This window comes from Mobula hypostoma, chromosome 9, assembly GCF_963921235.1.
Source record: "Mobula hypostoma chromosome 9, sMobHyp1.1, whole genome shotgun sequence".
In the NCBI taxonomy this organism is placed as follows: domain Eukaryota; kingdom Metazoa; phylum Chordata; class Chondrichthyes; order Myliobatiformes; family Myliobatidae; genus Mobula; species Mobula hypostoma.
Window position 1 is genome coordinate 48,360,362 of NC_086105.1, and position 72,089 is coordinate 48,432,450.

General features: G+C 43.9%; 1 protein-coding gene across 3 annotated transcripts; it reads right to left on the reverse strand.

Annotated features, from left to right (window-relative positions):
• Positions 1–24,103: 24,103 nt before the first annotated feature.
• On the reverse strand, positions 24,104–42,830 carry LOC134351708 (uncharacterized). 3 transcript variants are annotated; one of them, XM_063058258.1, is made up of 4 exons: positions 42,389–42,830; positions 37,564–37,664; positions 27,346–33,027; positions 24,104–24,558 (listed from the first exon to the last, which is right to left on the reverse strand). In XM_063058258.1, exon 3 carries the CDS (start codon positions 32,957–32,959, stop codon positions 27,371–27,373), a length of 5,589 nt encoding a protein of 1,862 aa, XP_062914328.1. In that variant the 5' UTR covers positions 32,960–33,027; positions 37,564–37,664; positions 42,389–42,830; the 3' UTR covers positions 24,104–24,558; positions 27,346–27,370. The 3 variants fall into 3 exon arrangements, with proteins under 3 accessions (XP_062914328.1, XP_062914329.1, XP_062914327.1); XM_063058259.1 differs by having other exon boundaries at positions 37,569–37,664; positions 42,382–42,830; XM_063058257.1 differs by having other exon boundaries at positions 42,382–42,830.
• Positions 42,831–72,089: the final 29,259 nt, after the last annotated feature.

Sequence of the window (72,089 nt, forward strand, 5' to 3'; positions counted from 1 at the left end):
TAGTTTCAAGCAATCGTTTCTTCTTTATTGCAATTTCAGCCGGCGAGAGATCTGAGATCTTCAGTGGGCAAGAATCCCCTCTTGCCGACGGGACCTCTCTCCTAGGATCTCTACCTTACATACAGATACCATCCTCTTGATACAGATATTTTGTAGAACTTCTAACAATTACAACCGTCCTTGAGTTACTTCCCCTTAAGCAATCAGCACAGCAGAGGGTCCATATTTGTCCATCCTCGAATGCGGATCAAGGTGCAAAGCTTACTCTGATGGTCTCGACCACAGGTTAATTATAAACCAAGTTAGTTATAAAGCAGGAACAATCTTAAACAAAAAGGGAACAATACAGTCTGCCATACTTCGTGTACGTGACTAACTAAAAATTGCTATTTTAGCAGAACAGCTAACAACCTCTTAGCCTTAAAAAAGGACAATCATTCATCAAAAATCCTTTAACAGTAAAAGGGAATAAGATAGAAAAAAAGACAGTACCTTCATTACATTGTCATTCCCTTCTTTTTATCATTACATGACATGAATCTTTCTGATGACTCTGCCATAGTTGGATGCATCAGCAAGGGAGATGAGGCTGAGTACAGGGCTATGGTAGGAAACTTTGTCACATGGTGTGAGCAGAATTATCTGCAGCTTAATGTGAAAAAGACTAAGGAGCTAGTGGTAGACCTGAGGAGAGCTAAGGTACCGGTGACCCCTGTTTCCATCCAGGGGTTCAGTGTGGACACGGTGGAGGATTACAAATACCTGGGGATACGAATTGACAATAAACTGGACTGGTCAAAGAACACTGAGGCTGTTTACAAGAAGGGTCAGAGCTGTCTCTATTTCCTGAGGAGACTGAGGTCCTTTAACATCTGCCGGACGATGCTGAGGATGTTCTACGAGTCTGTGGTGGCCAGTGCTATCATGTTTGCTTTTGTGTGCTGGGGCAGCAGGCTGAGGGTAGCAGACACCAACAGAATCAACAAACTCATTCGTAAGGCCAGTGATGTTGTGGGGATGGAACTGGACTCTCTGACGGTGGTGTCTGAAAAGAGGATGCTGTCCAAGTTGCATGCCATCTTGGACAATGTCTCCCATCCACTACATAATGTACTGGGTGGGCACAGGAGTACATTCAGCCAGAGACTCATTCCACCGAGATGCAACACAGAGTATCATAGGAGGTCATTCCTGCCTGTGGCTATCAAACTTTACAACTCTTCCCTTGGAGGGTCAGACACCCTGAGCCAATAGGCTGGTCCTGGACTTATTTCCTGGCATAATTTACATATTACTATTTAACTATTTATGGGTTTATTACTATTTAATTATTTATGGTGCAACTATAACGAAAACCAATTTCCCCCGGGATCAATAAAGTATGACTATGACTATGACTAACAGATTGTCGCTTCTACAACATGATACCAAACATGACCACAAGCACCGTAGGATACAGATAATCAGAATTAATACAATCGGACTTCCAAAATGCAAAAATAACCCCCAGAAGTTCCCGAATATATTGAAGGGCCAGGGCCATTCCCCTGCCTTACTGGCCCCAAAATTGTGTAGCTTATTGCCAACATCTCGAATTTTCTGGATCTCTTGGGTTATGTGCTTAGATAGATCAGTAATATTTGAGGATTCATCAGGGATATAGGTGCAGCATTCTTCTCCTATAATAGCACAGGTCCCTCCTTTTTCTGCCAGAATAAAATCAAGGGCCATCCGGTTCTGTAAGACTGTCTGCCGGATTGCGATCATTTCGGTGGATATTCCAGTCACCTGTGCTTGAGTATCAATTAGTGCCCCAGCCATATTATTGGCTAACTCTTTTAGGGCTGCTGCTAAGTTAATTATCTCCCTGGAATTTCTGGCTACCCCATAGGAGGGGAAGGAAATCATCCAAAGCCGCTCAGACTTAGTTATTCCGCTTTGTTTCCTATTCAAGTAGGGGTGTTCCTGAGGATGTTCCATAACCCTCAAATGGGGCACCAGATATGCTAGATAACAATACCCACTCCATCCTTTATCCTTCTGCTTGCTGGAACGAGTAAGGATAACCACTCCAGCAGTTACATTATACTTTTCCCCAGACAGCCAGGGATAAACCCTATTCCCACAAACCCAGTAAGTGCCATTGAGGGGATGGGGGAGAGAGATCTCAGTGGCAGTCGTTTTTTTTTTGTGCAGGAGGAATTCCCTATGTCAGCGGTCTCCACCCACCGGGCCGCAAAGCATGTGCTACCGGGTCATGAGGAAACGATATGAGTCAGCTGCACCTTTCCTCATTCCCTGTCACACACTGTTGAACTTGAACATAGGGTTGCCAACTCTCCTGTATTTGCTGGGACATCCCGTATATTGGGTTAAATTGGTTTGTCCCATACGGGACCACCCTTGTCCCATATTTCCCCCGCTAAGGTACAGCGTTCCTATGAAACCTTTCGTGCTGAAATGGCGTGAAGCGAAGAAGCAATTACCATTCATTTATATGGGAAAAATTTTTGAGCATTCCCAGACCCAAAAAATAACCTACCAAATCATACCAAATAACACACAAAACCGAAAATAAATAACACTGACCTATTGTAAAAGCAGGAATGATATGATAAATATACAGCCTATATAAAGCAGAAATAATGTAGGTACAGTATAGTTGGGAAGATGAAGGCAAAACCGATTTGTGGGGAAAAAATCGGCACGTACACGCATGCGCACACAGGTGCCTGCGCAAGGCTTCATGGTCATTGTAGATTTTCCTGGAGTAAAGTGTCCCAAGATTTGACTGCTACTTTTGTCCCTTATTTGGGTGTGAGAAAGTCGGCAACCTTAACGTAAAAGACATGTTGAGGTGAGTTTAACCCTACTTGAACACCCCCCCCCCCAACCAGTCGGCCGGTCTGCAAGAATATTGTCAATATTAAACCGGTCCGCAGTGCAAAGAAGGTTGGGGACCTCTGCCCTACCTGGTATGGGGTGCTTGAATTGTTATTACAGTAGCAGATGGTATTTACTGGTCCAGGCAGTAGAATTACACTAATTCCTGGCCATAGTTTGGATGGGTCCCGGAAAGGAGGTCGGTAGTACCATCCTTCAAAGCCACAAGGCTACCCGGCCCGTTTTTAGCACAATCGACACTACTACCATTCCTGACCCCACTAAACAATACCACTGATGTCACCTCGCTTGACTTGAGGAGGACCACCGACATAGGGATCATACTCTTACCATGTTGGGAATTCCGGCACATACCCAGCATGCTCCCCGCTCTGCTTGCTTAGTGTAGTATGACAGAGGGACAGGAAAGTGTTAACCTGGGGGCCTCCCGAGACAGGGGCAGGTCCCCTTAGAGTCATTAAAATTAGCATGAACCAGTACATTTTACAGTCCTTATCAGTTCCGCCAGTAATGTGCTTACAGTCTGTTCGATGTATCCACTGGTGCTGGCCTTCCACCTTCACTGCAGTAGGTGTTGTCAGTAGCACTTGGTACGGCCCTTTCCACCTCGGTCCCAACTTCTTACGATCCCAGTTCTTGATCAGGACAAAATCTCCAGACTCGATGGTGGGGTAGTCACCCTCAGACTGGGTTTCATCCTCTCGATAGGCCTGTCGTACCTGTGAATGCAGACTTTGGAAAATTTTGGTTAGCCTACACAAATATTTTCCCCTCCCCTCCCCTAGGGTATGCATATCTAGTTTATCAGGGAGGGGACAAGCTAACCCCGGTGTCCATGGGGGTACGCATAGGCTTTCCATAAATGATTTCTGCCGGGGATAGTTCAGTTTTGGTCGAGGGGGTAACTCTCATGTGAAACAATGCCAAAGGTAAAACCCTAAGACAGTTTAGTCTGGTTTCTTGCATGAGTTTAGTTAGCTTACTTTTTAAGGTTCCATTTGCTCATTCCACTATACCAGCTGCCTAGGGATGGTGAGCACAGTGAAATTGCTGCTTTATTGCCAGTTCTTTACAAAGTTTCTCATTTATTTTAGCAATAAAATGAGGTCCATTATTGGAGCTTATGGACTCCGGTAGCCCATGACGGGGAATCACCTCTCTCAATAACATTTTTACAACCATCATGGCAGTATTGTCAGTGGTGGGTATAGCTTCTATCCACCTGCTAAATACGTCTACTATTGCCAGGCAATATCTATAGCAATGCACCCTGGGCAATTCAATAAAATCAAGTTGTAGACAAGAAAAAGGTCCGCCTGGCAAGGGGGTCTGGGGGGGGGCACAAGATATCCCTTTTCCAGCAATAGGCTATTTTTACACAATAGGTATGCCTTTATCTGCTTTTCAGCTTCTGGTTCTGAAATTAGGGTGCCACCAGGATTGTAATAATGTAGTTATCATTCCCTCCTTGCCCAGGTGGGTACAATTGTGTACATAATCAATCAAGACAGGTAGAAAAACATTTGGAACGCAAACCTGTCCCGCAGGGGTCAGCCACAGTTTGGTGTCATTGTCATAGTGGCATCCCATCTGGGACCACAATTGGCGCTCCTCAGCAGGGGCGTCCCCCTGAAACGCGCGAATTGCCCCCATGTCTGGCACACCCTTTTGCCGTGACTCTTGAACTGTGGCCCGTTTACTTCCCAGGGAAGTGGCTGGTGGAGAGCCACTTGTTTGGCCGCTTAATTGGCTCGAGCTTTTCCCCTGGACAACTCGTGGGCAGCCCGTGTGTGGGCAGCACATTTGATAATAGCCACTTGGGAGGGGAGTTGAAGAGCCTCTGGCTAGCACACAGGCACAGGTGAGGGCATAAAGTTCTGCCTTTTGGGCCGATATAGGGGTTTCGAAAGATCCTTGCTCAATGACTGTGGAGTCGGTGGCAATGGCATATCCTGAGCAGCGTTGGCCAGTGGGGCTGATAGAGGAACTGCCATCAACGTAGAACTGGAGGTCTGCATTGGAAAGGGGTTGATCAGTCAAATCTTCTCGTGTGGAGGTGAAAATTCGCTTACATAAAAGGCAATCGTGTGTTGGAGCGTCTAAGGGCTGAGGTGGGTCATCTAAGAAGGTGGCGGGATTCAAAGTCGTGCAGTGGGAAAGGTCAATAAGGAATTATTCAGGAGAGCCATCTCGTATCGGCTTTGTCGGGCTTGTGTCAGATACTGTACTGAGTCTGGCGAGTACTGAGGAGTTTCATCATGGAGTGCGGCGTGACTGGATGGTGCAACGTAATATTTGTTGCAGCTGATACATGTGTGTATACGGCTGGAAGAATCCGTGTGCACGGTGGTAACCCTGCTGGCACGGGATCTAGTTTGGTAGAATAATAAACTAGTGGGCGCTGTCGATCACCATGTTTCTGAGTGAGTACTGCAGCATCCTTGATGGTGACATGCCGCTGGAAAGGGCGATCGTAGAGAGGTCTTCCCAAAGCGGGGGCTCGTAATAAGCTGACTTTTAATTTAGTTATAGCCGTCTTTTGTTCTGCAGTCAGTGTGAAGGTAGGTGGGGCATTCGGAGATGCTAAAGGAGATAACTGACGGGTATAGAGAGCAGCATTTGGTATCCATTGCCTGCAGAAATTTAAAAGTCCCAGAAATGCCCTCATTTGCTTAGGCGGAGTTGGAATGGAGGCGTCTGCAATCGGCCGTATTCAGTCCTCTGATGGCAGACCTTAACTTGGCGTGCTTGAACGTGCGCAGTTTGAAGAGTACTGGGCGATGCGTCAGCCCGCTCCAGTACCGGGACACTGTAAAGACCGACGTGACCTTCCTCCGGGAGTGCGGATTACCACACCTCCGGAACTACCGGAGGTGGTCACAGTGGTGGAAAAAAGGTTTGTCTGTGTGGTCGGGGGGCAACGATTGTCGCGCTTCCGGCCTGGGGATTCTGCTACGGGGAGGCAACTTCTCAATCACCCAAGTTAAAGAGGTGGTTGCGGGCCGCCTCCTGGTAGCAGACGTCAAATACCGGGGCAGTCCGCTCCGGCTGATCAACGTGTCCGCCTCCCCCGTGCGGAGCGAGCGGCTGGCCGTCTTCGAGCAGCTCCCACAGCTGCTGCTGACGTCCCAGCCGGTCATTCTGGCCGGAGACTTCAACTGCACCATTGATGCGGCTGGAGGACCCGGCAGGCTGGACAGTACATCTAGACTCCTGGGGGAAATGGTGAAGACAGCCAAGCTGCGCGACATCTTTGGCACCCCCACAGGTGGAGCACAGCCGCTCTTCCTGTCTGAGTCCCTCACGGTCAGGTCTACCGACATCACGCCGGTGTTCTTCTCTGACCACTGCCTTCTGAGAGCCACCTGTCTCTTACGGGAGGACCAGAAGGCAGGTAGGGGGACTTGGAAGCTGAATGTAAAGCTGCTGACCCCCAGAGAACATCTGAGCTAGAGAGGGAGTACACAGGTTGGAGAACCTTGAAAACCTTCTTTGATTCCCCGGTTCACTGGTGGGAAGCCACCAAGGAGAACATTAAGAGGTTCTTCATCCGCAAAGGTATCCAGAAGGCAAGGCAGGAGCAGCGGGAACTGCGTAAACTCCAGACAGAGTTGCAGCAACTTCTCCTTCTGCAGTCGAAGCGGGTGGATGTCAGGGAGGAATTGCGAGAGGTGAAGGGCCGGCAAGCCCAGCACCTTGCCGCCCAATCCTCCAAGATCATCTTCCGATCAAGGGTCCAAACCGTGGAGCAGGACAAGACGTGCTCACTCTTCTTCTTCCAAAAGGTGCACAGGGGGAGCTCTGTGATCCACAACCTTAAGGAACAGGACGGCTCAGTCGCGTCCTCGCAGACCGACATACTGAGGATCTGCAAGTCCTTCTATGCCAGTCTGTACCACGAAAAGGCCACAGAATCCACACCCTCCCGCAACTTCCTGTCGTCTATCACGCAGGTCTTAGACGACAGCAAGCGGGAGAGCCTCGATCAGCCACTGACCCTGGACGAGCTGACAGGCTCCATCCGTTCCTTTGAGTCCGGTAAGACTCCCGGAAGCGACGGCTTACCGGCTGAGTTGTACTGGGCTCTGTGGAACTGGATGGGCCCAGACCTGATGGAAGTGTACAACGCTATGCTTCTGGCCGGCAGTATGTCTGAGTCCATGAGAAAGGGCATCATCACCCTCACCTACAAGCAGAAGGGGGAAAGGGAGGACATTAGAAATTGGAGACCCATCTCTCTCCTGAATGTGGACTACAAGATCCTGTCCAAGGCTATCGCCAACAGGGTCAAGTCTGCTCTGGGACAGGTGATCCACCTGGACCAAACCTGTGCTGTACCGGGCAGGAAGATCTCAGACAGCCTCGCGCTGCTGAGGGACACCATCGCCTACGTGCAGGACAGGGGGGTGATCGCCTGCCTAGTCAGCTTGGACCAGGAGAAAGCCTTCGACAGGATATTGCACACGTACATGGCGGACGTGCTCTCCAAAATGGGATTTGGGGAGGGAATCCGGAATTGGATCAGACTGCTCTACACAGACATCCCCAGTGCAGTCCAGGTCAACGGGTGGGAAACAGACAGCTTCCCCATCAGGTCTGGAGTCAGGCAGGGCTGTCCCCTCTCCCCTGTCTTGTTTGTCTGCTGCATAGAACCCTTTGCGGAAGCCATCAGGAGGGATGAGGGCATAAGAGGGGTGACGCTGCCAGGCAGTGGAGGGACCCAAGTGAAAACCTCCCTGTACATGGATGACATCACCGTCTTCTGCTCTGATCCGTGGTCAGTTGCAGGTTGATTGGCATCTGCGAACAGTTCGAGCTAGCGTCGGGGGCCAGGGTCAACCGCACGAAGAGCGAAGCCATGCTCTTTGGCAACTGGCCCGACCGATCCAGCGTCCCCTTCACCATCAGGTCTGACCACGTGAAGGTGTTGGGGATCTGGTTCGGAGGGGCTGAGGTGTGCATCAAGAACTGGCAGGAGCGGACTGCCAAGGTGAAACAGAAACTGGGACTGTGGGGAGGGCGCTCCCTGTCGATAACGGGCAAGAACCTGGTCATCAGGTGTGAGGTGCTCTCAGGGCTGCTGTACTTGGCGCAGGTCTGGCCCGTCCCCCGCTCCTACAGCTCGGAAATCACCCGATCTGTCTTCAGATTCGTCTGGGGATCCAAGATGGAGCGGGTGAGACGGACCGTCATGCACAAGTCCTTGGACAACGGGGGCAAGAACGTCCCCAATGTCGCCCTCACCCTGATTGGCCAGCTTCGTATGTGGCTGCATCAGGTTGTGTGTAGAACCCAGGTATGTGGGCACCAAGTACCACTATGTGCCCAGGTTCTACCTGTCGCCCTGGCTACGAAGGATGGGTCTGGCCCCACTGCCACGCAACGCCCCAGTCAGCTGGTCGTTGCCGGCATACCTGTCCTACATAGCAAAGTTCTACCAGGAGAACGCCTTTGACCACGGGGCCATCAGGCAGTGGTCGGCACAGTCCTGCAGGCACTACAGGAGAAGGGCGTGATGGACACAGTGGGGTGGTTCCCTGAGCAGACCGTCCAGTTCATCTGGCAAAATGCCTCATCGCCAGATCTCACCAACAGGCACCAAGACCTCGCCTGGCTGGCGGTGAGAGGGGCCCTCCCAGTCAGAGCCCTCCTGTACGCCCGGAATGTCGTCTCCTCACCCCACTGCCCACGGGAGGACTGCAGTGAGGAGGAGTCTGTGACCCACCTCTTTGCACACTGTCGGTTTGCAAAGAGCGTGTGGAGGAGGATGGACGGGCTAGTGTCACGTTTCATCCCCAGCAGCTGCATAACAGAGGACTCTCTGATCTACGGGCTGTTCCCGGGGACGCACACGGAGACCAACATCCGGTGCTGCTGGCAGATCATCAACTCGGTGAAAGACGCTCTTTGGTCGGCCCGAAACTTGATGATCTACCAGCACATGGAGATGTCCGTGGGAGAATGCTGCCGACTGGCACATTCTCGGCTGCAGGAGTACGTGCTGAGGGACGCACTGAAACTCGGTGCAGCCACCGCAAGGGCCCGGTGGGGAAGGACCACGGTATAGGTTTCTCCACCCGTGGGAGTGGGAGGGATCAGGTGGCGGGGAGTATACCCCTCAATAATGATGTGGTAAGGTGAACAACTGGAGTGCCACGTGGGTGGCCATAAGTACGGATATGTACAGACTATAATGGGAACGTATATAAAGGATGGAAAATTATTGAATGGTTTATTGTATATATTTATTTTTGAATAAAGTATATTTTGAAATTTAAAAAAATCAGTCCTCTGTTAACTTTCGTTCATTTGCTGACAGCAGGACCCCTAAGAATTTCACCTCAAACTGAGAACGCTTCACCTTATGAGGCGGAATCACGTAGCCCAATGAGTGGAGAAAATTCAGTAGCATCGCAGTGTCACCCTCGCAGGCTGACACGCTATCGCTAGCAATCAATAGATCCCCTACGTACTGTACCACAGCTGAGTTGCAGGATAATTCCAATTCGCCAAGTTGCTTTTGAAGGGTCTGCGAAAACAGCGTGGGAGAGTGGATGAACCTTTGAGGCAAGCAAGTGCAGGTGCACTGTCGTCCTTGATACGTAAAAGCAAACAAGTACTGTATTGTGACCATCCCAATAATTAATGTACAACAGCCCGTCTCGTCTGAGTTCGAGTATTGTCGGACCAGTCCATATTGTTAGTCCGAATCACATCTGCAACACTAGGAGGAACACACTGCAATAACACAGCATTAAACAGGGGCGAATCTCGTCCTTGATTGAAGGCTGAGTCACCAGCAAAGGTCCCGTGACAGGCGACAAAACGTTCCCAATACTCACTTCCCATCTCTCCAGGTTTGGGCTTGCATTCCAGCACTCCGTTAATATTTACTGGTTGTGCAAGGGCTCGCTCCAGTGCTTGAATCAAGTGATTACTTCGATTATTAGGATCAGGGACCTTTTGTTCCAAATCCTCATGAGTTCGAACCGGTCCTGTGTCACCACTCATTTGTTCCAACCATTTAGCTTTCTCTTCTGGGGATAGGATCATACAACATAACCCAAATAAGTCTTTAGAAGTGGCCTCATACATTTGTACAGTACTCCGGACATACTGGGCAAACTGGGCTGGCCTTCCTTTACGGTCCGGGGCTTGATTTATGATCATAATCATCTCCTGAGGTTTCCAAGGGACATAAACCTCAATAGTCGCTTCATTTCCTTGTTTTCCTGCTCGTGGATTAGGCAGCCGTCTAATCGGGTATTGCCTTGTGGGGCGAGTCCGGACCTCCTCTATTTGCTGAGAAGCTCTGCCACTTCTTCCTCCTGACTTCGATTCTGAACTTCTCTACGCCCCATATTTCTTGGATGCAAGTTTACTCGCTCTCCGACAGTTTCAGCGTACTCCGTATTATAAGGTGGAGGAAGTAGAGAGGGGGCAGATGGGCTCGGAGGTGTCCGGGTTCTAGGAAGGGCTCCCCGCTTCTCATCTGTCTCATTCCCCGAGTCTCCAAGCAGGGTCGTTATGCCAGACATTGGGTCAGGATCCCGGGACCCTTTCGGTCTTTCCTTGCAGCGCTGCTGCCCCAACCATTCCTTCCTATCCACTTCACCCTTCTCTTGCCTCTGCTGCACTTCCTTTTCCCTCTTCCTTCTCCGATCTACCCATTCACATTCAGCGTTGAGGGTCTCCCAACCTTTGGGGGTTCCATCAGACGTACACATCTCTATCCCTCTATCACAGGCATTATTCCTCCAACTGGCCAATAAGGTTCCATTTTACCTTATCTTTCCATTCCTTGATCAAGGACTTCCATTTTTTTCCACAGCCCTTTTTCCAAATTAAATTAACCGCTTGTTTCCAATGACTCTATATCCCAAGTTACCCCGCCTCCCCGCCAAATATCAGATCCCAAATGTTTAGAAAGTGCAAAACTTAATCTTCGTAAATTGTCCTTTGATTTATGTAATTTTTCACGCATACTCTGGAGGGGAGTTCCCTTTCCAGCTGTATCAAGGGTCTGTCCCATTATTGCCCTTATTATGTTCCCAATTATTCTTATTTACCAAGTCAGGTCAAGTCAAGGTCAAGTCAAGTTTATTTATATAGCACATGTAAAGACAACCCACGTTGACCAAAGTGCTGTTCAAAGCAAGTAGTTAAGATCACAAATACACGAAACACAGACAAAACAACGGGGCAAACAGCTTATAGGCACAAAATACGCAACACAAGGGCCCAGGCATAAACCAAAAAAAAAAATCCCAGTTCTATGCCACCGGGTGAGAAATTTAGCCAGCCTGCCTCCCCCTTTAATCAATTTCAACCGGTCAGGCAACTTTCCTGACCAGGGTCCCCAATCCCAAGCTTTTTCCTTTGGAACAATACAGAATACCCAATGCCCACCTGTAGCTTTTAAATCTGACTAAAACTGCTAGCCTATTTTCCATTAATACTCGCAAAAACAACTCTCACATACTCTGGAGGCCTTTCCTCCTTTATCCTGAACTTGTCTCATTAAATTTCAAACGTCCATATTTCTGCTGCCAAGGTGAGAATTTTACCGGGTTGCCAGTCTCGTGTCATTTTCAAAATTCAACCGGCCATATCTTGAGACATGCGCAACCCTTTTCCTAATCATCAAATTTCAACCGGCCATATCCTGTCACCTGCAGCACTGTAAAAGAGACAACTGGTTACCTTAAATCCTGTATCCAAACGGGTCGTCTGATCCCGTCAAGGCACTGGTCTCAATGGGCAAGGGGCAAAAATGCTTGGTCGGACACAAGGAGTAGACAGAGGTAAAGTACTTTGGGGCGCCCTGCCACTCAATTGTGTTCGATTCAAGCCCACTGTCACTTACTCAGCCCAGAGAGACGTTCCCTATGTTGGGATCCGAGTCACGGCACCAAATGTGGAATTAAGTCAAGTCAGACACTGTATAACTTGAAGCAACCGTTTCTCCTTTATTGCAACTTCAGCCGGCGAGAGATGCGAGATCTTCAGTGGGCAAGAATCCCCTCTTGCCGATGGGACCTCTCTCCTAGGATCTCTACCTTACATACAGATATCATCCTCTTTGTACAGATATTTTGTAGAACTTCTAACAATTACAACCGTCTTGGAGTTACTTCCCCTTAAGCAATCAGCACAGCAGAGGGTCCATATTTGTCCATCCTCGAATGCGGATCTAGGTGCAAAGCTTACTCTGATGGTCTCGACCACAGGTTAATTATAAACCAAGTTAGTTATAAAGCAGGAACAATCTTAAACAAAAAGGGAACAATACAGTCTGCCATACTTCGTGTACGTGACTAAGAATTGCTATTTTAGCAGAACAGCTAACAACCTTTTAGCCTTAAAAAGGGACAGTCATACATCAAAAATCCTTTAACTGTAAAAGGGAATAAGATAGAAAAAAAGACAGTACCTTCATTATATTATCAAAACTGTGGCACCAAGGTTCAGGGAGCCATTCAAGATGAGGGTGGTAAGAGAAAAGAAATGTAGTTCAAATCGGGGTAGGTATCGTCAGGGGAGTGGATAAAATTCTCTGTTGCAAGGATCAAGACTCCTGAAGGCTGTGTTGTTTGCCTTGGGTCGTGATTTTGGGACATTTCATCTGACCTGAGGAGGAATTTGGAATGGGAGGGGAAAGATCTGGTTGTGGTGGTTCATGTGGGTACCAACAGCATAAGAAGAACAAGGAAAGAGGTTCTGCTGAGGAAATTTGAGCAGATAGGTACTAAAATTAAATGGAGATCCAAAAAGATACTAATGTCTGGATTGCTACTTGAGACATGTTCAAATTGCAACAGGGTTAATAAGATCATATGTTAAATGTGTGGCACAGAGATTTATGTGGGAGGAGGGGGTTTGAATTTTGAGACGGGTTAGATCCAACGGGATCCCACCACCAAGCACACCTTTCCTTCCCCCTCACTTTCTGCTTTCCGCAAGGATCGCTCCCTGTGTGACTCCCTTGTCCATTCATCCCTCCCCACTGATCTCCCTCTTGGCACTTATCCTTGTAAGTGGAGTAAGTGCTACACCTGCCCCTACACCTCCTTCCTCACTACCATTCAGGGCCCCAAACAATCCTTCCAGGAGAGGCAACACTTCGCCTGTGAGTCTGTTGGGATCATCTATTGTATCCAGTGCTCCCAGAGTGGCCTCCTGCATGTCGGTGAGACCTGATGTACAAACCGTAGATTGGGAGACTGCTTCGCCGAGCACCTATGCTCCATCCGCCAGAAAAAGCAGGATCTCCCAGTGGCCACCCATTTTAATTCCACTTCCCTTTCCCATTCAGATACGTCTATCCATGACCTCCTCCATTGTCATGATGTGGCCACACTTAGGTTGGAGAAACAACACTTTATATTCCTGACGAAGGGTCTCGGCCTGAAACGTCGACTGCACCTCTTCCTACAGATGCTGCCTGGCCTGCTGCATTCACCAGCAACTTTGAAGTGTGTTGCTTGAATTTCCAGCATCTGCAGAATTCCTGTTGTTTGACTTTATATTCCGTTTGGGTTGCCTCCAACCGGATGGTATGAAAGTCGATTTCCTCGAACTTCGGTAATGCCCCCCACCGCACCTTCACCATTTCCCATCCCCTTTTCCCTCTCTCACTTTATCTCCTTGCCCACCCATCGCCTCCCTCTAGTGCTCTTCCATGGCTTTCTGTCTCTTTCACCAATCAACTTCCCAGCTCTTTACTTCATCCCTCGCCCTTCAGGTTTCGCCTCTCACCTTGTGTTTCTCTCTCCCCTCCCCCACCTTTTAAATCTACTCCTCAGTTTTTTGTCTCCAGTCCTGCTGAATGGTTTCAGCACAAAATGGTGACTGTACTTTTTTCCATAGATGCTGCCTGGTCTGCTGAGTTCCTCCAGCATTTTGTGTGTGTTGCTTGGTTTTCCAGTACAGTATCTGCAAATTTTCTCTTGATTGTGATTCACCTATCACCTTGTATTTCTCCCTTCCCTCCCCCCCATCTTTTAAATCTACTCCTCACTTTTTTTTTCTCCAGTCCTGCTGAAGAGTCTCGGCCGGAAACATCGACTGTGCTCTTTCCCATAGATGCTGCTTGTCCTGCTGAGTTCCTCCAGCATTTTGTGTGTGTTGCTTGAATTCTGGGACATTGGCACCAATTGTGAAGAAGGAGAGAGCTGTTCCGATGGGACTGGCTCCTGAACAATGCTGGGACTAGGATCCTGGAAAATCACAATATTAGGGCTTTAAAATAAATAGAGTTGAGTTCAATAGTTTGGACAAGTAGGGATAAAGTAAAAGGGAAGAAGAGTGCAGGAGAGGTTAGTGATGTCTCCAGATTCAGGCAAAAAGTTTAGAAAGGAATAAGAGGAACATGGACCATCACTGACCTCATCATCTCTGGAGAACTCCCATACTCTGCCAAACTCATAGTTCCCTTACACTGCTCATTTCTACCTCCTACCCAAGATCCACAAACCTAACTGTCTGGGTAGGCCCATTGTCTCTGCTTGATCCTGCCCCACTGAAGTCATGTCCTCATACCTAGACTCCATTCTATTCCCCTTGGCTCAGTCCCTTCCCACCTACATCCACTAACTTTCAATTCTGTCTGTTGTAGCTCCGGACCCCACCCAGAAGTTGCTTTCTTCTGAGTTGCTTCATGTAAGGGTCTTAACAGGATGGTTAGGTGTGATATGTACAGCCTCCAGTAACCCAATATCCCCAGAAAGCCTCTGGGTCTATTGCTTACTGGTGGGGTAGTCATTCCAGTTATCTTATTCTGTACTTTGTTCAGGATTGCTTGATATCCTGAGATCCACTGGATTCCCAGAAACTGGACTGTCTGGCTCGGCCCCTGTACTTTCTGTGTAGTCATCTCTCCTGTGGCTTACCAGAACGTCCAGGACTTCAGCTACCCTCTCCTCATACCATGATTTAATTGATATAGTGGGCTAATGGTATATCAGATGGGAGTACATGCATCGAGGTCTCATGCTAGCTGTTTCTGTCACAGGGTAGGGCTGTATGCATACCATTGAGGTAATCTGTTAAAAGTGTACTGTCTTCCTCCCCATCTGAAGGCAAATCGGTCTTGTTACTCTGACGACAGGAGAACGGATAAGAATGCGTTGGCCAGATCTATTACAGCATACCATTTCTTGTCTCCCTGTGATATTCTTTCCACTCAGGTCACTACATGTGGGACCACAGCAATTAACAGAGGGGCATACTTATTTAACTGGGAATAATCAGTTGTCATCCTCCAGCTTCTGTCCGATTTCTGCACTGGCCAGATGGGACTCTTATAGCCTGAGGTTGCATGCCAGACCACAACTTGTTTTAACAACCCTGCTGCGGTGTCTGAGACCTCCGAAAGTCCTCCTGGTACCCAATACTGTTTCACTCAAACCATGGCACTCGGCGACATTGTAAAAGGCTTCCACTTCGCTAGCTCCACTACAACAGATGCTTTCAAGATGCAAAATGTGATCTTCCCAGCTGTCAGGCATTGTCTGTCCCTGCGTCACATTCATTCCAATTATGTTTTCCGGTAACACAGCTATCAGTACTCAAGACTCCCATCAGTGGTACCTCCCCAAGAGCCAATTGAACCATTGTATCCAATGCTTTCATTATGTCTTCTCCACTTGCACCAGAGGCCACCGGTGCCGGTCAGTGTTTCTGCTTATAAACGAATATTCGGCACCCGTGTCCAACAAAGCATTAACTTTTTGCTTGCTCCCACTTCCCCACCATGAAGTGATAGTTATGTAGGTTCTTGGGTGTATAACACAGGCTGGAGAGGCTTCAACAATCTGACTGCTCTGGGACCCTGAATTGTCCTTTGAGCTACAGGTATCTTTACATCAGAACACCGCTGTATGGAGTTTTTTTGGCAAAGACAGAAAGGGGTGAACATTCCCTTAGGATTCTGGTCCCACATCCTGCCTGATCTAGCCTAAGACAAAACTCTCTACCCCCTGAACAAAGAAAATGCCCCATTTTTTTATATCCTTGAAGATCCACAAATATCACAAATGACCTGACTTGTTCCAACCAAGCAGAGTCCACTGCCAAGAAGGCCCACCAGTGCCTTTACTTCCTGAGAAAGCTAAAGAAATTTGGCCTGTCCCCTAAAACCCTCACTAGTTTTTATAGATGCACCGTAGAAAGCATTCTTCTAGGGTGCATCACAACCTGGTATGGAAATTGTCCTGTCCAAGACCGGAAGAAGCTGCAGAAGATTGTGAACACAGGCCAGCACATCACACAAACCAATCTTCCGTCCATGGACTCACTTTACACCGCACGCTGTCGGAGCAGTGCTGCCAGGATAATCAAGGACACGACCCACCCAGCCAACACACTTTTCGTCCCTCTTCCTTCCAGGAGAAGGCTCAGAAGTTTGAAGACTCGTACGGCCAGATTTGGGAACAGCTTCTTTCCAACTGTGATATGACTGCTGATTGGATCCTGACCCGGATCTGGGCCGTACCCTCCAAATATCCGGACCTGCCTCTTGGTTTTTTTTGCACTACCTTACTTTCCCTTTTCTATTTGCTATTTATGATTTATAATTTAAATTTTTACTGTAGTTACTATCAATTTGTACTTCAGGGAGCGCAAAGCGCAGAATCAAATATCGCTGTGGTGATTGTACATTCTAGTATCAATTGTTTGGCAACAATAAAATAAAATAAAAATTAATAAAAATAAAATTCCTTCAAAACATAACATAATTATCATTCAGTACTTTCCCATCCCTTGGTGGTGACAGCTGCTCCTCCTTATCACTTACGACCTTCAGGCCAGGCACATAATTTAGGAAAACAGGGACAACAGGTCTGTAAGGAGGAAAACATAATTCATTATCTCATCTCGGGGAGGTGTACCGGTGCACATCTCCAGACTATCAAAACATTCCAAGCTAACATCAAGTTCCTCTTCAAACTTCCATTTTATTCTGGCATGCATGTACCAAGGAGGAATCACAATTAACTCTTTCCTTACAATCAGATTATTATTTAAATGGTGAAAGCTTGCAGGATATTGTTGTGCAGAGGAACGTAGCAGAGCTTATGGTGCGTTAAATCATAAAATGTTGGTTTGCAGGTGCAACATGTTATCAAGAAGGCAAATCAAATGTTTGCCGTCATTGCTAGAGGGAATGAAATTCAGGGCAAAGAGGTTATACTGTAACTGTACTGGGTACTGGTGGGGCTGCACCTGGAGTACTGTGGGCAGTTCTGGCCTCCTTACCTGAGGCTTTAGAGATGGTACAGGGGAGGTTCACCAGGCTGATTCTGGAGGTGAAGGAGTTTGCCGTATGAGGAGAGATTGAGTCACTTGGGATAATACTCTCTGGAATTCAAAAGAATGAGAGGGGATCTTATAGAAACCTTTAAAATGAAGAAGTGGATAAATAACATAAAGACAGGAAAGTTGTTTCTATTGGCAGGTGAGACGAACTAGGGGACAAAGCATCAAAATTTGGGGAGTGGATATAGAACGGAGATGAGGAGAAACTGCTTTTCCCAGAGAGCAGTGATTTGCGTATTTCTCTGCCCAATGAAACATACAGCAATGATTCCCAATGGGTGAAGAACTGCCCCCATGGGGGCAGTTACATTTCCTAAGGAGCCATTAGGGGAGACAGAAGTCACCAGGGGACTTTCAAGATTCTTGGGGGAGGGCAGTAAGCAGCACCCTAACTTGAGGCACGAGACCTGACTGACTGTTAGTAACACACATCAAAGTTGCTGGTGAACGCAGCAGGCCAGGCAGCATCTGTAGGAAGAAGTGCAGTCGACGTTTCAGGCCGAGATCCTTCATCCGTGACGAAGGGTCTCGGCCTGAAACGTCGACTGCACTTCTTCCTACAGATGCTGCCTGGCCTGCTGCGTTCACCAGCGGGTCTCGGCCTGAAACGTCGACTGCACTTCTTCCTACAGATGCTGCCTGGCCTGCTGTGTTCACCAGCAACTTTGATGTGTGTTGCTTGAATTTCCAGCATCTGCAGAATTCCTGTTGTTTGTGACTGTTAGTAGAGCAGGCATTTCCAAAAAAAAGTATAAGGCACTGGAACACAAGAAGAACAATAGCTCTGCTCTGTAGGCAATGAGCACTCATTGTCACAATGCATCTGAACCTTGGCAATCTCATCCGACTTTACTGACTAAACAGACATTATTGTGGATGCATAAATTAGTAGCCAGGGTGCCCAGCAGTTCCCCTTGACATCTGGCACGGAACAAGTTCATGCAATTTAACAGTTGGTAAGTCAAGTACACCCTCTCAGCTTTCTCTCCAGATCTATGGAAAACAGGTCACGCAATGATACAGCGCTGGCCAGAACCAAATGGTGAAATAGAGCTAATCAGTGAACCTGCCAACCCTGAGGATTCCTCTTCAGGTGTTCAAAGCAACCTCAGCTTCATATCTGCAGTCAAAAAACATCTTTGGGGATTATGAATCCTTATGTGTTTGGTCAGTTGCGCTAATTGGAATAGTATAAGAGTAGCATGCTGAACACCAGCTTTAACCTGATTAACATGCAGATTCCAATCTGAATCCTCGTCAATGTAATTTTCGCTGTTGTGATCATCTTCATCTCCGCCTCGCCATTCCTTTGCATGCCGCTACCATCATTCCATCTATGGCAACTCGCTATTGTCATCAACATCCGATAGGCATTCCCAGTTTGTGTCAAGTTTTTATTTTAATTTAGCCCCATTAATGATGGATAAATATGCACAGCGCAATCTTTATGAGTCTGAAGGTGGTAAAGCTTTGACTTCTAAATCTGCTAAGAAACAGAAACTACAGGAAGTGTGTCAATATTATGTTACGTACCTGGAGTGTGGTTTTATTCCATTCCCATCAGATCAACAACACCACATCAAGATTGCAGGAACACCTCCGTAAAAGACACCCTGGAAAGGCTACTTATGGTATGAACTATGCAGAGCTACAAAACACAGAATTTGGGATACAACTGGATGAGCCAACTGTTAATGGATTATGTTCGGTTTATCAAAAATGGAAAAGTTTATGCAGAGATTCTCTTTTATAAAAAAGTTAAAAACAAATAGCAATGGAGAATCAGTCTACAATGAGCTCAAAATGTATATTGAGGATAAAAGTATTCCAATTAGGAACACGATTTCTTGTGCAACAGATGGAGCATCATATATCAAGCAACACACACAAAATGCTGGTGGATCGCAGCAGGCCAGGCAGCATCTATAGGAAGAAGTACAGTCACTGTTCCAGGACTCGTCCTGACGAAGGGTCTCGGCCCGAAATGTTGACTGTACATCTTCCTATAGATGCTGCCTGGCCTCCTGCGTTCCACCAGCATTTTCTGTGTGTTGCTTGAATTTCCAGCATCTGCAGATTTCCTTGTGTTTGAGCATCATATATGACAGGTCACCAGGCTGGTTTAGTGGCATTTACGAAAAAATATTCCAAGTCCGTTTGCAATCCATTGTGTAATTCATCATCAACATTTCACAGCCAAAAACCTCAGCCAGCGACTTTTTTCAAGCATGACTTTCGTAATACCTGCTATCAGCAAAATTAATGCTCATCCATTAAAAAGCAGACTATTTCACCAGTTATGCTAAGATAATGATGAAAAGTTTGAACACTTGCTTCTTCACACTGAAGTACATTGGCTGTCAAAAGACTGCTGCCTAAAATGTTTCTTTGATCTTTTTGACACTGTAGTTGAATTTTTGCTCAAGGTTGACGAGGGCTTGGGAAACAAGATTGAACTTCAATGTATAGAGGCTATTTCATTAAATATATTTAAGATACACTTAGATATACTGTATTTTGGCATAATAGGGGAATTAAGGATTATGGAGAAAAGGCAGGTGGGTGGAGCGGAGTCCACAAGCAGATTATTGAATGGTTGAGCAGGATTGAAGGGCCAGATGGCTCTCTTCTGCTCCTATTACTAGATAATCTAAATGTTGAAAGCAACTCTGCTTTGTCTTTTGCATTTATTCCATCGTAGTTGAGGACAGCGAGGCTTGTGGAATTTTCTTTCTTGTCAACATCTTACTACGTTTCAACTTAATGTGGCTTGTAGTGCGACACTGAACTGAACTGATCTAAATACTACTGGACGCCTGGTTTGATGTTTGATATTCTATGTGTAGTTTGCTTGCTTTTTGCTGTTTGTGAAATTTGTTCTTTTTTCTTGAATGGGTTCCATGGCGTTTCTTTGTTTCATGGCTGCCTGTGGCAAGCTCAAAGTTGTATTCTGTATACATACTTTGATAATAAATGTTCTTTGCATCTTTGAATGTACCCCTCAGTTGTAGATTTACAAGGTTTTTGCCTTCTTCCAGTTATGACTGGTGCTGTGGTGATGGTTTTCCTATTGTATGTTTGAGCAGTAATGTATTAGATAGGGCATGAGAGGATAAGTTGTGGAGGCACATAGACTGCCTCATGTTGGCTAAGTTTTGTATTGTTAAATCCATTATCACCTGATACATCCTTACAACTGATTAACTGCTGTATGCAGAGACTGTGCATTGTGAAATAAAATTCCATCCTCGGCTAAGTATGCAATATAATTGTTAGCCCTGTTTCTGAAAGTTAATTTTGTTGACTTTAATGGAATTGTAACCAGGTTAAATGGCACCTTGCTGAGTATAAATTTATAAACAAGGAGTCTGTCCTTTTACCGGAGTTGTGGATGAGCCGGAAGATTCACAGTCTGCTGAGAGCTAGATCTGTTGCATTCATGACCACAGTGATCCAGAACTATGCAAGAAATCCAGGTATGACCTATGGAAGGCTATTTTAAGAGCGATAAAACAATCCTGATTGAAGTTAAGGATGGAATCATATGCACAACAGCTTGGGCAGGATTTGTAGGCTACTTCCTACAAAGTGAAACCTAACATCACGAATGGCTGCAATGTTTCACTCCCAGATGACCTCAACACCTTTATGCATGCTTTGAAAGAGAGAATAAAACTACACCTGTGCAAATCCCTGCAGCATCTGGTGACCTATGATCTCGGAGGCTGACGTCAGCACATATTTCAAGAGGGTGAATCCTTGCAAGGCGTCAGGCCCTGATGGTATACCTGGTAGGGCACTGAAAGCCTGTGCTAATGGCAGTTCACTGTGCTCAGGGATACTGGATTTTCTGAGTAACAGACCCCAAAGTGTCAGGATGGGAGAACACACATCATCTACTCTCATCCTGAACACCGGTATACCACAGGAGTGTATTCTCAGCCCCATCCTCTATTCTCTTTTCACCCATGACTGCTCTACCATTCACTCCACCAACACCATTGTCAGATTTGCTGACAATACCACCCTAATAGGTGTCATATCAGACTGTGATGAGACAGCCTATAGGGAGGAGGTACAGCATTTGGCAGAATGGTGTTGTCATAATAACCTGGACTTGAACATCACAAAAACCAAGGAGCTGATAGTAGACTTCAGGAAATCAAAGTGCGTCGAGCACTCTGCTCTGCACATATACGGGAAAGAGGTGGAGAGAGTAGAGAGTTTCAAGTTCCTCGGCATCCACATCTCGGCTGACCTCATCTGGACTGCCCATATCTTTTATCAGGTGGGGAAGGCCCAACAGAGGCTCTACTTCCTAAGGAAGCTAAAGCACGCTCTCCTCCCTCATCACCTGCTGATCAACTTCTATCGGACAACTATAGAGAGCCTCCTGACGTATTGCTGTGCAGTGTGGTTTGCCAGCTGCACAGAACAGGAAGGACTTGCAGCGGGTGGTGAGGGTAGCAAAGCGGGTTATTGGCACATTACCCTCCCTCAGAGACATTTATACTGGCAAACTTCAAAAGAAGGCTACTTGTATTTCAAAGGATCCCACTCATCCTGGACATCACCTGTTTTCCCCTCTACCTTCTGGGAAGAGATACAGAGCATTAAGGACGAAAACAAAGAGACTCCTTAACAGCTTCTACCCACAAGCAGTTCTACCCCCTTCCCCTCTCCTGCCCCCCTCCTAAGACGGCGGCAGCTAAATGCATCACACTTCCAGGAACTGGCAGGTGTGCAATAGTCCTACCCTCCTCATCCATATATTATTAATTTTGGACTGCACTCCTGAGGTTTTAGAGTTTATTTTATGTATATATTCTTTGTCATGCTGCAAAACGCTGAGCTGCTAAACTGTGTTTCATTGCTCCACAACAGTGACAATAAAGATGTTCTATTCTATTCTAACAAACTGGTCGAAGTGCTCACGGACATCTTCAATCTCTCACTGCTGCAGTTGGAGGTTTCCACCTGCTTCAAAAGGGCGACAATCATACCAGTGGCCAAGATGATCAGGGTGAGCTGCCTCATTGACTGTTCCCCAGATGCACCCACATCTACTGTGATGAAGTACTTTGAGAGGTTGGTCATGGCCAGAATCAACTCCTGCCTAAGCAAGGAATTTGAGGAGACTAGGTATGTCACCAAAGATTCTTGCCATTTTCTACAGATGTACTGTGGAGAGCTTTCTAACTGGTTGCATCACTGTCTGTTATAGAGGAACAGCTGCACAGGATTGGAAAGAGCTGCAGAAAGTTGAAACTCAGCCACCTCCATCATGGGTGCTAGCCTCCCCAGCATCGAGGAGACCCTCAAAAGGCAAAGCCTCAAAAAGGCGACATCCGTCACTAAAGACCATCATCACCCAAAGTCATGCCCTCTTCTCATTGCTACCATCAAGGAGGTGGTACAGGAGCTTGAAGACACACACTCAACATCTTAGGAACAGCTTCTTACCCTCTGCCATCAGATTTCTGAATGGACAATGAACCCACTAACACCACCTCACTATTTTACTCTCTTGCATTTTGAACTACCTAGTTAATTTTATATACATTTTTATTGTTTAGTTTTTTAAAAATTATGCATTGCAATGTATTGCTACTGCAAGACAGCAAATTTCATGACATATACCAGTGATATTAACCCTGATTCTGATCTGAGTTCTCTAACATGAACAAGTACTGGATTCATTAGTGAGTCAGGGTAGGTTGGTGGATAATGAGCAGCAGAACCTTGATTGACCTACACTCTTGATGTTAAGGATTTCATTAGTGACTCACAGTAATTGGCTTCCATCTACCTTGTTGATGGAGAAGAGAAACGAGGAGCATTAGCTAATAGATATTTTCTTATAATGGATGTCTGACCCCACCTACCCACGGTCATTCTCTCTTCTCTCCCCTCCCATCGGACATAAGATACAAAAGCCTGTAAGTACACACCTCCAGGCTCAAGGACAGCATGATGCCACTGCTTAAAGCTACTGAGCAGTCCCCTGGTACAGTGAGATTGACTCTTGAACTCACAGTCACAATCTTAATATGTCTTTGCACCCTACTGTCCACCTGCCCGGCATTTTCTCTGTTAACTCTAGTGCTATATTCTGCGTTGTTATTGTTTTCCCTTCTACTACCTCAATTTACTGTTGTAATGAAATGATCTGTATGGATGGCAGGTGAGATAAGTTATTCACTGTACCTTGGTACATGTGACAATAATAAACCAATTTCTATGTGAAATGATTGTATTAATCTGTGCTTCTGTTCCATTTGACCAAGGAAGGCAACCCTTGTAAGGATGTGATGCAAGGATCAATTGCATTCAGGTCCACTGGCTTAAAATCAAATTTGGTATATGGTGATAAAATGACAAGATTGATAACTATTCTGATATGTAATTAATTTGCCTGGTATAATAATTGCATTGTTGCCTGTAAGTATATCTGATTTTATTGTCATTGACCTTCTAGAAATCGATAACTACCGTGCATTAAAAATCAATCACTTTGTATAAGATTAGTGCCAAAAAATAGGCCAGACCAAATCAGATATGTATCAGTGAACAACCTGATTTGAGTTTGGGACTTGCTTGTTAATAACTAGTTTGCAGCAATTAATCCTGGAACTTAATCCAGCAATTGCAACATATTAATATCAAGTAATCCTGTGAGTTTCAATCTGAAACAACTCTGTATTAAGACAGTAGAAAGCTGCTCACAAGATTCACACAGGCAGAGTTTCATGATGGAACTTAACCCAATTACCTTTTCAGTCCATTGGTCTATAAGCATCAGAGTACACATACACAAATCTTGCAACACTTCAGCGACTGAAGTAAAGAATGGAGATAAAACCCAGAAGTATAGCATGAACAATCTTTAATACAGCATTTGTAAGTCAATAATAAGTTTTATTATATTTACATGAGGAATTTCATTCACTGATCTTTAATATTTACAGAATATCCCTTTTCTGCCATATGAGAATTCTTTGACAGTCTCACTATCATTACAGTGGAAGTACTGTAATGCCAAAGCTTGATAGCTCAAGTCAGGGATGTAAAGAACATTATTATTCACAAATGACTAAATTGGTATAAAATTTCAAGAAATAAGACTCCTGTAATTCTCAGTTGAAATGTTTATTCTGTATGAAGCACTGCACTTAAGTGTGTTGTGCAGTGCAGCAAAAAAATGAGGGTGTATAGCTGCAAGACTTCTGGGGAAACTTGATTTTTTCAATTGCTCTAGAGATTTTCCAGGCAAACGGTGAGGATCTGCCACAGTAATGGGATGGACTTCCTGGTCAAGTTCTCTGTAACCTGCAACTATTAAGAGCAAATAGATTAATATACAACAACCAAATCACATTCTGTAGCTGTGCATGCTACGCTCCCTCTCTCCTCACATACAATTTCTAGTTCTTCGTACAATATGGTGATTTAATTGTTGCTTAAACATAATAATTTAAATATACAAGTTGGACAATAAAATATTCTGATGTATCTTTTAATTACTATTATTCTGCAAAAATGTTTCATGTTTCTTTAAAGCAACTACAATATGAGCCAATTTGCTGTTAATATGTTGTAAAGTTTAGAAACAAATTAAATTGTCAATGTTAAAAGTAAAAAATGAGTTGAAACAGGTTATCCTTGAAGGTGGGTACCAAATTCATAATAAACAGAAACAGTAGCACATTTAAGATAGAGAGATAGCAAGGGACAGAATATTAATTAAACTTGCAATATATGTACCAATGAGTCATTATTGTCAAAATAAGCAGATTTAGAGCCAAACATTGATTAACCATCAAAAAATGCAATATAATTATTGAAACAGTCAGCATTGTGGTAAGGCCAGATTGGCACTATAGTACAAAACAGGTTTGTGAAAAATCATGGGTAAGTAATAGATTAAGATGCGAGAGAAGAGACCTGATTGAACTGCTAAGGATTCGAGAGTAAACTCAGATTATTAGTTCAAGTGAGATCAAGTGAGATAAAAAATATAAAATTTTAGAAACTGAGAAAGAGGGAGAGAGGGAGAGAGTGCATGACCAGATAAAGAGAACCTGCAATCAAAAAAACACAGAACTGTGCTAGTCTTTCAGAGGACCATCAGGGACCATCACTATCAATGCAGACTAATATAAGTTACTTAATAAATCCGGAGACACAAGAGACTGCAGATGCTGGAATCTGCAGCAACCATCTGCTGGAGGGACTCAGCAGGGCTGCAGCATTTGCAGAAGGAAAGGAATTGTCCTGATGCAGAGTTTTGAACCAAACGTTCATGATTATGCATTATCCTGTTGTATTTTGTTTCCCTTTACATTTTATTCCCTTACCATTAATTGCAAAGAGTTTGAACAAAGCGCCAAAGATTATACCCTGAAACTGTGAAGTTCATGCAGAAACATCTTCTAGAATCTAACTTTACACTAGCCACTTGTATGAACTTAAGATGCATCAATAGTATGGAGTCATAGAAGACTACAGGACAACAGGCCCTTTGGCTTCCCGCCTAGTCCCATCTACCTGTATTGGGAACATAGCTGTCCATGTGCCTTTTTTCCATGTACTTCTCTTAAATGTTACAATTGAACCCCTATGTACAGCTTCTGCTCACAGCTCATTCCACCCTTTAAGTGAAGAAGTTCCCCTTAAATATTTTACCTTTCACCCTAAACCCATAACCTCCAATTCTAGTCTCACCCAACCTGAGGTGAAAAATCTGCAAACAGTCACCCTATCTATAACCCTCAACATTTTGTGTGGGTCTATAAGATCTCCACTCATTCTCATGTGTTCCAGGAAACAAAGTCCTAACCTATTCAACCCCTGTAACTCAGGTCCGCAAGTCCCATCCTTGCAAATTTTCTTGGTTTATGAAGGCCAATGTGCTAAAAGCTCTCTTTACCAGCCCATCAGGTTCTAATGCCTCTTTCAGGGAAATATGGATCTGTATTCCCAAGTCCCTTTGTTCCACCACACTTTACCGACCCCTACCATTCATGGTGTAAGTCTTACACTGATTTGTCCTCCCAAAGCGCACCCACCTCATGCTTTTCTATGTTAAATTCCATCTACCATTTTTCAGTCCATTTTTCCAGCTGGTCTATGTCCTTTTAAAAGCTCTGATATACTTCCACACTATCTGCTATGCACCCAGTCTTGATGTCATCTGCAAATTTGCTGATCCACATCATAAACAAAATCATTAATATAGATAATTAACAGCAAAGATCCCTATAGCACACCACTAATCACAGGCCTCCATTCAGGGAGACAACCTTCTGCTATCACACGCTGGCCTCGCCCACTAAGCAACGTGGAATACAATTGACTACTTCATCAAGAAAGCTAAGGGACTTAACATTTTGGTCCAGCCTCCTGTGTGGGACTTCGTAAAAGGCATTGCTTAAATCCAAGCAGACAACATCCACTGCCTTTTCTTTAAGAACTTCCCTGGTAATATCCTCAAAAATCTTGATAAGATTGGCTAGACATGACCTACTGCACACAAAGCCATGTTGAATATCCCTAATCAGGTCCTGTTATCCAAATACTTACATATTCTGTCCTTGTGTACATACATCTATTGATGCTTCTGGACACATCTTCAGTGATGTTTCCTGGAATCATCGGGTGTTTCGGGTCTTTCAACATCATACAACCTCCTCCAGGTGACCCAGCCGGGGCTGATCAGACCCCAGCTTGTGTCCAGATGGATAGCTACTTATGACTCCATGGTTCCCCTCTTTTGAGCCACAGCCATCTTGAGGCCCTCTCTGCCGCATCGGTGGTACTGCGGATGGCTCTCCTCTTCCTCTCTCCCTTAGATACCTTCTAGTAATTTACCCATGACTGACATCAGGCATCTCAGACTATAATTTTATGGCTTATTCTTAGAGCCTTTCTTAAACAACAGAATAATATTAGCTGTCCTCCAGTCCTTCAACACCTCATCTGTGGCTAGGGACATTTTAAATACCTCTGCCAGAGCCACTGCTGTTTCTGCACTAACCTCTCACAAGGTCCGAGGAGACATCTCAAACTCAAGATTTTCTTTTACAAGTGATATTGAAATATTTGTGGCATTGATTTGCATACCTGACATGGGTGTCCAAAGTCTGCATCACTGCTGCAGACTGCTTACAGTTCTACTGAAAGATAGAGTTCTGGAAGTTAGTGTCTCAGAAGAACATACTGTGGCTGACATTTCCAGTTGTTCCTTTCCAACTATATCCAAATATCTAGGATCACAGTTCTTGCTCTTCCAATGTGTTTCTGGGGTCAATCCTTCTGAACTCCACTTCGCTGCTACAGATTCAGGACTGGGGTTCCCAGATGACAACTCAGAAAGAACACTAGTGAGCTCTTGATCCTCCAGTACTTTAATTCTTATTTCAGTACTGAGAACTGAGTCAGACTCCTGTTCGTTCAGACTATCATCTCTGAAAGGGTGTGCTGAGGGTCCAGTAAAACTGCTGCCCTTGTTCATGGGTTCATGTGTGCCATTTCTCCATTCACCTGCAGGAATAGACATCTCTGTTTTGCCAGCTTCCGTCTCATTGTCCCCATGCACAGTGATGTCCAGATCACCCCTCATTTGGTCACTGCCATTTTGGAGACAAGATTTTGGGCTGCAGGTCTCCAGTGGCAGTTTTACCAAAGCAGTATCAGTCCAATTACCCACATTGTCCTCATCTGTTGATGAATAGGACACAGCAGTTCTCTCCACCAACTTAGATTTGAGTTCCTCAGCCACTTCCTCAACTTCAGTGACTTCTGCTACACTGCACTGATTATATGAGCCATTTAGATGAGATGTTTCTCCATGGACCTGGTTCCCACTGATAGCTGCAGTGAAATCAAACTGGAGATGATGTAAAGCACTAAGATTGTGCATGCTCTTACTCAATTCCACTTCACTGGCAGCTGTATATATTCCAAGACCACTACATATCCTTTGTATCCCACGCTCAAAATCCGATCCTTTTTCAGGCTCTTGACTTGGATCACACACTTCTGTAACATCGTTGGATGGAGACCAGAAACGTAAAATGGACTCGGTTGACAATTCCAACTCGGCCACAGAGGGAAATTTATTTTGGCTGAAGATGTTCTGATTCATAGTCTCTCTGGTACTCCAGCAGCAGAGAGCAGATGTCTCCTTTTCTTCTACATTTGGACACCCCTCAGTTGAGCTTTCAGTACAACATACATTTCCAGACACCAACTTGGAGATGTTTGTAGAAGCAGTTATTGCATTTGCATGTCTATCATCCGCAGGAATTCTACCCAAGTTTAGCTCTGGATGGAAACTGGTGCTGAAGGTATCAATCAAATCTACAGGAGAGTTGTTCATGGAATGCACAGTACCCTGGCTAGAAGACATCTCTGTAATACAGCCTCTCAGTGGGCTTGCTCCTAAATTTCTAGAAGTTCTCATTAAAGCACTGAGTATTCCTTTACCATTTATCACTTTTGCTTTTTGTTTCACTTGGTGAGTGGAAAAACTGCACACTTTCCTGAAACATTTCTGAAGATCTCGGCCAGCAGTTGCCAAAGGTCCCAAAATGGTATCCTTGTCATTCAACGATGTAGAATGTTCCCAGTATTCTGAAAGTGAATATACAAATGTTATCCTAATCCCTGATGGCAAATCTGTTTTGTGATTAGTATGGGCTGCCACTGCTGTACATCCATTTATCTTCCCCTCTTGCACCAGAGAGCCTTCATCAAGTTTTTCCTGTCCCACAGTCACACCAAGAGGGTTTAGTTCATCATTGCTGTTGTGAAGGAATGAGTGAATACCCGATGCAGGAAATGTGCATTGTAACCTTACTCTAGTGGGTGGGACATCCTGCTTTGCGTGCAAGAGGTCTGAAGCAGTATGGTCAGCACTGTTCAACGCATTGTTATCTGATGAAATTTCAGTTTCTGCAGTGCTGCCAGCAAATGCTGTCAATGTAAAGTCTGATGAAATTCCAGCAGTGTCCAGCAGTATATTTTCATGGTTGTCCTGTGATTTAGACATTCCCATGGTCTCAAGGGTTCCCATAATTTCATTTTGTGGGGCTGGGCTCAGCTGCTTGATTAACTCTTTAGATAAATCAAAACGCCCATCCACCCTGTGCCTCTTATATCTGACCATGTTTACAGTGGATGCATTAATAACATAACAATCAGATCCAACTGGCATTTGACGAGAAGATGCAATATCCGAGCAGTTTCTCAAACACTTATCATTGTAACTTCCACTCAAATGCACGGGTTGGTTGGGAACAGTATTTATTAGAGCCAACTGTGCAAGCCTTTGATGGGAAGAACTGCTGGGTGAAGACAGCTGACTTGCTGAGACTGAAGAGATGCTGTCATCGTGCAAACTTCCATCTTCAGTGTTGATTGCAACAGTGTGTTTTTGCATTTTTGTTTCGGCACTAGCCAAGTTATCAGGTAAGTTTTCTTTTGCTATTTGGCAGTCTTCTGTATTATCTTCTGTACTACTCAGTACTGTTGTATTTTGATTACTTTTCACTTGAATGTCAATTTGGTAAAGAGAGCTCAATTGGTTTACTTCATCAGATTTCAGTTTACGTAATACAGAATCTGCATCGTCATTGTACAAAAAGTCAGCAGGTACATTTAACTTGCATTGGTTTTCTTTAATGCTAATTGAAGCAACATTGGAACCAACTGAGCTTACTTTGGAGAAAGGATCAAGTGAAGCCTCTGCTTTTTGCTTTTTGCTCTCTGGTGACCGACCTATGTCTGGGTTCTGTTGCAACTTTGTACAGGAAAGATTATCTGGAGAAGTCAGAACTGTGCTCTCTTCTGCACGTCCTTCTTCACTATCTTCTGGAATAATCCCCAGGGAACGTAAAATAAACTCCAAAGTGTCTGATTCCTTTGCTGACGATTCCTTAGAATTTGATACTGATGTTAATTCTTCAATGACTCTTTCTGGGGATGAACTACTTACTTCGCAAATTTTGGTTGTGTAAATGTCAGAAGTTGAAGTAATTTTCTCCTCATGGTTTCCAGTAGAAAGCCCACTGCTGGCTTTACAGTTGAGTTCTGCATTATGTGTGTTACAAATTGATGGGGCTGCCTGACCATTAAGAGGTTGAGCAGGGGAGACATTATCCTGTTCCTGAAGATCCTCTGGAACTGAAGCATCATCCTTTTGATCATTTGATGCTGAAGTTGAGAAATGAACCATGTTAGTGGCAGTTTCTTCCCCTGTGCTTACTTCTTCAGATACTAAAGCCAAGGATTTTGGGGAATCTACTGAAGCTACAGTGCATTCATCACCAGGGTATCCCCTTGTTTGCTGCTCTTCCGTGATACTTTGAGGATGTAATGCAACATCCATTTTATATTGAGGTTGTGGGTTCCCTGTTAGTTCACTTGAACAGCATGGGAACTTATGTTCAGCCAACTTCATGAAAGTTGCATTGTTTCCTTCATTCATTGAGTTAGTAAGTAGAAATCTTATCAGTGAGTTGTTACTTTTGTCTCCACATTCGTTTGTGGGAACTGATCCTTTTTCTTCTAATGTTTTTGGCAGTTGAAGTGCATTCTGTCTCTCAAGAGGTTTTGAATGAGAATGAGCAGAAGGGCTTGATGCATTACATTTAGTGTATGGTGGTGGCTCGTTGTGTATATATTCTGTAACTTGGTTGACATGAGTTGACTGTATAGCACTGAACGATCCAGTGTTCACGTAATCCAGTTCAAATGCAGATGGCCGAATGGTGGGCAAAGGGGCTTCCACCTTCTGACGTTTTGAATGACTGTTTGTTTTATTTATGTGTGAACTTTGCAACATATTATACAATGCTTCTAATTTTTTAAAACTTTGATCGTTGTGCTGAGATGCATTTGTCTTCAGGTCTGGGATATCTATCTGGTTAATGTCGGCTAATGTTCTGGCATTCATTGGTTGAATGGAATGATGACTTCCATTTTGTTGGCTTGATCCAGGGTAATTGGGGTTAATGGATGATGGAGTTTCCAGATTCTTTGTGCTGTAATTAAACGAATAACTATTTAAGTTGCAATCAGTGCCCAAACACTCAGAATGATTTTTTGAATGGGAGGTTTCTGCATCGTTCTGACAAACAGAGTTTTCCTTGTGAGCCTGGTCACATGGAACTGATGGATCTGGACAGAAATATTGGGAATTTCCAAGATGGGGAGGTAAAACCTTCTGTGAGCCTTGATTTGGATAAACAACATTACTGTTCATATTTTTACTCTGTGTACAATAATCTCTCATCGACAAGTCTATAAAATTTGAATATGCTGTTGGGTTTGTGTTCAGAGACATGTGGTTGACATGAGAAATTTGTTCCTTCTGCAGCTTCTTAAGTACAGTTGAAGGATATGATTTACTAATCTCTTCATAACCGTTCACTAAATTGACAGATCTTTGAGATGTTATATTGACACCCTTACAAGATGCATTTTGTGGTGTAAATTGACAGGATTGCATCTTTGTGGGATTCTGCTGTGCATACGGCAGCTGACCAACCTGTCCTGCTGTTTGTTTCTTTTTTTCTGAAAGCTCAAATGCCACCATTAAGGCCTTTAACTCTCTGCTTGAAAGTTCTGAAAGAAACTTCATTACATCAACCGATTTTCTCTTCCTTGAATATTGAGGGATATTTTGGGAGTATGTATCTGAAATATTTTGCCCTCTGTAAGTAGGCTCATAGTCTCTGCCATGATTTTGAAAAGCTCCACTATTTTCCCATTGTGCGTCTATTGCTAGGCCTGAAGCAGATCTTAAACCATCTGGACTGGGAATGTGAGCATAAGATTTATTACCAATTGCTTTTGACCCCTGTATGCTCATAGGTGCTTCTGAATGGTTTTGAGTTGCTACCTGTGGAACTGTGAAGGCATCTTTTTGTAGCACCTGTGTCCCCTCTCCGTGGTGACCTGTTTGAAAAATGGTGGGACCAATCGACTCTTTGTATATTTCAATACTGGCCTTCTGGAATGGTCCCAAATGATAAGGGTATTCATTAGAAAACTGCTGATTAACCTTATGGATAAAAGATCCATGAACAGGCATTTGCTGGTAATCAGGTGCTTGCTTATTCCAGTAATGTTCGACTTGTCCAGCAACAAAAGGTGTCCTTCTGTCCGACCAAACTGGAGGTTGCTCTGAGGGAGGGGACACCTTGTGTTTTTGCAGAGGTGGTCTGAGTCGAGTATCCAGAAGGCTCTGAGCACTTGGCTCCATGTCAGTAGAAACAGGATTCTGATAAGGTGTGAAATTCCTTACCATTTGGTGGCCACCTTGGTTCCAGCATGGTGCACTGTTTTGCGAAGGCACAAACTTGCAAGATTGGAAGGAAGTTGAAGTGGATTGCATCGATCTATTTTGAAAACTAGTAGGCTGAATCCCTGTTGTCAAAGGCCTTGAATAAGGAGAAGGCACCATAGTTTCAGACTGGGAGCCTCCAGTCACGTTAGAAATTAGCTTTGAATAATGAAGAGTAGAATCATGACAAGATGATGACAATTCATTTGGAGGATAGGCAAGATGATCTGTACCTTCAGGGGAGTAGCTTGCTGGTGGTACGTTTGCAGAATAGGAATGTCTAGGGAAGGCCTTCCAAGACTGGCGATTGGATCTTCCAAACAACTTCTGGGTCGCTGGATTGTGGAAACTTTGGTGACCATAGTTATCTGAAATACCGCGTTGCATTTTTCACTTCTTGGATATACTTGATCACCGTTCCTCTTTTTGTATTTGTATTAATTTAATCCTGTGGCCTGCAAATAAGAAATACTTAGATGAGCAGTGAAATATCATGGCATTGACTGCTACAGGCAAAATGGTGGAAAATGGGCTCAGAATAGATAGGTATCTAATGAGAAGGTAATTAGCCAAGTGCTAATTATACTAGATGCAGAGGGCCATTTGGCCCTTGACTCCTCTACTGCCATTCAATAAACCTATGCTATTTTCTAAAATCTCAGTACTGCTTTCCTGCACTAACCCCTCAATAGAGGAAAAAACATTGAATTCAATCCTGAATGTACCTGGTCAGTACAGAATTTCAAAGGTGAACTGCCCTCTGAATGAAGAAATAGCTCTCATCTTTCTCCTGATAGTTATAACCTTACTAAATCAGCATAACTTCTGTTGATCTTTTTGTTCATCTGGAGTCACACTCTGCTTTTTATGGTGGGAAACCCAAGCTGTAGACATTTTCAGAATGTTTTTATTTTGCGGACTGTTTCTCTCAGGTTGTAATGTATTTTCAGTTGGGCCTTCTTAACAGACTGTATTAATAGCTTTCTGTCACTGATTCCTGACTATTAAGAGTCAGAGTGAACCTCACATTGCATAGAGGCATGGGTAGATATTGATTGCAAAGAAATTGCAATAGCCATTGGACTACTGTTCACTTTGATCTCAAAGCTGTAAAACTAAATAGTTGTTTCATGCTTGGATACATTTTGTCTAAAATCAGCATGTTTTATTTTTAAAACAGTTGTCAGCAAATTGGAATGGCAGACATCCCACCTTGCAAAAACTCATTTCAGGGAGGTAGCACCATCAATTTGCGGGAGACTCCCAGAACTTCCGGGAGAGGTGGGATGTCTGCAATAGAGTAGCTCCTTAGCAGCTAGCCAGCTAGTTTAAATAACGCTAACTATGCTAATGATCGAACGACACCTGTCAAACTCACCTCAACATGTCTTTTACAGTCTTAACCCACCATGGGCAATAGAAAAGTCACTGTTGCAAACAGTGCAGCGAGCAACACTGTCATTATTTTTGACCCCTATTAGACAGGGGTACACTTTAGTGTAGTCTGGGGTGATGTATGTTTTATATTTTCTTTTTTTTGGAACACTCTGCCGTGGCGCTCTTGCTCGCTCGCTTGCTCTCTCTCTCTCTCTCGTGGTCGCTCTCACTCTGTCGCTTGCTCTTGTGGTCTCTCTCTCTCTCGTGGTCTCTCTCACGCTTGCTCTCTCTCTCTCATGGTCACTCTCTCTCTCTCGCTCTCATGGTCTCTCTCACGCTCGCTCTCTCTCTCTCATGGTCACTCTCTCTCTCTCACTCTCGTGGTCACTCTCACGTTCACTCTCTCTCGCTCTTGTGGTCGCTCCTGCACTCACACTCTCTCTCTCTCTCGCTCTCTCATGGTCGCTCTCTCTCTCTTGCTCTCGTGGTCTCTCTTGCGCTCACTCTCTCTCTTGTGGTCGCTCTCTCTCGCACTCTCTCACTCTTGTGGTCTCTCTCACTCTTGCTCTCTCTCTCTCTCTCTCGGTCTCTCTCGCTCGCTCCTGCTCTCCCTCTCATTTCCGTGATATTGTATATAATTTGCGAGCATCAGGGAGCCACTATTAATATGCGGGAGACTCCCGGGACTTCTGGGAGAGGTGGGATGTCTGGAATGTTTCCATTTACCCAGGTTATCAGCGCCTATTCAACGTTAGTGATTAGCCAGTCATCTGAAGTATGTTATACAGCTCTATTATCTGTCATTACAATAGTCCCTACATTTCAAGTGCATCTTCATTGGATGTAAAGGGATTTGGGATATCTTGAGGTTGAGAAAGGTGCTATCTAAATACAGCTTGCTGTTCATGGAGACACAATGAAAATATGCAGCAGGGCAAATGCACTGACAGACTAAACCACAGCTCTGTCAATCATATGATTCCGTAAGATAATTTTAGAAGAAAAGTGGGCTATCCTGACTAGTATTTACCCTTCAAGCAATACCTAGCAACAGTACCACAAAATTTCGCTGTGGGATTTTGCTGGATGCAAATTTCATCTATACGTACTTACTTACCTACTTATCTATTTACTTACCCACCTCAGGCTAAGACACAGTAACAGGTCCTCCCAGGTCCAGCAACCTGCACAGTTCAAATGCACCCATGTGACTGGTTAACCCAGTGGTCCCCAACCTCCGGTCCGCGGCCTGGAGGTTGGGGACCACTGGGTTAACCTTTGCATCTTTGGAATGTGAGAGGAAGGAGGAAGAAGTATTCCAAAGGCAAGACAACACAACCATGGCTAACAGGAGAAGTCAAAGCCAACATAAATGCCTTAGAGAGGGCATAAAATAGAGCAAAAATTAGTAGGAAGTTAGACGATTGGGAAGCTTTTAAAAACCAACAGAAGGCAACTAAAAAAGTCAGTAAGAATGTAAAGATGCAATATGAAAGTTTGCTGTCTCAGTGAGAGGGCATGTTTGGACCAGGTGAAGATTGTTCTGGGTTGAGGAACAAAAGGGCAAGCTGGGATTTGTTGGGGGCCCATTAAGTGTAGTATTTGCACTGTTTTGACATACGAAATATACGCCAAAATATTAAAGAGGATACCAAAAGTTTCTTCAGATACATGAATTGTAAAGGAGAGGTGAGAGCCAATATCAGAATGCTGGAAAACGATGCTGGAGAGGTAGTAATGAGGGACAAAGAAAAGGCGGGTGAACTGTGGAAGGCACAAGCAGTATCGTGGAAGTTCCAGGTGTCAGGGGTCATGAAGTGTGTGAAGTTACCATAACTATAGGAAGCTTCTTGGGAAGCTGAAAGGTCTGAAGGTAGATCAGTCATCTGGACTACTTGGTGTACATCCCAGGGCTCTGAAGGAGATGGCTGAAGAAATTGCGGAGGCATTTACAAAAATTTTTTAAGAATCACTAGATTCTGGAATGGTTCCGGAAGACTAAAAAATTGCAAATGTCACTCCACTCTTCAAGAAGGAAGAGAGGTAGAGGAAAGGAAGCAATAGGCCAATTAGTCTGACCTTAGTGGTTGGGAAGATGTTGGAGTCGATTGTTAAGGATGAGGTTTTGGGATACTTGGAGGCACATGATAAAATAGGCTGTAGTCAGCATGGTTTCCTCAAGGGAAAATCTTGCCTGACAAATCTGTCGGAATTCTTTGAAGAAGTACAAGCAGGATAGACAAAGGAGAATTTGTGGATGTTGTGTACTTAGATTTTCAGAAGGCCTTTGACAGGGTGCCACAGAAAAGGCTGTTTACAAGCTACAAGCCCATGGTATTACAGGAAAAATTCTAGCATGGATAAAGCAATGATGAATTGGCAGGAGGCAAGGAGTGGGAATAAAGGGAGCTAGCTGCTGGTGACTAGTGGTGTTCCACAGGGGTCTGTCTGTTTTGGAACCAATTATTTTTACATTTTATGTCAATGACTTGGATGATGAAATTGATGGCTATGTTGCAAAGTTTACAGATGATATGAAGATAGCTGGAGGGGAAGGTAGTGTTGAGGAAGCAGAGAGGCTACAGAAGGACTTAGACAAATTACACAAATGACCAAAGAAGTGGCAGATAGAACAGAGTGTCAGGAAGTGTATGGTCATGCACTTTGGTAGAAGAAATGAAAGGGTTGACTATTTTCTAAATGGAGAGAAAATACAAAAATCTGAGGTGCTAATAGACTTGGGAGTCCTTGTGCATATTTCCTGAAAGGCTAATTTACAGATTGAGTCTGTGGTGAGGAAGGCAAATGCGATCCTATCATTCATTTCAAGAGGACTAGAATATAAAAGCAAGGATGTAATGTTGAGACTTTATAAAGCATTGATGAGGCCTCGCATGAAGTACTGTGAGCAGCTTTGGGCCCCTTATCTTAGAAAAGATGTGTTGAAACTGGAGAGGGTTCAAAGGAGTTTCACAAAAATTATTGCAGAATTGAAAGGTTTGTCATATGATACGTGTTTGATGGCTCTTGGCTTGTTTTCACTAGAATTCAGAAGAAGAAAGAGTGATCTCATTGAAACCTTTCGAATAGTGAAAGGCCTTGATAAAGTGGATGTGGAGAGGATGTTTCCTATGGTGGGAGAGCCCAAGACCAGAGAATACAACCTCAGAATAGAAGAGCATCCTTTTAGGAGGAATTTATTTAGCCAGAGAGTGGTGAATCTGTGAAATTCATTGCCACAGGCATTTGTTGACAAGTCTTTATGTATATTTAAGGCAGAGGTTGATAGATTCTTGATTGATCAGGGCATGAAGGGACACAGGGGGAAGGCAGGAGACTGGGGTTGAGAGGAAAATTGGATCAGCCATGATGAAATGTCGGAGCAGAACCAATGGGTCAAATGGCCTAACTCTAACTCTGCTCCTATATTTTATGGTTTTATGGTCTAAACCCAGCACACATGGAGGAAACCCACCTGGTCATGGGAGACCTTACAGACAACAGCGGAATTGAATTTGGGTCACTGGTGCTGTAATAGCATTACACGAACAACTATGCTACCAGGCCTTATCACGTGCAACTAAACTCATGACAATTTGGTTCACACATGTCACCTTGCCTTCCAGTGATTCTGATGTGCTTTCCTTCTTCCACAGACAAAGATTCCCCTCCTCTGGTACAAGATGCAAGACTCAGGATTGTTTACTGCCAGTTCCTATACACAAATGTAAGGAGAACAAAATAATTGTTACTCCAATCCAATGGAACATAAAAAACACACAAAAGAGAAAGAACACAATAATAGCAAAAACACACTATAAATATAAATACATAAGATAGCTTCTATACATAGATTGAATGTATGTCCATAAATTGATGCTAGGCTATTGTTGCAGGCTGGGTTGATCAGACCCAAACTATTTGAGTGTCCAGCAGATGTGGAAATAAATGTACAAGCACAACAAAGTAACTTAAGCCTAATTTACTATCATAAAATAGAAAGGATAAATAAACCACACGAAATACTACATAGCATGCCAAAAAGATTTCCACAAAGATTTCAGGGCTCACGATTCTTAGTCATCACTTGATTATCTCTGTTGTCGGAGAAACTCCGAATTCCGACCCACTTGTGAAACCACCCCTGGGTCCCAGGCACCATTTGCTATTTCATGTCTGAGCAAAATCCGCAAAACCAGGAAGGGTACCCCAATAAATATGAGTTTCACAAATCTGAGACATATAGGAACAGACACTCTTTGATCATTAGTTCTCATGCCTAGATCCATATTCAAACAACACATGCGTTCACTAACACAATGTTTAGCATACCCTTATAAATCAACTCGACACTGTAATTGTCACTCTTCTTACATTTGTCCACCAATGTTTTGGACATAACAGTTTACTCACTAAAGGACATTAATATTACATAGAAGTGATAAACTCAAATCCAGAAAAGAATCCATCAAGCCAATTTGACAGATATTTGCATTGTAAAGGTGCCTGAGATTACGAAAGAATCCAGTTGCTCTCAGCAAACATTCTCCAGCCACTAACAGTGTTTAATCCTTACAGACATTTCACAAACATTACTCACAAACAGGTATACAGACCACACATTCTAAGGGTTCAGAATGAGTTAAATTGCCATTTTGAATTGTTCAGACATTCATCTAATGTTTTACAAAATGTTATGTAACACAGCTGTACATAAGGTGACTGATGGTAAATTACAAAGCAGTGGTGTAATTCGTGGGTGGATCTGTTGATCAGTCTTACTGCTTGGGGAAAGTAACTATTAGGACCCTGGTGATCCTGGTGTGGATACTACGTGGCCTCCTCTTTTGGAAAACACTGTAACGCTGTATTGAAACCACTGACTGATTTCTAGGCATTTACTATGCCTTTACTGCACATCAAGTGTTTACTCAAGTGTTTATTATGCTTTTATTACGCATCAAGTGTTTACTCCGGTGTTTACTATGCTTTTACTACGCATTGGTGTTTGTTATTGAGTACGCAGGGTATTCCTACGGTTTTTACGATGTAACCATTGATTTATTAGCTAGAATGAAACCTATGTACCGTTGACCCATTAGAAACAGAATGTAACCAAGTAAAAAGATAAGGGTGGCAGATAAGATGGTGAAACATACAGCAGTATGCTAATGAGATGCTAGCTAAGAGATAACTGTGGCCAGCGATGAGAAAAACACGTGGCCCAGAATGTAAACCGGGACATGATTGGGTTAGGGGGTAAAAACAATAGTGGCAAGTCAGGGACTGATGTATTGGTGATAGACTGATTGGATATGCTAATGCAGCTAGGCCAGAAGAGTGCTATAAAAAACGCTGTGTACAAGGATCGACGGGCATTCAGCGACTAGCTCACTGACTGTCTCAGCTTTGATTTGCAAATTAAAGTTCAAAACTTCTTATAGAATCTTCTGCGTCTCCTGGTTATTTGTAAAACCACGACACCCTCTGATGAGAGTGACAAAGAGTCCACGTGCGGGGTGTGTGTGATCCTTCATGATGTTATTGGCCCTTTTCCGCCACCATTCTGTTTACATAACCTTGATGGTGGGTAGGCTGGTGTCAGTGATGCGTTGGGTAGTTTCGACAACCCGTTGTAGAGTCTTCTTGCATTTCTGCTCACTTCTCATTCCAGCCTGAATTACGCTTGCCCTTTCACCTACAGACTTACACATTGATCAACACACACAAAATGCTGGAGGAACTCAGCAGGCCAGGCAGCATCTATGGAAAAAGTACAGCTGAAGTTTCCGGTGGACACCCTTCGGCAGGACTGGAGAAATAAAAGCTGAAGAGTAGATTTTAAAGGTGGGGGGAGGGGAGAGGGAACCACCAGGTGATAAGTGAAACCTGGATGTGGAAGTTCTAAACAACAGGAAATCTGCAGATGCAGGAAATTCAAGCAACACACATCAAAGTTGCTGGTGAACGCAGCAGGCCAGGCAGCAACTCTAGGGAGAGGTACAGTCGACGTTTCAGTGTTGGTGGAAGTCCTGTTGAGTTCCTCCAGCACTTTGTGTGTGTTGCTTGGATCTCCAGCATCTGCAGATCTTCTCTTGTTTTAAATCTGAAGAGTGGTGGGTCAGTCGTCAGGGTTTCTGAAGCTGGGTCTGATGTTGGAATATCTGCTGTAGTGCCACCGTGATCTGGGTCAGGGAGTGATGCCGGTGTTTGGCATTGGAGTGTCCGCGTCGGGAACTGACGTCACGGTGCTTCGGTCAGGGAGTGACGTCTGAGTGTCTCGGTTGGAGAGTGATATTAAAGTGCTTGGATCGGTGAATGATGTCGCCGTGTCTGGGTTGCAGAGTGATGGTAGTAGTGTCTACGACGGGGTGTGATATCTGAATGTCTGTTTCAGGGAGTTGTATCGGAGTGTCTGGCTCTGGAAATGTCAGGTGCCTGGCTCTGAGTGAATTGTGTTACAAATTCTTTTTCGAAATGTTTCAACGAGCTCAAACTGCCCCTCACTCAATTCCGCATAGCGGCAGTCGCCCGTTGTTGGGTTTTACATTTGATCCTACCGTACACCTGTTTATGAAAATGCTGCCTGGCGTGCACAAGACACATTGACCCACTTGCACTGAATTGCAACACAGACCGGCTATGTTGATTCATCTGATTTATGCCAGCATTTACTCTCCGCACTGGCCTCTTCACATTCCAATAAATCATCTCCTGCGTGTGTTGCTTCTCTCCCCCCAGCAAGAGCAATAAAGCGTAGGCGAGGTCATTCTGGTCTGTGGTAACTTCACAGTGATTACCTCAATACCTCATGCATTGATCTTTTTTGGCGGTATCACTTTTTTTTGTACTTCTGGGAAATATCTCCTATCTCAGCTTGCTCATAAGTCACCTCATTCGTTAGTCTGACGGATCAGTGTGCCCGAAAGCGTAGATCACCTAATGTTCATAATGCAGGAACCTGCGGAACAATTTTCTTCGTTATTTTATTGCTCTCGCTATCTCGCGAGCAAGGACGAGCAGCCTGCGAAATCAGCATATACAGGGAGGGAACCTCAGTGGTGTGTTCCCCGGCGCCCGAGCTACATTGCTCTACGTTGAAGCTCCGGATCGTGTCAGACCCAGTCAGAGCTGAGTTCAGTGTTCGGGGCATGTGCTTGGAATCAAATTCTAAAGGCATAGACAACGTTCACTGTTGAAACACATCCAATTATTACCCCTGGCGCATCAAAACTGCACTCATCTCTCTCGCATAATGCATTTGTAAAGCAAAGAAGTCCGAATACAGCTCACTCCAGCGTTCCCTTAAGTGCACAACAATCTGCGACGTGCCGGGTAATTGTACCAGAACCATACTCATACCCTCTAAACTCCCCACGATCAAACTAAATCGAGCAGTAAATACGAAAGTAATTTATTTTGTGAGAACACGACTAAAGGTCTCTCAATCGTCGGACAGAACTGGCGCGCTGCATTTTCGGACCCATGCGCAGCACCACACAGACTCTGAACTATGAATTTTATTAACAAAAGAGACAAAACTAAATAGTATAACTTGCAAGGTCTTGGATAACTCGGCCAGAACTTCACTAGGGAAGAATCAGGACCACGGAAACACCGACGGCCCTGTAAATGCACTCCAGGGTTCGAAGGAATCCGCGCCCAGCTAATTAAAACCCCAGATTCTGGAGAAATCTGCTAGTTACTGTTCTGAGCAACACACGCAAGATGTTGGAGGAACTCAGCAGGCCAGGCAGCATCGAAGGAAAAGAGATAACTGTCTACCCGATGAAGGGGCTCGACCCGAAATTTCGACTCTTTTTCATAAATGCTGCTTGGCCGGTTGAGTTCCTCCAGCATTTTGTGTGCGTTGCTTTGGGCTTCCAGCATTTGTAGAATTTTTTCATGTTTGCAGTAACTATACTGATAAAGGGCAAAAGTCCAAGAATACTTAATTAGACTCCTACAAAGTCTCAAAGAGAATTAATATCCAAGGATAATCGCAATTTAAATGTAAACTAGGGAAGATCTAACTATAACACAAATGACCCGAAGCTGCATAAGATTATAATTGTAATCAATATAAATGCAGAGAATACAAAAACAGCAAAAACTCTGATCCCTGAGAATACGCTACCGACGGCCCGAGATTATGACACAGAATCATTTCCAAGTGTAAATCACCCAATACTGTAGCATGGGGAAGTGTAACATAATCAAAAAGAGTTTGTTGGCCATGTGAAAGAATGAATCTGCTATTAAGATCTCTGTTACCTGCTGTTGATTCTACAGAATCAATCTATAATATTTCCAAAACTTTTAAAAAAGTTTTATTTGACAGATTTTATCTCTCGAAAAACACAACAGCTAATCAACATATTACGAGAAGATAGAATATTATGCGCAATGTAAAAATGAAGATTAAAGTTTACCACATACTGCTGGGATTCTCCTCCTTTCCACGGTGGTTTATGATCACATTCCGAGATTCCCTGAGTAAGTGCGCTTACGTTGTCTCCTGGGTCCCAAACTCCCCCAAATTAAAATTCAGTCCTCCGCTTTTTCTCTTCAAGCAGCGCAAAATTCTCTGCGAGCAGCGTATCCCTCTCAGTCAAAGTTAGTTTTCTTATGTCAGCAAGCTTCAATATACCAGAGTTTCAACAATAGGCGGAGTGAATACGGACCGAAGAGAATAGTGCCGTGCTATTGCAAAGGGAACGTTTGGCAGATCCTGTCTGTTGGCTTAAAAAACACGAAGTGCTGGGGGAGCTCGTCGGGGTGAAGGGTCCCGGTCTGATGCAGTCTGATCCACCGAGTTCCTCCAGCATTTCCAGTCTCTCGTTGTCTGTTAGATTTTTGTATTTGATTTTAGTCCGGGATCAGTGATGACAGAACCAGCATTAAATGTCCTTGAGTTTTAAGAATCAAGTACATAGGGGGAGTCTGTAATCGCCAATAGACTGGCTCACACCAGGTAAAGCGGCTAATTTCCTCCCCTGAAGGACGTCAGTGAAACAGATTTGAGCTTTTACTGTGATCCTGTTTTTGCAACCACCATTACTAAGACTCCAATTTCAAGTTATTGACTGAATTTAATTTACACAGAGACCACAGATAGTTTGCTCACGCCTGTGGGTCACTGGTTCTGTATCTGAACCTCAACACAAACGCTGGTTTAGAAGCTCAAACTGTGGGTTCACACTCGCTCTTTTCTCTCTATCTCCGTGTAAGTTTTCTCCTTCAAGCTCCATCTTGAACGTTTCAGCCACCGATCAGATTCAGCGCTGCAAATCCGTTAATCTCTTTCGACCCTTTGGGCAATGGAAGTTGCTTATCCTCACTTTTTCAAAATCTTTTATCAACGCTCTGCTAAATTTTCTTTTGGAAAAACACGCCGCAGTAGCGATTAGTACTGCGCTGTTACAGCTCAGGCGTTCCGGAGTTTGGAGTTCAATTCCGGGGCCGTACATAAGATTTTCTCTGGGTGCTTCGGTTTCCTCCTACAGTCCAAATATGCACCGGTTAGTAGGTTAACTGGTGATTGTAAATTGCCTAGGCTAAGGTTAAATGTGTGAGTTGCTGGGCAATGCGGCTCGTTGTGCTGGAAAGTCCTTTTCTCCGCTGTATCTCTTAAATAAATAGCCTCCTTTTTATGCAATTGTTATTCCTCAATCCAGCAAGTTGCTTCTGTAACCTCTTCAGAACATTCACATCCCTCTGACAATGTGCTGCCTAAAACTGGATACAGTACAGCTGGCCAGATACCTTGGGTCAAAACTGAGGTGTGCCACAGTGTAATTCCCCTGAATGAAATGCCATGCAGAATATAATGGAATTATAACTCAGGGGAATGCAGATGTGATAGATCTGACCAAGCTAAATCGGAGTCAGTCATGGCAACATCTTCCAAACAGAGCACAGATTTGCTCTAGCACCAGCAGGATGTTCTGCAGTTAAAGAGTGGATCTAAGTGTGAAGACTAAATAACAAGCAACACACACAAAATGCTGGAGGAACTCAGATTTTCTCTTGTTTGTGATTAGACTAAATACCAACATCCTATGCTGGCAATGAGATCTCTGAAAATTTGACTGTGTGCTAGTTAACCTGAGAAGGGCATAAATCCAAATTTTTCTCGTGATCTGAGATTGTTCAATGTCATTCATAGATGTAAAGGAGATTAAAATAATTGTTACCCCAGATCTGATCCAACACCAAAAAAAGGATAAGTAACATAATAATAAAAACACAATAAATACAAGCACATAAGATAGCTTATATACACTCGGATTGATTGTTACTCTAGAAAGTGACGCCAGGTACAGGATCGTTTCTACATAAGGTGACTGGTCAGATAAGGCACACACACAGCAATTCAAGGAAGAGTTTCTTCCCCTCTGCCATCTGATTCCTAAATAGACATTGAACCCATGAACACTACCTATGTTATTTCTGTTTTTGCACTATTTTAAATTTAATTATTTAATATACATATATATATACTTATTATAATTGATTTACTTATTTATCTTTTCTATACTGTCATGTATTGCTGCCGCAAAGTTAGCAAATTTCACGATACATGCTGATGATACTAAACCTTCTTTCTGATCCTGATTCAGATTGAAGTAGTGGTAGTGGGGAGAATACTGGGGTGGGTTAGTGGATGGGGGTGTTGATGAGCCTTACTGCTCGGGGAAATTAAATTGTTTTTGAGCCTGGTGGTCCTGGTGTCAGCTTGGCTATGATGGAAATGGGCAAGCACACCAGGAGCATGGTGGGTGGGATCCTTCACAATGTATAATCAGTACACACCTCTCTTTATAGTGCAGTGCACCATCAATCCAAGACATTTATTGTGCCATCAAGTCCATGTTTCCATTTTAAACAATATACCCACAAAGTGTTTGAGAGACTGTTATACAGAACTCAGCCCCCTTACGTTGATCTCCCCTTAGATTCTGCGCTATGGAGAACATTCCCATTACTCTGATTTTCCAGCAATTTATTTATTTTTAATTACAAAAACTGACTTTCTTCATGACAAAAAAAGTATACCAAAGAACAGGGTAAAGAAAACCTTTGCTATTCAATGGACATCACATTCAGTAGTGTAAACTTATAAAGAAACACGAACAACAATAACACCATTGCCACTCACGTGGCCTCCCGAGGTGATACTCCCTGTGGATCATGGGGCTTCTCCACCCAATTCTGCCCCTCGATGTGTGGTAGTGGAAGAAGCCTATACTGTGGTCCTTTCCCACAGAGCGTTAGCATTGGTCACAATGAGTTCCATAGCTTTCTGCTGCTCACTCAGCTGCAACATTCCCTTACAGACATCTCACAGAACTGGAAGGCCAACAAGTCTCGGGCAGAACAAAGGGCATTTTTCACTGAGTTGACTTTGGATCACCTGGACAATATGAATACCTATGTCAGGACGATTTATTGACTACTACTCAGCATTTAGCACAAACATTCCAACAGTTCTGATTGAAAAGCTCCAGAACCTGGGCCTCTGTACCTCCCTTTGCAAATGGATCCTCGAATTCTTAACTGGAAGACCACAATCTGTGCAGATTATCTCCACACTGACGCCCACTACTCTGCTCTTTCTACATCTATGATTGTGAGGCTAGGCACAGCTCAAATGCCATCTTTAATTTTGCCGATGATACACCCAACGTTGGCAGAATTTCATATGGTTATGGGGGGGATGCACAGGAGGAAGATATATCAGCTAGTAGACAACATCAGTAAGAGCCAAGAATTGATTGTGGACTTCAGAAAGGGTAAAAAGAGGGAATGCACACCAACCCTCATAGAGGGATCAGAAGTGGAAAGAGTGAGCAATTTCAAGTTCCTGGGTGTCAACGTCTCTGAGGATTTAAACTGAACCCAACATATTGATGCAGCTACAAAGAAAGCATGACAGAGGCTATAGGTTTGAGAAGATATGTCCACAAGATACAGATATACTGTGGAGTGGACTCTAACTGTCTGCAGCATTGTCTGATACGGGGGCAGGCCAACTGCACAGGATCAAAGCAAGCTGCAAAGAGTTATAAACTTAGTCAGCTCCATCATAAGCACTAGTCTCCATAGTATCCTGAATATCTGCAAGGAGCGATGCCTCAAAAAGTCATGATCCATCGTTAAAAACACCCAACACCCAGGTCATGCTTTGTTCTCATTGCCACCATCAGGAAGGAGGTACGGAAGCGTGAAGGCAAACACTCAACAGTTCAAGAATGGTTTCTTCCCATCTGCCATCTGATTTCTGAATGAACATCGAACTCATGAACAGTTCTTCACTAACACAAGAAAATCTGCAGATGCTAGAAATCCAAAGCAACACTCACAGGATACTGGAGGAACTCAGCAGGCCAGGGAGCATCCATGGAAAAAGAGTAAACAGTCGACATTTCAGGCTGAGACCCTTCTTCAGGACTGGAAAGGAAGGGGGGAATTCAGAGTAAGAAGTTGGGGGGGGGATGAAGAAGTACAAGGTGGTGGGTGATAGCTGAAACTGGGAGAGGAGGAGGGAGTGAAGTAAAGAGCTGGGAAGTCAATTGGTGAAAGAGATAAAAGGCTGGAGAAGGGGGAATCTGAGAGGAGAGGATAGAAGACCATGGAAGAAAGGGAAGAGAGGAGCACCAGATGAAGGTGATGGGCAGGTAAGGAGATGAGGTGAGAGAAGGGAACAGGAATGCTGTATGGTGAAAGTGTGGGGGCGGGTGGCAATGACCAGAAGTCTGATAAAAACAATGCTCATGCCATCAGGTTGGATGCTACCCAAACAAAATATAAGGTCTTGCTCTTCCACTCTGAGTGTAGCCTCTTTGTGGCAGTAGAGGAGGCCAGGGACTGACACGTCAAGATGGGAATGGGAAGTAGAATTGAAATGGGTGGCTACAGAGAGATTCCACTTTTTTTTGGTGGATGGGGCATAGGTGCTCGGTGAAGCAGCTTCCCAATCTATGTCTGGTCTCACTGAAATACAGGAGGCCACACCGGGAGCACTGGATACATAGATAACCCTAACAGACTTCCAGCTGAAGTATCACCTCACCTGGAAGGACTGTTTGGGGCCCTGAATGGAAGTGTTGGGGCAGGTGTGGCACTTGTTCTGCTTGCAAGGATAAGAACCAGGAGGGAAATCAGTGGGGAGCGATGAGTGGATGAGGGAGTTGTTTAGGAAGCAATCCCTGTGGAAAGTGGAAAGTGGAGGGGAGGGAAAAATGGGGTTGGTGGTGGGATCCCATTGGAGATGGTGGAAGTCACGGAGAATTGTGTGCCGGACGTGGAGGCTAGTGGGGTGGTATGTTAGGAGAAGAGGAACCCTATCTTTGATGTGGCAGCAGGAGGATGGGGTGAGGGCAGACGTGCACGAAATGGAAGAGATGTGGGTGAGGGCAGCGTTGATGCTGGAGGAGGGGAAGCCCCTTTCTTTGATGGAGGAGGACATCTCATTAGTTCTGAAATGAAAAGCCTCATCCTGAGAGTAGATGCGGCGGAGACACTACCTTACTACTTTTTTTTGCACTGTTTATTTAGTTTAACCATTAAAATAACTGTGAATTACATACACACATACACACACACATATATAAATTATATATATATTTCTATCCTTCTATTCTTACTTTCTTCTTACTTTTTAACTTACGTTATTTTTTGTATTTTTTTTCACACGGTAACATGTTTTTTTTCTCACTGCACCCACTCTAACATGCTGGTAGAGAGAGTTTTATTTGGGTTTTTTTTAGCGCTGGAAATAGATACATCCCAACACGTGGGACAGAAGCAAGGTCGCATTGTGTATTCCAGGGACCAGCTAATGCCGGCCAGTTTAGCGAGCAGAGCGGCGGACACCCCTGCTGAAATCTGGAGGAAAACACACAGAGGATGCAGAGGGGGATCACAAAGTCAAGGAAAGAGGACCGGGTCGAGACAACAGAGACTTATGGAGAAGAGGAGTTCGTAATACCATTCTGGCTGACTGGAAGTGCACTGAGAGCGGTAAGCGTAAAGGAGTTGGGTGCTTACTGATCTGGTTAACAGCAGATGGTGCAATCCGGGTCATATTACGATCGAGGAATGTGTTTGTAGACCGGATATTAAACTTTTTACTGTTGGACTTCGGCCACATTCCACTGTGATACAACACTTGGCGGCACGGGAGGTCGTTCCTGCCTGTGGCCGTCGAACGTGCAACTCCTCCCGTGGAGGGTCAGACACCCTGAGCCAATAAATAGACTGGTCCTGGACTTATTTTCCATCTGGCATAGTTTGCATTCTGTTGTTTGATTGTTTGTGGTTTTTGATTTGCTATATTTACGCTCTATTCTTGGTTGGTGCGGCTGTAACGAAACCAAATTTCCCTCGGGATTAATAAAGTATATCTATCTATCTATCTATTTACTGTAATTCACAGTGTTTTCTCTATTATTATGTATAGCATTGTACTGCTGCTGAAAAGTCAACAAATCTCTCGGCTCGACATATGCTGGTGATATTAAACCTGATTCTGGTTCTGATTTCAGCAGCACTTAATATCTGTCTCCCTGTGTTTCACACGGTTTATGGTTCTGTTATTAACTCAAGAAAATCTGAAGATGCCGGATGTCCAGAGCAACACACGCAAAATGCTGGAGTAGGTCAGCAAGTCAGGCAGCATCTATGGAAATGAACAAACAGAGGCGTTTCAGGCCGAGACCTTACTTCAGTACTGGACGACGTCAGAATAAAAAGGTGGAGAGTGGACGAGGAGAATAGTTAGAAGGTGAAGCCAGGAGTATGGGAAAGATAAAGGGCTGGCGATGAAGGAATCTGATAGGAAAGGAGAGTGGACCATAAAAGAATGGGAAGGTGGATGGGCACCAGGGGGAGGTGATAGGCTGGTAGAGAAGAGGTTAGAGGCCAGTCTGGGGATTAGAAGAGGAGGGGATGGGGAAGGAATTGTTTTTGACCAGAAGGAGAAATTGATATTCATGCCGTCTGGTTGGAGGCTACCCAGACAGAATATAAGGTGTCGCTCCTCCACCCTGAGGGTGGCCTCATTGTGACACAAGAGGACCGACATGTTGGAATGGGAATGGGATTTAAAATGTTGGGCCACCAGGAAGTTCTGCTTTTGGCGGCTGGAGCGGAGGAGCTCGATGAAACGGTCCCTCAGTCTACGACTGGTCTCACCAATAAGGGAGAGGCCACTTCGGGAGCATAAAAAGAGATTACCCCAACAGACTTGCAGGTGAAGTGTTGCTTCACCTGGAACAACTGTTTGGGCTCTGAATGGAGTTGAGGGAGGAGGTGAATGGGCAGGTGTAGCACATTAGCTGCTTGCCAGGAGGGAGATTAGTGGGAAGGGACGAATGGACAACGGAATAATGGAGGGATTGATCCCTGCAGAACGCAGAGAGTGGGGGCAAGGTAAAGATGTGTTTGGTGGTAGGATTCCTTTGGAGATGGTGGACATTACCGATAATGATGTGATGTGAATGATCCTATCTCCAAGTAACACTTTATATGCCAAAGCAACAGACACAAAATGTTGTGTCAGCAGGCCCTTATATTCCATCTGGGCTGTCTCCAACCTGATAGCATGAATATTGATTTCAACTTCCAGTTTAAAAAATTTCCTTCCCCTCCCCACTTCTTCTAATTCTACATTCTGGCCTCTTACCTGTTCTCTACCAGCCTATGACCCCCTCCTGGTGCCCCTCCTTCCCTTTCTCCGATGGTCCACCCTCCTCTCCTCTCAAATTCCTTCATCTCCTTCCCTTTACTTTTCCCACCTATCTGACTTCACCTATCACTTTCTATCCATCGTTCTTCCCTCACCCCCCCCGCCTTTTTATTCTAGCTATTAACCCCTTCCATTTCAGTCCCGAAGAAAGGCCTCAACCTGAAATATCAACTGTTTGTTCATGAATGCTGCCTGACCTTCGATTACCTCCAGCATTTTGTGGTTCTGTTATTTATTTTCAGACCTTTAAATTGGCCAGAGGGATTGTCTTGCCTTGCATTTATTTGGGCACTAAAAATGCCTGCACTGAGTGACAAAAAGGCACAAAAAGTGTTTAAATTCCCTCGGGGCCTCAATGGTTATCAGGAGATCTTAATCATGGTGATAAACAAGCTTGCCAGACATAGGAGAGGAGGGGTAAGTTCATTCACATATTCACACAGTAAAACTCCTTAACATTTGTAAAGAGTTGGGCAGATGGTTTCTGTTTTTTTCAAGGTTGAATGAATTTGCTTCTTACCACGCTAGTTAAATGTAGAATTAAATGGTGATGTTGAATCGTTGGAAAGGGGTTGGTCTCCACTTTCTGGGTATGTGCCAAATCAGATCTTAGGAGAAAAACTCATGCACTTGTTATTTTGAATGTTGGGTACTTGTTTTGTGTCAAAGTGTTTAAGGAAAATATTAAATTAACAAATGTCCAGAATGTAACAATCACGGGCTAGTTTTGGTAGCTAAAGAGGAGAGACAATAGAAGGTAGCTAAAATACAGAGGAACAGAAAGTGGGGAAAGGTGAAGCCTATTGGAAAGATTTACAGTACAGGTTAAGGAAGCTACATTTTCTGGGTTATGAGTTTGTCAATCTTGGGTGACAATATTATATCCAACCAAAAGATAAAGTGGAAGCAATAGTAAAGCAAGAAGAGCTGATTCACTTGTCAGATATTTGTTACTATGTTGTTAATATTCTAGTAATATTTTGCAAATTTGTTAGCATACGAATATAAGAAATAGAAGCAGGAGAAAGACAGAAACATAGAAAACCTACAGCACAATACAGGCCCTTCGGCCCACAAAGCTGTGCTAAACATGTCCTTACCTTAGAAATTACCTAGGGTTACCCATAGCCCTCTGTTTTTCTGAGCTCCATATACCTGTCCAGGAGTCTCTTAAAAGACCCTATCATAATATCCACCTCCACCACTGTCGCCGGCAGCCCATTCCACACACTCACAACTCTCTGCGTAAAAGAACTTACCCCTGACATCTCCTCTGTACCTTACTTCCAAGTACCCTAAAACTGTGCCCTCTCGTGCTAGCCACTTCAGCCCTGGGAAAAACCCTCTGACTTTCCACACAATCAATGTCTCTCATCATCTTATACACAAGGCCAATCATCTCTTCAATTGCAGCTCCAGTGTGCAGTAAGATCATTACTGATATTTTACCTCAGTGGCATTTTCCTGCATTAAACCCAAATCCCCTTAATATTCAAAAATCTATTGAACTTAGTCTTGAATGTATTTGTCTATTGAGCCTCCACAGCCATTTTAGGTAGGGATTACAATACCTTTGGTAAATATATTTGTTCCCGTGTAGTCCTGAATGATAGTCCAACTGTGCTGTGAAGGCTGCTGATTCTGAACCGCCGGCCAGGAGAAACATCAGAACACTTTATCAATGTTAAGGTTAGTGGCACTTTTAGTAAGTAACATGAGCCAACTGATAAAGCGTTCATCATCAGGTTATGGGGATAAGCAAGAGAATGTGGTTGAGAGGGATAATAAATCAGCCATGGTCGAATGGTGGAGCAGACTTAATTCTGCCCTTATGTCTTATGATCTAATAGAAGCACAATTAGAAACACAAGTTTACTTATCAAGCCGTGATATTTAGACAATAACAAAAGGAAACCATGAACTGTAGAATGTTGAAACCGTTTCTTTTCTAATTTAAAAAGTCTGAAAGATGGTTTTCAGAGTATATGTGGCCCTGGTATTCAGGCAAGGCCATAGTACATTCCTCTGGGATGAAGTGATGAACACATCGCACTGGCTGGAATGCAGATAGAAGAAAGGGAGACAGTGGTACCAATACCTTTCAAAAGATAACACAGCCAAGTTAATTAAGTTAGTGTTTCCAGAATGGTTTTATCTGGAAGACTTGTCTAAACAAGACATACTGAGACCACTTGAATTTAACCAGAACTGATGAAGGGACATTATCCAATCAGAGAGGAAGCTCATCAAGACAACCAAAGTGAAGACGTGGCTTTTCAGTTCCTGGTTGCTATATTCAGAACTGGACCAGTTCCAATGCCACTATTAGAACAAAGCTAGTCACCAATAATAATGAAACTATCAGGGAAGGAAGTCGGTCACGCTCGCTTGTCTGCCCAGACACAGTGATGCGGGTGCTCCCTGAGATGGCCTAGCAAGCCACTCAATTGAAAGGTCAGGTTCAAATTTCAAAGTAAATTTCTTATCGAAGTATGTATACCATATATAACAAACAAGAGAAAATCTGCAGATGCTGAAAACCCGAGCAACACACACAAAACGCTGGAGGAACTCAGCAGGCCAGGCAGCATCTAGGAAAAGAGTACAGTCGACATTTTGGGCCGAAACCCTTCATCAGGACTGCAAAGGAAGGAGGAGATGCTAGAATAAAAAGGTTGGGGGAGGGGAAGGAGAACACGCTGGAAGGTGATAGGTGAATCCAGGAGGGTGGGAAAGGTAAAGGACTAGAAATGAAGGAATCATAGTTAGAGGCTGACATTTAGCAGGGTTAATAATCAACCTGCATTGGTTTAAGCACTCAAAGTATGCAGAAATGAGATATGTGTTCAGATTTGGATGAACTGGCGACAAGTATGTCATCCAGGTAAAAAAATGAAAATCTAAGTCTTTTAATATAGAGCCCATCAGCTGTTGGAAAATGTGTGCTGCACTTTTCAGCCCAAACTTGCACAGAAGCTCGAAATAGCCAAGCAGGGTTATCACAGCTATTTTGGGAATGTCTTCCGAGCACACAGACACCTGATGGTAGCTAAACTGATTTTGGAAAAAAATAACTTTCTGGCTAAATGTGCCAATAAGTCTTGGATGTGTGGGACTGGGTAACAATCGGGGAGGTGGTGGCCTCGTCAAGGCGTCGGTAATCTCCACATGGGCAGCAAGTACCATCAGACCTGGGGTTCACAATTCATTTCAGACCTCTGGGCTGCAATGGCCCAGAACCTTGGTGTTAGGCCACATCACACCATGGCATATCACCCACAGTCCCATGGCCTGTGCGAGTGATTTCACTGCTTCTTAAATGCTGCTCTGAGGGCTTCCCTGACAGATGAGTTTCAGCATTATTGTCTCCTGTGGATCCTGCTGGGGCTTAGAACAGCTCAGATAGAGGACCTGCAGTCATCTGTGGCTAAATTTGTAGTTGGGCAGCCATTAAGTGCCAGGTGATTTTATTCCTGATGCCACAACCGCCTGGTCGACCTCTCAACAGCATTCCATACTCCTCAGTAAATTCGATTCCTTTGCACCTATCCCTCTCTTTCATCATGGCATACAGCACTCCGGGTTCCTGCTGAACCACTTCCCGCCTCATTTGTTTTTGTCTGCAATGGTGCACTCCAACATCTTTTGAAGGCCCGTTCAGTGTTTTGGAAAGGAGAGGAAGACTTTATCACATATAAGAGGGGTAAACCTGAATGCATTTCAGTAGATCTCCTTAAACTGGCCCACCAAGGTTTGGAGGATTCAACTACCATGCCCCTGCCGTCATGGCTTGGCCGTGAGCATGTCAACATGCCTCTGGATGAGCCAGAGGCATCTGCTGTTCCTCCACCCATGGAACACAGGACCTGAGCCAGGGGCTCGTTTGAGCTCCTGACAAGCTCACAATGCCAGTTTTAGGCCTGTGTCAGGTAACATAATTGGTAGAAACAAACATAATTCACAGCTATTGACTTTGAGTTGGAGATCACTTTAAGAGGCTTGTCTGACGTTATGACATAATTGCCTGTACATGAAACACACATCAAAATTGCTGGCGGACACAGCAGGCCAGGCAGCATCTCTAGGAAGAGGTACAGTCGACGTTTCGGGCCGAGACCCTTCATCAGGACTAACTGAAAGAACAGCTAGTAAGAGATTTGAAAGTGGGAGGGGGAGGGGGAGGTCTGAAATGACAGGAGAAGACAGGAGGGGAGGGATGGAGCCAAGAGCTGGACAGGTGATTGGCAAAAGGGATATGAGAGGATCATGGGACAGGAGGCTCCCTCCTGGGAGAGGGGCAGGGGGGGAAAACCCAGAGGATGGGCAAGGAGCATAGCGAGAGGGACAGAGGGAGAAAAAAGGAGAGAGAGAGAGAAAATTAATAATAATAATAAATAAATAAGTAACAGATGGTTTGAGGCTACCTAGACAGAATATAAGGTGTTGTTCCTCCAACCTGAGTGTGGCTTCATCTTGACAGTAGAGGATATTCTGTCTGGGTAGGCTCCAACCTGATGGCATGAACATTGACTTCTCTAGCTTCCGTTAATGCCCCATCTACCCTTCGTACCCCATCTGTTATTTATTTATTTATTTATTTATTAATTATTAATTTAAAATTTTTTTTTCTCTCTCCTTTTTTCTCCCTCTGTCCCTCTCACTATACAGTACTCCTTGCCCATCCTCTGGGCTTCTCCCCTCCCCCTTTCTTTCTCCCTAGGCCTCCTGTCCCATGATCCTCTCATATCCCTTATGCCAATCAACTTTCCAGCTCTTAGCTCTATCCCTCCCCTCCTGTCTTCTCCTGTCATTTCAGATCTCCCCCTCCCCCTCCCACTTTCAAATCCCTTACTATCTCTTCTTTCAGTTAGTCCTGACGAAGGCTCTCGGCCCTAAATGTCGACTGTGCCTCTTCCTAGAGATGCTGCCTGGCCTGCTGCGTTCACCAGCAACTTTTATGTGTTGCTTGAAATTCCAGCATCTGTAGATTTCCTTGTGTTTACCTGTACATGAATTTCTGCTACCGTGTTTTGTGTACAATAAATGAGTTGTTATGGTTTTTCTTAAATATAAAAGACCTCGTGCAGGGGTGGACGATCTTAGCTAGCATGGAGGCTGAGCACCAGCTCGTTTTCCACTCTTGGGCCTTGATGCTTGTGCAAGAAAATTAAATGTTGTTATCAAGCTTGACTAAGTATTAACAGGGTCATGAGGGTGAAAGGATAAGACGGGTCTGCCTCGCTTGTCACGTCAATAATGAGGTTATCACTGACCTCTGTCCGAGAAACAAAGCGACTGATAGCCTGCCTATTTTGTTAACGGGGAACGGAATGCGTACATTATTTCTAATGTTGTGTACCATGCAGAAACATCTGTAAACTCACTGATACTTAACAAGTGCTTCTTGAAATCGCTGACCAAGTATGTTTAACTATTGGCTGTTGCTCGGGATTTACTGTATAAATTTGTCATTCCTGCCTGTGGCCATCAAACTTTACAACTCCTCCCTTGGAGGGTCAGACACCCTGAGCCAATAGGCTGGTTCTGGATTTATTGCATAATTTACTGGCATAATTTACATATTACTATTTAACTATTTATGGTTTTATTACTATTTATTATTTATGGTGCAACTGTAACGAAAACCAATTTTCCCTCAGGATCAATAAAGTATGACTATGACTATGACTATGACTAAATTTAAAACGTAACCTGGCATTGGCAGAGTCTTGAACGGCTCTCCGTGATCACATATTAAAGGGTAAACTGTATACTGAGGTCTGTATCTTTATTTCTGTTTGGTAACAGGGTAGATTCTCTGAGTATACTTTAATCTTACTTGAAGTCAGCCCTGGCGCCCTCCCTGCCAGCAATGGCTGACCTTTATCCACTTCAAGGTACCTGCATCCCTGAGAGTCAAGTTCGTCAAATCCTCTAAGAGATCATAACATTGCTAGTGCATTTTGGATGGTTCAAAGTACTTTTCTTAAAGAAAAATTATAGACCGTGGATTACAGCAATCATAGTTCAGAAGAAGTGTATGCAGTACAATATCTAGTAATTTTGTGAGCTGCCCACAAAATATTGCTGCATATTGCCAATGCCATCTTGAGGCCAATTTGGGATGGGGAGTACCCGCTAGCTTGTCATTCATGCCCAGATCCTGAAAATTTTAAACTTAGATCATTTGTAGCCTTGGTATAGTTCACTGCTGGATTCCAGACAGATAATACAACAACACTAATACCATTAGATTAGCTGATTTTCTGAAGTTTTTAAAATGTAATCTTGGTGGAACAGCTGACATGTGTCTCATCCACACTGATTGCCCTTGAACTAAAGCGGGAATTAAGAGTCAACCATCTGTTTGATCAGTAGTCACAAATGGGACAAATTGTATAAAGACAGCACATTTTCTTCTGGGGATAATATCGAATGAGATTTTTTTTACAACAATTCAGTGGAACCATGGTGTCATCACGGAGACTGGCTTTTGATTACAGCTTTATTTAATTACCCACCATGTCCTTGGTCTGTTAAGGCCCGCCTATCGCGCGCCACCAGCGCATTGCTTTTCTGTCTGGGTGTGCTCCCTTAGCCTTGTCTCAGCAGACCTACCACAAGGCGTAGCTGGGACAGTGGTTGGCGGGTGCCAGGGCATGTCCACACAGTGGTGGACCTGCATGCCACGTCTCTGGGGCCCACTGCTGCTATGAGATCCCCTGTAGTTTAGCATTTAGCCTGGGAGTTCCACGATGGGATGACTGCTCGGGTGACCGTAGGAGGATAAGAGTCCGAGCGCTTCCTTCTACGCAGAGGGGTGAGGCAGGGGTGTGGGCTAGCGCCAGTGCTCTTTAACATCTTCCTCTTGTGTGTTAGCAAGCTTCTCCACAACGAGATTGAAGACAGCAGCGGTGTGGCAGTGGACGTCAGATTAGATGGCAACCTCTTTGACATCAGGAGGCTCTGTGCAACCACCAAACTCCGTAGAGAGCGGATCCTGGAGCTGCAGTATGCAGATGACTGTGCTCTTGTGGTCCATACTCCAGAGGATCTTCAAACGGTCCTTGCTGTGGCGGTGAGAGCATACAGCGGGATGGCGCTGACTGTCAATACCACCAAGACAGAAGTGGTTTGCCAATGGAGTACCAGTGTCTCACCCACTCTACCTGCCTTCACTGTTGGTGATGAAAAGCTGTCAGTAGTGCCATCTTTTAAATATCTGGGGAGCAACAGTGGCTGGGGCACGTGATAAGGATGCCCCCATGTCAGCTACCCTGCAGAGTGTTATACGGCCAGCTACATCATGGTTGACGCTCAGCTGGAGGGCCGAAGAAGCGCTATAAAGATCAGATGAAGAATGCTTTAAGGAAGTGCAAGATCAGACCCGAGGACCTGGAGGATGTTGCTGCTGACTGTACCACTTGGCGACAGCTGTGTAGGGATGGGGTTCGTATTCTGGAGATGGAAAGAACAACCAGAAGACAGCAGAAGAGAGCCAGGAGAAATGCAGCCATGGTTGCCACCACTACCACATATACATGTCCCACCTGCAATAGAGCTTGTGGGTCCAGGATAGGACTGTATAGTCATCAAAGATCTCACTGTTAAAGGAGTGGACGTTGTCGTCGGATTTCGATAGACAACTGGAGAAGGAGATTTAATTACCCAAGTTTAAGTCTCTCACTTTGGATTCCAACTCAGGTTAGGATTCTGGATGTTATTCCAATATCACTGAAAAATAAGAAAAATAGAAAAACTGCAAAGACTTACAAATGCCACGCAATTTACCAGAAAACATAAGGACATCAGAATTTTAGTCAAAGTCAAGTTTATTGTCATGCAGAAGTACGTTTGGACAGGTGCAATGATTGTAGCAGCATCACAGGCACTCAGTATCATATAAGACCAGAAGACATAAGAGCAGAATTAGGCCATTTGGCCCATCAAGTCTACTCTGCTATTTCATCATGGCTGTTTCATTTTTCCTCTCAGCCTAAACTTCTTGCCTTCTCTTTGATTCCCTTCATCCCATGACCAATCAAGAATCTATTAACCTCTGCCTTAAATATACGTACAGACTTGGCCTTCACAGCTGCCTGTGGCAATGAATTCTATGAGATTCACCACTCTCTGGCTAAAGAAATTCCTCCTCATCTCTGTTCTAAAATGATGCCTCTCTATTCTAAGGCTGTGTCCTCTGTCTTAGACTCTCCCTCCATAATAAACATGCTCTCCCCATCCACTCTATCAAGACCTTTCACCATTCGATGGGCTTCAGTGAAGTTACCCCCATTCTTCAGAATTCCAATGAATTCAGGCCCAGAGCCATCAAACGCTCTTCATATGGCAAGCCGTTCAAACCCGGAATCATTTTGTTGAACCACCTTTGACCCCTCTCCAGTTTCAGCACGTCCTTTCAAAGATAAGGGGCCTAAAGCTGCTTACAATACTCCAAGTGAGGCCTCTCCAGTGCTTTATAAAGTCTCAACATTACATCCTTGCTTTTATATTCTAGTCCTCTTGAAATAAATGCAAACATTGCATTTGCCTTCCTCATTACAGACTTAACCTGCAAATTAACATTTAGGGAATCTGGCACAAGCACTCCCAAGTCCCTTTGTGCCTCAGTTTTTTGTATTTTCTTTCCATTTAGAAAATAGTGAACCCTTTCATTTCTTCTACCAAAGTGCATGACCATACACTTCCCACCACTGTATTCCATCTGCCACTTCTTTGTCCATTCTCCTAAGTGCTTCCGTAGCCTCTCTACTTCCTCAAAACTACCTGCCCCTTCACCTATCTTTGTATTGTCTGCAAACTTTGCAACAAAGCCACCTATTCCATCATCCAAATCATTAACATATAATGTAAAAAGAAGCAGTCCCAGTACAGACCCCTATAGAACACCACTAGTCACCAGCAGCCAACCAGAAAAGGTTCCCTTTATTCCCATTCTTTACCTCCTGCCAATCAATCACTGCTTTATTCATACTAGAATCTTCCCTGTAATACCATGAGCTCATAACTTGTTAAGCAGCCTTATGTGTGGCACCTTGTCAAAGGCCTTTTGAAAATCCAAATACACAATATCAACCAATTCTCCTTTGTCGATCCTGCTTGTTATTTCTTCAAAGAATTACAACAGATTTGTCAGGCAAGATTTTCCCTGGAGGAAACCATACTGACTATGGTCTATCATGTGCCTCTAAGTACCATGAAAACTCATTCTTAGCAATCAACTCCAACATCTTCCCAAAAACTAACGTCAGACTAATTGGCTTATACATTCCTTTCTTCTACCTCTGTCCCTTCCTGAAGAGCGGAGTGACATTTGCAATTTCCACTCTTCTGGAACCATTCCAGAATCTAGTGATTCTTGGAAAATCATTACTAATGCTTCCACAATCTCTTCAGTCACTACTTCCTGAACCCTGGGGTATATGCTAGCTGGTCCAGGTGACTTATCTACCTTCACACCTTTCAATTTCCCAAGAACCTGCTCCCTAGTAATGGTAACTTCGCACACTTCATGATCCCTGACACCTGGAACATCCACCATACTGCTAGTGTCTTCCGCAGTGAAGACTGATGTAAAATACTTATTCAGTTCATCCACCATTTCCTTGACCCCCATTGCTCCTCTCTGGCATCATTTTCCAGCAGTCCAAAATCCAGTCTTGCCTCTCTTTTACATTTTATATATCTGAAGAAACTTTTGGTTTCCCTTTAATATTATTGGCTAGCTTACTTTGGTATTCCATCTTTACCTTCTTAATGACTTTTCTGAGTTGCCTTCTGCTGGTATCTGAAAGCTTCCCAATCCTCTAACTTCCCACTAATTGTTGCTCCATTATACAGTATGCCATCTCTTTGGCTTTTATGTTGGCTTTGACTTCTCTTGTTACCCACAGTTGTGATATCTTGCCTTTAGAATACTTCTTCTTTGGGATGTATATATCCCGTGCCTTTCAAATTGCTTACCAGCCATTGCTGCTCTGCCGTCATTGCAGCCAGTTTACTTTTCCAATCAACTCTGGCCAGCTCCTCTCTCATGCCTTTGTAATTCCCTTTACTCCACTATAATACTGATACATCTGACTTTAGCTTCTCCTTCTCAAATTTCAGGGTGAATTTGATCATATTATGATCACTTTTCCTAAAGGGTTCTTTTATCTTAAGCTCTCTGATCAATTCTGGTTCATTGCACAACATCCAGTCCCGAATAGCTGATTCTCTAGTGGGCTCAACTGCAAGCTGCTCTAAAAAGCCACCTCATAAGCACTCCAGAAATTCCTGCTCTTGGAATCCAGCACCAACATGATTTTCCCAATCTACCTGCATATTGAAATCCCCCATGCCTTTGTAACATTACCCTTTTGGCATGCATTTTCTGTCTCCCGTTGTAATTTGCTGACCACATCCTCACTAATGTTTGTGGCTCTGTATATAACTCCCATCAGGGTTTTCTTATCTTTGCACTTCCTCAGCTCTATCCACAATGACTCAAAATCTTCAGACACTATGTCACCTCTCTCTAATAATTTGATTTCATTTTTTACCAACTGAGCTACTGCCTTCTGCCTTCCTGCCTGTCCTTTCAATACAATATGTATCCTTGAACATTAAGCTGTAATCTTTTTTTTCAGCCATGAATCAGCGATGCCTACAGCATCATACATGCCAACCGGTAACTGCGCTACAAGTTAATCAACCTTATTCCATGTAGTGCGCACATTCAAATATAACACCTTCAGTCCTGTATTCACCCATTTCAATTTTGTCCACCTTTTATATTGTAATTCGTCTTGTTCACTGCAATTTTGTCCGATCATCAGCCTTTCCTTGCTTTGAGTCTCACTGCACATTGCCTCTGTTGGTAAACCAACCACCCTCATCTTCAGCACTATCACTGCACTTCTCCTGGATACTCAAATAATTGGGTCGGATCAGCCTGTTATATGGTCTGTCGTTCTTCTAAACTCCTGAGCATACGAAAGCCTACTGCATCACACTGTCGCATTGTGAACTTGCATTTCCACAACTTGTCTGGTAATTTTTTATTGCACTGAATATTTGACAATAATATCCACTTTCAGGTAAAGAGACCAAATCTCCCCCCCACCCCCCCCCACCAGGTTCGACAAGAAGCTCAGAGACCTTGGGCCTGCACCCCACCTTGTGCAGCTGGTTCCTGGACTTATTGTCGGATCACCAGCAGGTGGTAAGGAAGAGCACCCTCACTTGTTTCCCTCTGACCCTCAACACAAGAATCCCTCAGTGCTGTGTAATGAGTTCCTTCCTCTACTCCCTATACACCCCCGACTGCGTTGCCACACGCAGTTCCAAACTGCTGATCAAATTTGCAGATGACAATGATAAGCCTTATTTTCAACAATGATGACACAGCCTACAGAGACCTGACATGATGGTGCCAAGAAAACATCCTCTCCCTCAACTTCTCCATGGACGGCTTCCAGACTATTCGGGCGGACCGCAAGTGCACTGAGAGCGGTAGGCGTAAAGGAGTTGGGTGCTTACTGTTCTGGTTAACAATAGATGGTGCAATCCGGGTCATATTATGATCGAGGAACGTGTTTGTAGACCGGATATTGAACTTTTTGCTCTTGGACGTTGGCCATATTCCACCGAGATACAACACTGGGTGGCACGGGAGGTCGTTCCTGCCTGTGGCCATCGAACTTGCAGCTCCTCCCATGGAGGGTCAGACACCCTGAGCCAATAGGCTGGTCCTGGACTTATTTTCCATCCGGCATAGTTTGCATTTTGTTGTTTGATTGTTTGTGGTTTTTGTATTGCTATACTTATGCTCTATTCTTGGTTGGTGCGGCTGTAACGAAACCCATTTCCCTCGGGATCAATAAAGTATATCTATCTATCTATCTATGTCGAAAAAATGAAGGAGTTGATGGTGGATTACAGGAGGAACAGAGACAGGCTAGCACCTATTGACATCAATGGGACTGTAGTTGAGAGAGTGAGTAGTTTCAAGTTCCTCAGTGGATCACCGAGGATCTCACCTTTCCTGTACATCCTGGCTGTGTGCTGGAAAAAGCACAACAGCACCTCTTTCACGTTAGATGGCTGAAGAGGTTTGGCATGAGTCTGCTAATCCTCAGGACTTCTACAGGGGCACCATCGAGAGCATCCGGACTGGCTGTGTCACTGCCTGGTATGGGAACTGTATCAATTGCAGGGCACTGCAGAGAGTGGGGTGGACAGCCCAGCGCATCTGTGGATGTGAACTGTCTTCAATTTAGGACATTTACAGCAGCAGGAGTGTAAAAAGGGCCCAGAGGATCATCAGGGACTCCAGCCACCCCAACCACAAACTGTTTCAGATGCCTCAGCTGGTAAACAGTACCGCAGCATTAAGGCCAGGAACAACAGGTTCCGTCCAGGACAACTTCTTTCACCAGGCCCTCAGATATATCAATACACATTGATCTGATGGCATATTTGACTGTACACACATGTATACAAAACAATTCTGTATACAATCTTAGTACTTGGGCAATATCCTCCCACATTTCCCTTCCTTATTGCTTGTACTTAGGAATGGAGGCACAACATAAAGATTTTTACTCCCTCATGTTGTGAGATGGATGTAAGAAATAAAATTCCAATTCTAATTCAATACTCCAGATGTTACACTAAAACCTCATTGCAGAACGTCATATTCACCCATGTACTCAAATTATTTTGCTATAAAGGACCACATACTGTGTGCCTTATTAATTGCTTGCCATTCAGCTCTCAATGATTTGTGTACTAGGACACCCAGGTCCCTAAGAACATTTAAATCTTCCAGTCTGTCACCATTTAAAACCTACTCTGTCTTTTTGTTTTGTTTGCCAAAGTGCATACTTCATATTTTTCACATCATATTTCATTTGATCTTTCTTGCCCATTTTTTCTCCTCTTTTCTCCTCTGTACACACCCTCCCGACTTGCTCTCCCACCTTGCCTTTAAAAGGGATTCTGCATACATTGGAAATTCAGGGCAACACACACAAAATGCTGGAAGAATTCAACAGATCAGGAAGCATTTCTGGAGAAGAATGAGCAGTTGACTTTTCGGGCTGAGAACCTTCATCAGGACTGGAAAGGAAGGGGGAAGATGTCAGAATAAGAAGGTGGGGGGAAGGGAAGGAGTACAAGCTGGAGGAGATAGGTGAAGCCTGGTGACGGGGAAGATGGGTGTGTGGGGGAAGGGGGGGGCTGAAGTTAAAAGCTGGGAGGTGATAGGAGAAAAGGGAAAGGACTGAAGAAGAAGGAATCTGATAGAACAGGGGAGTGGACCATAGGAGAAAGGGATAGAGGTTGGGCACAAGAGGACAGTGACAGGCAGGTGAGGATAAGAGAATCCTCATCTTCTCTTCTCCTCTTGTAGATGTCCTTGATAGTGGTAAAGGCTGTACCCGTGATAGAAGTTCCACCCTCTGTAGCATTTTGCATTCCTGTGCATTGGAATTTGCATACCAGGATGTGATGCAACCAATCAGAATGTTTTCCATTCTATGTCAGTGAAAGAGTGTTCAGCGACGGGCCCAGATGGTGTCCCGGGACGGGTTCTCCGGGTCTGTGCAAGTGAGCTAGCTGGAGTGTTTGCTGACATCTTCAACTGCTCCTTGCTTCAGTCTAAGATCCCCTCGTGTTTTAAGAAGGCAACGATAATCCCAGTGCCGAAGAAGAGCAAGGTGGCATGCCTGAATGACTATTGACCTGTGGCTCTGACATCAATTGCTATGAAGTGCTTCAAGTGATCGGTTATGGCACACATCAACCACAGCCTACTGGTCAACCTCGACGCTTTGCAATTCGCCTACTGAAGCAACAGGTCAACGGCAGATGCCATCTCTCTGGCCCTACATTCCTCCTTAGAACACCTGGAGAATAAAGACGCATACGTAAGGCTCCTTTTCATTGACTACAGCTCTGCCTTTAATACCATCATTCCAAATAAACTGATTCCTAAGCTCCGGAACCTGGGCCTTAGCACTCAGATCTGCAGCTGGATCTTCAATTTCCTCACAGACAGGACCCAGGCTGTAAAAATAGGGGACGAGCTCTCCTCTACAATCACTCTGAGCACCGATGCCCCACAAGGCTGTGTACTCAGCCCCCTGCTGTACTCACTGTACACCCATGATTGTGTAGCCAAGTTTCCATCGAACTCAATATATAAATTTGCTGATGACACAACAATTGTAGGCCATATCTCAGGTAATGATGAGTTTGAGTACAGAGAGGAAATTAAGAACCTGGTGGCATGGTGCGAAGACAATAACCTATCCCTCAACGTCAGCAAGACGAAGGAATTGGTTGTTGACTTCAGAAGGAGTAGCGGACCGCACGACCCCATTTACATCGGTGGTGTGCAAGTGGAACAGGTCAAAAGCTTTAAGTTCCTTGGGGTCAATATCGCAAATGACCTGACTTGGTCCAACCAAGCAGAGTCCACTGCCAAGAAGGCCTACCAGTGCCTTTGCTTCCTGAGAAAACTAAAGAAATTTGGCCCCTAAAACCCTCACTAATTTTTATAGATGCACCGTAGAAAGCATTCTTCTAGGGTGCATCACAACCTGGTATGGAAGTTGTCCTGTCCAAGACCGGAAGAAGCTGCAGAAGATCGTGAACACGGCGCAGCACATCACACAAACCAATCTTCCGTCCTTGGACTCATTTTACACCGCACGCTGTCAGAGCAGTGCTGCCAGGTTAATCAAGGACACAACCCACCCAGCCAACACACTTTTTGTCCCTCTTCCCTCCGGGAGAAGGCTCAGGAGCTTGAAGACTCATATGGCCAGATTTGGGAACAGCTTCTTTCCAACTGTGATAAGACTGCTGAACGGATCCTGACCCGGATCTGGGCCGTACCTTCCAAATATCCGGACCTGCCTCTCGGTTTCTTTTTGCACTACCTTACTTTCCATTTTTCTATTTTCTATTTATGATTTATAATTTAAATTTTTAATATTTACTATCGATTTGTAATCCAGGGAGCGGGAAGTGCAGAATCAAATATTGCTGTGATGATTGTATGTTCTAGTATCAATTGTTTGGCAATAATAAAGTATAAAGTATAAAGTATAATGGCATGCCAAATATGTTTAAACATCTAAGAAGATGGAGACACAGGTGAATTTTCTTCAAGGTTGCAGGTATGTGCTGGGCACAGAGTAAGACACCTTGCTACTTGAAGCTGTGCGTCCTTTCCACCGCAGACCTGCGGAAGCTGCAGCAAGGCGTGGGTTAACGTAATGTCCAGGCAAGGATGGGTTACAGATAGTGTGCATTTAACCCAGGGAAAAGGTAGCCTTGAAGAGAGTTCTTTGAAGAGCATATCTTTCCTTTGCACGGCAGGGGACCAGAGCCCTTTGTATTCTGAGACAAGATAAGGGTGTAATGGAATGTTGCAAGGCACACACACACCAACTAGGGGCAGTTACTTTACCAACTTCAAAGTATTGTCAATTGTTAGCTTGTAGGTTCCATTAACTTTTAATGCCTGATTTGTGAAAGGTGATTGATAGTGAAAATAAGAAGCTTGAACAAATACAGTTTACCAAATAGTCAATATCAGTAACCGCTAGTCGGTTCTGAATAAAAACGACACTTCTTTGTTCAGACTTCAGAACAGTGTGGTGACAGGGGCCACGCTGTTCTCCTTGTGCACAAGTAAATGAACTGTTATTGAGGAACGACTGCGAGTTTCCAGAATCCAGTTACTTGTCGACGGCAGTTACGTTGAGACTCTGCCAAGATGGCTAACACTCGACTTATTTATGCAGGAGAAAGGAATTCAGCCCTGGTAGTTGATCAGTCCTAAATTTCCTCCTGTGGAGTAGTCAAGTTATGCCAACACCGTAGTTACCAATATAGGTAAAAAAAAGAGGGTGCCTTGGGTTAGATCAGAACCTTCGAGAGCATGAAAAAAAAATGAGTGTCTCAGGTGAGGTTGGATTCCATGAGTAAACAAAAGAAGAGAATGGGTAAGAAAAGAAAAGTTGGGTGAGAGACCCCTGTCGCAGACTTCTAAGAGAACTTTGGTAGTGTGCATGTTTTTGCGTTATGGACCAGAAAACATCAAGTGTGTTGAGAAGTGGGTGGAATAAACTAAGTGTGAGCATTTTACAACATCACCAGAGACAACGACAACATCAAAGGATTATGAAATGTGGATAATACTGTGTGAGCACTGGAGAATCTCTGGCTACCCTACAATAGCCTCTTGGTAATGTAGTATATTGTTTAAAAATATACCGTATATTGCACAGTTGTCCTTTACAATTTGAATGTTATTTTAAATTATAGTTCTGTTTTGTATTCAAGTAAAAATGACAGTGACCAAGTTTTGGCTAATCATTAGCAGATTAACTTCTGCTTCCAGTCTTACTTAAACTTAGTTTTATCAATTACTTGATTTATACAGATGTGGCTCATGTGTCCCACTTGTGACTGCTATTATGTTTGCTTTGTTTATGATTACATAATTCTATTCTAAATGAATGGTTTCTACAATTCTTTGATTCATGTCAACAAATATGGGGTTGGGGAGGTGGACCCGGTAAGGATAAAAGATGGGGACGCCCACGAGAAGTGTGTTTTGTTTGCTGACAACCTGACTACTGGGCTTGGAGATGCCCTCAGCATTAAGACAACCTTGGTAACAGTCAGTTTCTACCTCCACCGCCACCATCATCACATTTTACCTTATTTTCTGAACTGTACTGAAGGACTTGTACGATTATAAAAAGGTTCAAAGGTTCATTCTATTGTCAAAGTATGCATGTGCAATACAACTCTGATAATTGTCTTCTCCAGAGAGCTGTGAAATACAGAAAGATCCTGGGAGCTGATGAAGGAAAAACCATCAACTGTTCCACCCCCTGGCATGGAAAAGGAAAGAAACAAAACTCACAGACCCCAAAATCCCCCACCCCAGAGAAAAATAACAGCGACAATAACATCAAATCCCTCAACCCACCTCTTATACACAAAAAATTAGCAAATCACCCCCACCCGCAATCGGACACAAGATTAAGAAAACTCTAAAGAACTGAAGGAATCCAATATAAAGTACAGACCAATAATGACATAAATCTCACAATATCGGAAGCATTTTTTGGCCACCCACACTCAGTTCTTCGGTAAAGAGTGACCACAGGTCAGCGTCTGAATGCCATTGATCCGGGTCGGAACACGCCGAGTTCTGCCCACTGTTAAATGTTGCCTTATGTAGTGTACATGTCGCTTTTCTTTGTCGACAGCTCTTACTCTAGATCTGATACTGGGCAGAGAAAAAGGAGCGGATATGCAGTGTGTGCACGTCATACAGCAGTTGAGGTAGCGCAACTCCCTCTCGTTCACTCAGGCAGCTGCACGTTTTGCTTTCACAAGAGCCTGCATGGTTGTGGCTGGCACTGCTGCAGCGTTTGCACTGACAATCACTATGCCTTAGGAGCAGCACTTGACAAATGGACAGTCATGGAAACTATGTGGGTTTCTCACCTCCTTGGGAACTCTGACAGGTAAATTCACTATAAGTCTTCCTCTGTTATTCAATTCTCTACAGCAAAATGTATTACTCATAATAATGGGAATGGTGAAATAAATAGCGGCAACAACGGGTTGACTCCACTGCCAAGGTGGCAACAGAGGATTCTTTCCTCCGTGTGATCAGGCTGCTGATTCTTTCCAAGTTCCATTGATAAACTACTACAATTATAGCAGGATGCAGCTGAGGCTGCAAGATCCTTATGGACTAAAGCACAGCATGCAGTGCTATAGGGGATGATGAATATAATCAAAACCTCTACAGATGCACGGTGGAGAGTATCCTGACCAGTTGCATCATGCCCTGGTATGGGAACACCAATGCCCAAGAACAGAAAAGCCTACAAAATGTGGTGGATGCAGCCCAGTCCATCACAGGTCAAGCTCTCCCCACTATTGAGCGTATCTACAAGAAGCACTGTCGCTGGAAAGCAGCATCCGTCATCAAGGTCCCCCATCATTGGGAAGAAAGTACAGGAGCCTGAGGTCCAACACCACTAGGTTCAGGAACATTTATTACCCTTCAACCATCAGGTTCCTGAAGCAGCATGGATAACTTCACTCACTTCAGCACTGAAACATTTCCACAACTAATGAACTCACTTTTAAGGACTTTACAACTTGCATTCTCCAAAGCTTCAATATTGTTCCTATAATGGGACAACCAGAATAGTATACAGTACTCCAAATGTGGCCTAACTAGAGCTTTATAAAGCTGCAACATAATTTCCTGACTTTTGAACTCAATGCTTTGACTAGTAAGAGAGCAGGGCATATTAGATTAGATTAGATTAGATTCAACTTCATTGTCATTGTGCCGAGTACAGGTACAAAGCCAATGAAATGCGTTTAGCATCTGACCAGAAACGCAAAGAATAGTGTTATTTACAAAATAACTGCGAATAAAAAAAGTGCTACAGCACACAAATATAGAAGTACTAAGACAGTACAATATGGATGCAATACTGCTTAGCGCTGTGATGAGAGGTTCAGCAGTGTCACAGCCTGCTTAACCTCCCTATCAACCTGTGTAGTCACTTTCAGGGAGCTGTGAACTTGGACCCCAAGATCCCTCTGCTCATCAACACTGTTAAGGGTCTTGCTCTTTAACAATGTACTGTCTTTTTACATTTGACCTACCAAGGTGCTATACCACATTTGGCCAGGTCAAATCCATCTGCCATTTCTCCATTCATATCTGCACCTGATCTATATTCCACTATATTCTTTGTCAGTCATCTACACTATCCACAATACCACCAATCTTGGTATTATCTGCAAACTTACAAAGATGGTACTGGCAAGTAATAATGACGCTTCGCAAGCATCGAACAAAACTACTACCAATTCTACTAAGTATGCTATTTGGGGACTGTGTTCACTGCAGTTTGCAGCCTGTAATTACCTGCTTTTGAACCATCTGTATGACCTGCTGTTTTTGTGGTATTCTGAAATACTCAATGAACTGGACTCTTCAGAGTGCAGGTATGGGTGCAGCGACCATTGCTGGAGCGAACTTGGGGCCAGAATGAATCTTTGGGCCTGACTAAAGGGATGGGGCCTGGGTCCAAAAGTGAATAATGAACTGATGTTTGGCCAATTTAAGCGCGGAGCCAGATTATAAAGATTAAGGTGTTGAGGCCAAGGGCTGATTGAACCAGTGTTCCATTCACTACTCCAGGAGGCTTCCGTGCTGAACTGACTCTGTCGCTGCAGCCACACTTCACTAAAATCCATGCAGGCGACATCCACAGCTCTACCTTCATCAATCACCCTCGTCACCCCATCAAAAAACTCAATCAAGTTAGTAAGACTTGACTTACCTTGCACCAAAGCCATGCTCCCTCTCCCTAATTGGTTTTTCAAATGTATGTAAATCCTATTTCTCAGATTTTTCTCCAGTAACTTCCCTACCATTAACGTGAGACACCCCAGTCTGTAGTTTCCATGATTATCCCAGGTTCACTTGAATAATAGAACAACATTAGCTACTCATCAGTCCTCCAGGACCTTGCCTGTGGCTGGAGAAGACACAAAGGTATTGGTCTAGGCCCCAGCAATCTCAATAACCTGGGGTCTGTTCCATTGGGCCCTGGAGACTTAACCACTTTAATGCTCTTTATGAGACCCAGCACTACCTCCTCCTTGACTTTGAAATGCCATAGCATATTAATATTCTCAGCACTGGACTCCCTATCTTTCATGTCCTTTTCCTTTGTAACTACTGATCTAAAGTACTCATTAAGGACCTCACAACATCCTCTGCATCCAAACAAATGCTCTCCCCTTATACTTGAGTGGCCCTACTCTCTCTTAGTTATCCTCTTGCTCCTGATGTACTGAATGTACAGAATGCCTTGGGATTCTCTTTAATCCTAATTGTCAAGGACTTTTCACGGCCCTTCCTAGCTTTCCTGATTCCCTTCTTGAATTCTTTTCTGGCTTCTTTAAAATCCTCAAGGGCTCTGTTTGATTCTAGCTGCCGAAGATATACTTACTTTTTCCTTTTTCTTCTTGAGTAAGTTCATCTCTTCTCTCAACTTCCAAGGTCTCTTACCTTGCCATCTTTATCTTTCCTTCTGACTGACACCTATTGGTCCCGTACACTTTGCAATCCACCACAGGTCAGATGTGGACTTGCCAAAAAGCAGCTGTTCCTATTTAACTCTCCCTAGTTTCTGCCTAATATTCCTGTAACTTGCTCTGCTCCAATTTAATCTCTCCCACAAGGTCCATATATATCCTTATCTCTTTTCTTTTTAAATCTTTTTATTAAATAATTATACAAAAGGTAAACCATATAAGCACTAATACACTGTTAGAAATTACAGGAGATATTAATACAGAAAAAAATTGATACAAACAGTGCAGTTTAAACATAAAATAATAAGGTAAATTAATAGTATACTAATTTTATATATATATATCAATAGAGAAAAGGAAAAAAAAACCCCCAAAAAACCCACCGTGCAACTAAAATAAAAACAAAGCAAAACAATGGGCTAACTTGGAAACAGGTAGAGTTAAAAAACTTAAAATCACGTCCTCAAACCCGAACTCCATTAAAAACAGTTTAAAAAAAGCAAGAAGGGAATATAAATATGAAACAAAAGAGAAAAAAAATTATATTAAATGAAAATATTGAATAAAAGATCTCCAGGTCTGTTCAAATTTAAATGAGGAATCATAAAGATTACTTCTAATTTTCTCCAAATTTAAGCATAATATCGTCTGGGAGAACCAAAAAAAGGTAGTTGGAGCATTAGGCTCTTTCCAATGTTGTAACATACATCTTTTCACCATTAAAGTAAGAAATGCAATCATTCTACGGGCTGAAGGGGAAAGATTACTGGAAATTTTAGGTAATCCAAAGATAGCAGTAATAGGATGAGGAGAGATATCTATATTCAATACCTTTGAGATAATATTAAAAATGTCTCTCCAAAAAGTTTCCAGAGTAGGACAAGACCAAAACATATGAGTTAAGGAAGCTATCTGCCCCGGACATCTATCACAAAAAGGATTAATATGAGAATAAAAATGAACTAATTTATCTTTGGACATATGTGCTCTATGAACAACTTTAAATTGAATTAGGGAATATTTAGCACAGATAGAGGAAGTATTGACTAATTGTAAAATCTGCCCCAGTCATCCACGGAAATAATAGAACCCAATTCTTGTTCCCAATCTGACCTAATCTTATCAAATGGAGCTTTCCTAAGTTTCATAATAATATTATAAATAATAGTCGTTGCACCTTTCTGACATGGATTAAGGTTAATTATAGTATCTAAAATATATGTAGGAGGAAGCATTGGAAAGGAAGAAAGTATAGTACTTAGGAAATTTCTAACTTGAAGATATCTAAAAAAAATGTATTCTTGGTAAATTATATTTATTAGATAATTGTTCAAAAGACATAAGGGAACCATCTAAAAATAAATCCAAAAACCGTGAAATACCCTCAGTCTTCCAAATTTGAAACGCACGATCCGTGAAAGAGGGAGGAAAAAATATGTTACCTAAAATAGGGATCGCTAGCCCAAATTGGTCATATATATCCTTATCTCTAGCTGCCTTAAAACTTAAGGAGCTGTGGTCACTGTTCCTTAACTGTCCGTGTGTAGTTTTTCATTGATTCTATTGTACTTCTTTGTCCTAATGTGAATGCCTGCAAAAAATAAATCTTAGAGTATTATATGGTGACATAGATGTATTTTGATAATAAATTTACTTTGAATTTTGAACTTTGAACTTTAAACAGATGTCGCAGATAGGAATTTAGACAGGGCTAAAATCTAATCTACTGACTAATCACCAAACACTGAAAAAGATAACTCTAAGCATTCCTGAACATTGTTAGAAGCAAGGTAAAAAGGTCATGAACAGGGACGGAGGCACTTTTAATCCTTACTATAGAGAAATGAAGAACAACTGATGACTGAAGCATTGTCTATGGATGCTGTCAGTGTCCTTTCCAGCATTTTCTGTTCCTGAGCCAGGTTTTTCTTATTGGCCTGATTAGTTAAAGATCTTGAAGAGCTGGTTGGCAGATGCCTATCAGTAGTGTGTGCAGTGCCAGGCCACCTTTGCAGACGTGCACATGACAGCAGGCCTTTCCAAAGAGAACGTATTGGTCATCAGGAGTAACTGGACAACTTTGTACTCCTCTACAAAATCATGAGGGGTATGGATGGGGTGAATACTCAGAAACTTTTCTCCAGGGCGAAGATATATAAAACCAAATGGCGTTGGTTAATGCAAACACGAGGAAATCTGCAGATGCTGGAATTTCAAGCAACA

Excerpts from the sequence above, each read along its gene's own strand:
- LOC134351708 (XM_063058258.1), bottom strand. The coding sequence starts at position 32,959 with ATGCAACGCGGTATTTCAGATAACTATGGTCACCAAAGTTTCCACAAT.